General features: G+C 38.3%; 1 protein-coding gene across 1 annotated transcript; it reads left to right on the forward strand.

The window, feature by feature from the left end:
- Positions 1-14,718: 14,718 nt before the first annotated feature.
- Positions 14,719-54,085, forward strand: LOC150082364 (inactive fucosyltransferase B-like). Its single transcript, XM_090380522.1, has 2 exons — positions 14,719-14,932; positions 52,737-54,085. The coding sequence occupies exon 2, from the start codon at positions 52,813-52,815 to the stop codon at positions 54,046-54,048; it is 1,236 nt and encodes a 411-aa protein (XP_090236648.1). The 5' UTR covers positions 14,719-14,932; positions 52,737-52,812; the 3' UTR covers positions 54,049-54,085.
- The last annotated feature ends 18,004 nt before the right edge of the window (positions 54,086-72,089 follow it).

A 72,089-nucleotide genomic window follows, 5' to 3' on the forward strand; every position in this document is an offset into this window, starting at 1 on the left:
CAAGCGCCAACTCCATCACGACATCGTCCCTGCACACTCGGTGCTTTTCTTTCATGAATTTCTTGCGATGCAATTCATCACTGCGGTACCCACCTGAGGAAAGGTCCCCGTGATTTTTTTTCTCAAGCTTAAATCCCCTCCCTCTTTGATAGATCACAGATTTGCAACATTATTCAGCTTGCGACACCGGAAGTATTAACCATTTCGAATGAAGTCTATTAGAAATACACGTATTTTTAAAATACAGTAAACTAGTGTTTAATTTGCAGAATCGATTTAAGTGATATCTTAAATGATACTTACTTGAAATCTTAAATACTGTACTTAAAAATAATGATAGTTGATAACGGTATTCTAAAACAGATTATGAAACAAGTTATTTTTTTCAAAAAAACGGCATTGAAGAATACATTCTAGATCTGTTTATTGACACCTGGCAAGAGGTCCGGTGCACTTCCTGTTGATTGCTAATTTTGACGTCATTAAAGTGGTAACCCATCTGTGTCGCCTATGTATAGATAACTATGTCGTGAGGTGTGTCCTTTGGACAGTGGCGTTGACTAGACAGTCTATATTCATGCAGGGGTATTGCGAGTGTGCTGCCATCAATAGCTCTTGGTGTGTAGTAAACTTCCTACTATATATTTGAATAACTGTGAAGAGGAAGAAACAGTCCCCTCAGCGTAAGTAAATGTTCCAATAATAATGTTTAATACAGTACTCAATATAATTCTTGTTTTCAGCACACAGTTCATTATTTTCAAATGGGTGCAGTGATATTTCGAGAAATATTAAAAATTCCATCAATTTAATGTAGAGTCTGTTCAAGTACACATTAATAATTTGAAATGTTGGCTTTGGAAAGGGTAGGAAGATGGGGAACCGGGTTTTTAGTGAAACCATTTTCCTCTCCAGGAATGAGGAAATGTTTTTTTATTTTTTCTTTATTTCAATAAAGCCTTTATTATTGAAGGGAGTGTTGTTGTAGGGTTTTTAGGAGCATCAGCGACTAAGGCTTGCCCCGTGTATATTGTTTGTAAATTGCATATGTTCTGAGCTCGATTTTTTATTTGTTGGACGAAAAATCCGAGTTTCCGGGAGGAAAAACCATGCAATCCTCTCCTGAAACCGACTAACTTAGCCAATAGAAAAGGCTCATAAAAATTCCTCGAACTCCGGTCTTTTCTGGCCAGTGTGGGGAACACGGCGATTTTACCAACTGTGTTACCCATGAGGGGCTCCCTTAGTGATGAGGGGTTTACTGAATCATTGAATTCGGTGTGTCAATGAGGCGACATAATTTTATACGTTCTAAGAAATTTTTAATCACAATGTAAGAAAATAATCATGCGTTTATTTAAATTAATTTCTTAACTCTATCAGTACAAAATTTCCTACTAGTGTATATTTTTCTTCCTTTCAGAAATCAATTTTGAAGTTGGGCACCTCACTCTGGTAAACAGACATTATCCTGTAGACTATTACATAAATAACCAAATAAATAAATTGTACTCGGTGTGCTAATGAGGAGACATAAGTGCTATTTCATGATAGGACACTATCCGAATTCTGCAGATCTATCGCTTCAGTGGGTTAATCGAGCAAGCACAAAAATTTGGCCATTAATAATCTACATGAATGACTTCCCTGGAAATGCCTTCCTAAATAATATGCTGCCAAATGATTTGTTAAGTGGCCCTTTAATAATGTGAGCACATCCTCCAACCTTCTTTTGCTTCCTATCAAAGGAGTTGATTAACTGTAGACCGACTACAGTCATTTCAATGAACGAAATTTCGTATTCACTGTGATTATTGACAACTATTATGTATACAGTCAAACGAGCAAGACTTCTATAATTATAAATTTAAGAATCTACAGTATTTTTTTCAGCGAAAGAATGAGAACAGCTTACAGTATAGAGCTTGAATCAATTTGCTCGAAATCGAGGGATGAAAAATAAAATACTGTAATAGTTAAACGAACAAGAAATACTATATTTTCAAGTGGTCAATATTTTTTAAAAATCCAAAAAAGTATCCAATGTAATAATCAAACTTTACACTCTTCGATACTGCGTGTCGTAGCCAGACAACGCAATAATGAGAATCAAAATGAAAGCTGGGTTAAATGGGTCGAATTTGGAACATGATAACCCTTTTCCTTCATAGCGAGATGGAAGACAATATCGCATAGTGTTTGGAATTTATGCCACGCTGACATATCGTCATGCTTCGTGATCACACAATACCATAATTCAAGGCTGAACTATGATGCAGATTTTAGTTGCCAGGCAACAGTCATATGATCACATGCTTTCAGCTGTATGTTCCACCTTGGGCAAAGCGGTTATCAGAGAGAAGCTGATCATTAGCCGGCCCGAAAGGCTTGAAGCCAGATAGTTATAACTATATGAGACTTCTTACGTGCACACCTTTTGTTTACCATGACCAGGAAGTAATTTCACTCCACTGACTGCCTTTCCCCACCTGTGTTCTTTATGATGTTGATTATTCAGATAGATGACGATAGATTTAAGAAAAGTTATCAGCCGGCCATGAGGCGATAAAAAAAAAAAAAACATATAGAAGAAAGGTCTACCTTGAATAGATTCCAAAATGCTGTAAGTGACTAACTCCAATTTGTTTTGTAATGTTTTAACTTCAAAATAATTTCAGCACTGCATTTATGTCGCACACAAATCCTAGACTAATGTATGAAAAGTTCAACCACATCACAGCAAATCATGCATGACTATGTGATTGATCTTTGTAACACTTAGTTAGGTTTATTTATTTTCATTTATGTCCAATGGTAAACTTATTGACAATCTATACCATAATACTTTTAGAATTCATGTAAATTTGCCATAGATTCGTGGTAAAGGGCGTATGGGAAGAGTAGGTCTGGTTCCACTGGACAAATATTTTTGAATATTAAATGTCCTGAATAATTATAATTTATAATTAGCTAATATTATAAGTTAATGTTAAGATTACTAATAATACTAGTACTGATTATTTCTTAAATACATTTAGTATTAATCATAGACGGCCATTGACTTTTTAGTAATCATATGCAAAATACGTAGAGTGCCAACGATTAGTAATAGGAAGAATCTTTTATATTAACTGTTTTTCATAAAATTTTATTTTTTTATTTAAGTATTAGTGTAGTATTAATATACAGTAAAAGTTCATTATTAAGTGTATATGAATTCTTCGGAATAACAAGCTTTGTAACTTGCAGTAATTTTTTGCTTCGTGTGTATGTTGTTTAATTTTAACAGTTGTTGATGTTACAGCGAAGAATTTCATATTTATACCGCAGGAAACCTATTTAAGTTATTAAACTGATAATACATTAATATTACTCGTTATAGCGAACTTTTGGTTGTAAGAACTGCTAATAATGGCTTCTGCTGTATACTAGGACAGCTCTAGGCAGGTGTGAATAGTTTACAGCTCTCTGCCCTGCCTTTATAATGAAAGCACAGTGAGTTCAATTTTAACTTAAAAATACATTTTAAAAATTTTAATATCGCACATGAACTCCTTTGGTTGGGACTGTGTCAAATACTTTCCTATAAATTTTCGGTGTCAGAAGATGGAACCTTGCTCCACTCCTCCCATAAGTGTAATTCTCAATTGTTGTTTCAAAACATCTCAAAGGTGTTCAGTTGGATTATGGGTTCTGGACAGGGCTCGATATGGAAAATTTTACGAAATGGAACGCCCATGAATAAAATACCTTACTTTTAGTAATAAAATTTATACTCAACGTTACAGATGCGTATGACCAACCGAAACGAAGTTCCTGAAGGTGCGATCCATTTCCAGTCCAGACTCTTAGTTTGAAGTATAAAACCATTGTTATAATGACTGCTTTGTGACTTGGAGCTTTGTTATGCTGCTACACGTACCGTCTCCTCTACAAAGAATTGCGGAAAGATAGAAGTGTTCAGAATGTTTCAACAGACATCTGTATTCATGGTTTCATCGATGGCAACCATTGGACTGAGTCAAAGCCATGAAAAATAGGTCCATACCACTGAAATTTATAGTTAGAGCAACGCAATATGGGCAAAGCCATTCTTTGGTTATACCAGATGCACTGATGTAATGTCTGTTATTTTATATTTGAATTGTCTTTTCCAACTGGTTGTTGCTATTTTTCCAAATAGTGATCTCATTGAATTTGGAAGTAAACTTAAGCTTGAAATCAGATAATTCCATTCATTGCTTGGATGGAACATACCACAGGAAAGATGTTTTGAAGCAAATTGCAGCAGGATTTATTTTAGGCCTGACGTAGCCGAGTGAGTGAACAGGAGCGCGAGTGCAGTAGCACATGTGCTGTGAGTGGACTGGGATTCAAGCCCGTGACTGCTAAATACGATTAACATTTGTATTGATTGATTTATTGTAAACTCCACTAACCTGGTGGTCGTGCCGCAGTATAAACAAGAACTTTTTTTTTTTTTTATGGAGTGCAGTGGCGGTGTTCGAGCTTTAATGTAAACTGGAGACACACAGGTTGCAGATATCCGAATAAGATCGAGCTAGTACTTTACTTCTTTGACTTCATTGACTGTTCATTGACTTCATTTTAACGAGCAATAATGTCACACAAGACACGTCCTCTGGTTGATGAATACCTAGAACATGTATCGCGAACTAGTTATTTGCAAGCAAAAAAAGCTTCGTGGGTAGCACAGTTGGTAGAACAATCGTCCTCCCCCCATACAGGATGGAAAAGACCTGAGTTCGAGTCCTGTCGATGACATGAATTATATTAATGGGCCTTTTTCACAATGTAGCTGAGTTAGTCGGTCTCAGGCGAGGTAGCGTGGTTTTTTCTCTCCAGAAAACTCGGGTTTTTCGTCCAGAAAAACAGAAAATCGACCAGGAAACACGAAATTTACAGACAATATACACGGAGCAATATGACCTTAGTCACTGATGCACCGAAAACCCAACGATAACAGCAAGCAAAAAGGTTCAGATTTTGAGAGGTGACAAAATAAATAACACAGTCATAAATATACCTAGAAGGTGAGGCCAAGGACAAAGGTCCCTGTTTTCCTCGTCTTTTTGACAGTTCTGTTCACGAGGACTGTTCTTTTCTTTGGGAGCTTCTCTTCCAAAATACTTAAAATCGTGGATGTTTTGGCATTTTTCGTCATTTGAACATAAAGTCCTCGTGATCATCTCGGCCGAAAAGTAGTTCTTTCCTCATGCAGAACATCAATTAAATTCTGTTTTTTGTTTCCAGCCATATTTTACCCGAAATACTTTTTTAAAATGGAATAGTCGATGTTCTGTTTTTTTTTTTTTGTTTTTTTTGTTTAAATTTTGCATACCAGTTTTTGAAGTTTTCTACATTGGCTCTATCCTGTGGGCATTTCTTTTTCCATTATTATGTGAGTTGCGAGCACCTTGACATAAAATCCCAGCACGAAAGCTTTCCTAATAATGTTATTGTGGAAAGCTGTTAGAGATATAAAAGAAATGATGGCCGTTTTCCATGGCAATACACTCATACAGGAAAGCGTTAACCTCAAGAACTAAAACACCATAAACATACTAACCTCAAAAGTATATTTGGGAATGAATTCTTTTTCGAAAGACCTATAAATTATTCAAACCATATCTTATTCAAACCATAAATTAACTTTATGGTTACAACAAGACAGCTAACAGGCTTCTAAAATTATGTGGTTGAAGCTTGTTTTCTGTAGTCGAAGTTATTCTCAGTTTCAAAACGTAGCTCCTTAACATGTTCCTTCTGATTTAATGCGAAGGTACGAATATTATTACTGCAACTACTAAATCTGAAAGAGATATAATAGTTTGGAACCAGCAACAAAAATAAATATTATTTTTAATGTTGGTGCTATTTTATAGGTTCCAGTGCGGCTGAGAGTGTTCCATTCGTGAATATTCTTGATGTATCGTCAAGCACAGTGGCGACTAGCTAAAAAGTGCCACTGAGCCATGAAAATACATAAGTAAATACCTTTCTGTATTTATTATTGATTATTTTAAATTATTAATTTAATTTTTTTTATTAGTGATTTGTAATAATCATACCCGATGCGATGAATGATTTCAATGTTACAGTACGCAGTCCTACTCATAACTCAAAAGCTAAAAGGATGTGGCATTCTAAAACTGGTCCTCACAGTTAGATACAGCAAATGATCTGTGCATGCGCACACGATGCTGGACTGTATGTCGTGTGTTCGCTTCTTACACACGGTATACGGACAGTTTGTTTTCAGAAGTTGAAAATTTGGCTATGGTTATGTTCTTTACAATGCATACACTACTAACATTTGCCACGAGACTTCACAAATTGCCCTCTCAGGTAGTAGTACACTTGGTAGAATCGCTGTCCTCCCCACACCAGCTGGAAAAGACTTGAGTTCGAGTCCCGTCGATGAAGTGAGGAATTTTTATGGACCTTTTCACAACGTGGCTGAGTTAGTCCGTCTCAGGCAAGTGTAGAATGTTTTTTTCTCCAAGAAATTCCAGTTTGTCGTCCAGCAAACAGAAAATTGACCACAGAACATACGCAGTTTACAGAAAATATACGCCGAGCAATATGGCCTTAGTCGCTGATGCTCCTAAAATCCTACTACTACGACAACAACTATTAACTCTAGGGTAAACGTTGCCTCCATGGTTTCTAACCCTGCCATGTGGAGGCCGGGTTGGAAACCGTGGAGGCAAAGTTTTTCCCCCCTCGGGGGAAAAAAGAGGCAACCATGGATTGCGACTCATTCCTACTACTTGCGTCTTCCAGTTCGAACTGTCCATACTTATTGACATTAGAACTGAATTTCTGTATATTGTAATTTTTAGGAAATAATGTTCCAGAAAACGAACGTAGAAGGAATAAATGGGAAAGATAAATGTTGACCCTGTGAGTTAAAAGTTGAGCAATAAATTGATGTTAACTGGTTAAGGTACGAGTTTCGACTAGTTTGGGAGAGAGAGAGAGAGAGAGAGAGAGAGAGAGAGAGAGAGAGAGAGAGAGAGAGAGAGAGAGAGAGAGAGAGGACAATTATAAAAGAACAGAGTTAGTTCAGAAGAACAGTGTCAAAGGAAGTATCTATAGAAAAGGCATGCAGCAGAAAGAGTACATCTGTGAGATAAGGAGTGGAGAGACTTTATGCGCGATGGTTCATTAATTGACATAACTGCCCTATTTTTAATGGAATATGAGAGCCTCAGAGAGGTTATGGAGGCACTGCCTCAGAAATGGGAATAATATTCGTGGTACGGCGGATTTCAGATTTGTAGAGAATGTGTAGGTGTGTAGAAGAAAAGCAATGCCGAGAGTGAAAGATAATACCCGGAATTTAAAAATTACAGGAAGCAGTATTGTGCTTAGCAATAGATGTTCTTCAGCCAAGAGAGATTAAAAGCCTAGGTAATCCTTAATAGAGATATCTGCTCTTGTCTAGAAAGATGAGTGTCACTGAAGATAAGCATAGGAGCATAAAAGTCCTTTTTTGCGAGATATAAGACAGAACGATTTTTAGACAGAGTGAAATTAATCAAGTTATCTATGCTCCACTGGAGAATTACATAGCGATTAGCATTTAAGGAATTGGTAGCGGATATTCGAGAAGTCAAATCTGTTTGAGCAGGGTAAGGTTTTTCAGATTGAAAGGGGGGATGGAGTGTGCCATCATCAGTCAAACTATGGTTAGGATTTGTAGACAATGGAAGAAAGTAATTAATATAAAAAAAGAAAAGAGTGGGAGAAAGAACTTAAGCTTGTGGAACACACTACATTAGTGGAGAAGTCAGAAGACAGAGAGCCATCTGTCATCACTTGCAGTGAGCAGTTAGAGAGAAAACTGTATACCCAGTTACAAAAAGCAGTTGGCACACCATAACTTGGAAGCTTATTTAGAAGCTTTATGACAGCGATCAAAAGCCTTCGACATATCAAGAGCAACTGCTTGAGTTTCACCAAACTTTTCCATTGAGCTTTTTTCATGCACGGGGAATATAAGCCAGTATACCAACGGTGGATAGACACTAATAGAATCCATACTGACGATCATTCATCATATGGAAGGTTTCAAGATAGTTTTGGATTTAGCAGTTAATTGATATCTCCATTAGCTTAAAATGAGTAGAAGTAAGTGCAATGGGATATTAATTGGATGGGAGGGACATTTCAACTCTTGTTTTAGGGATGAAGTGTCCTTTTTCGTGAAATGTCAAGAAAAAGTGTAAAAAGGCATAAAACAGAACAGGACTGAGCACAGGTTTTGAGAAGAAGTGTGAAATACCATCAGGACCTGGCATCAAGATTGTCCATAGTTCTGACATCGTTTTGATAGAAGGTTTACCAAAATAGTCAATAAAAGAGTTAGAAGAAAAGTACAATGCTAGTAAATCACTTTATTTTCAGCTGAGGTGAGAAAAGAACCATTAGACTAATGGTGGTGGGAGTTTGAAAGAAGAACCATTAGGCTTTGGTAAAAGACCAGAACTTTCGACTACCGGTTGTAAAAAAAGCAAGTTTTCTACTCTTAACTTCTTCAAATTCTAGTTTGAACTAATAAATAATTACTTTAAATTGTTGCCAGCTTCGGTGTAGGCAGCAGAAATGAAATTTGAATGCAACCAATTGCGATATTCAACATTCTTATTTTTTACAGTTTAGCACATGTATTGGAAAACCAAGCTTTAGATAAAGCACCAGATTTGAAGGTGGAGTATGGAATAAAGGATGTTCGGATCAAAGTAATGCCAACAACACGAGGCTGAGAATGGCCACGAGAGAAGGAAGGCTTTACTGAGGAAGAGATGACCACCAGGAGTTTGCCTTCAACCAACTAACCGCTGGCTAAAGGCAAACGTCCGCAAATATATTCTGCAACCATCCTTCCTCAGTTTGAATTTATGCTCACTCATGTGTGTAGTCTGAGCAATAGGAAGAATCCCATCAGCATGCAGCTTGCTCAGTTCATTCACTGCCTTAAACACCTCAGTCATATCATCTCCCAGTTGCGTAGTCTCCAGACACAGCAATTTGAAGAATAGAAGCATGTGTTGGTAACAGTACCGCTCTGTTCCCGTCACCAATCTGATTGCCTTTCTGTGTACCCGTTCCAGCCGCTCTACATCCTTCCTAAAATGAGGCCTGCAGGCCGGTATGAAGCACATCAGTTGTGGCCGCACCATTGCTTTATAAAATGAGATAATCACCACCTTATCCTTTGTAGCAAAATATGACATAGAGTAAAAAAATATGTGGCGGTCCTAGTCTCGAAACTTTATTAGACAGTTGGTCAGACTACTTGAGTAGTCGAGATCCGCTAAATTAACGGGTCTCGACTACTCAAGTTGTATGGCCAATTGTAGCAAATAGTAGCAGTAGTAGTAGTAGTGGCATGTGATGCAAGAAAGCAGGCGTATGAGCTTATGCAGCATCAGCCAAAAAAAAAAAAAAAAAAAAAAAACACACCATTCCCTCCAAATGCCTGTCCAGTTCCTCCTTAAATTTATTCAACCTATCAACTTCCACAACGACAGATGGAAGTTTGTTCCAGCAATTAACCACCCGCTGGCTAAAGGCACATTTCCGCACATCTATTCTACATCTGTCTTTTCTTAATTTGAATTTACGCCCCCTTAGGTTCGTAATCTGAACAAGTGGAAGGATCCCATCAGAATTCAGCATGCCCAACCCATTCAAGGGCCATTCAAATATCTGTATAAATTTGAAAAAAAGCACGTGAGCTGTTCTGGCAACTAGTCTGAAATGCTCAGAGAACTTCATATCTGACTGTAAAATTACCCCAGATCTTTTTCATATTCCACTACCCTGAGTGTAGTACCACAGTCTGGGATTACTGTTAACCATATGCAGTTCTTTGTATTTTTCAATGTTAAATTTCAGTTGCTATTTCTCTTCAGTTGCTATTTTCTCAGTCGAACTGTTTAATTTTTTCTAGATCTTGTTGCAGCAGCGTACCGTCATTATTGTAATCAATCACCATGCCAACCTTTGCATTATCTGCAAAGTCGAACTGTTTAATTTTTTCTAGATCTTGTTGCAGCAGCGTACCGTCATTATTGTAATCAATCACCATGCCAACCTTTGCATTATCTGCAGACATAGACATCAATCATTAGATGATTATTGATTGATAGACATCAATCAATCAATCATAGACATCAGTATCATTAATAAATACAGAAAACAACAGTGGTTCCAGCACCGTACCCTGAGGAACTCCACTAATAACATTGGTCCGTGAAGAGCAGTGTCCATTGATATCCACTTTCTGTCCTGTCCCGCTCCACCATCCCTTTATCCATAGCAATAACTTTCCCTTAATGCCACAACTGCTCCAATTTGTACAGCAGTCGTTTATGTGTAACAGCGTGCTTTACTAAATCCAAGTACAGTATATGTTATTAAAATTATTTTTTCATGCAGTTGCTTGTTCACTGCATCATAGTATCCAATAAAATTGGTCAGAGAAGATTTCCCCTGACCAACCCATGTTGTAACTGAAATATGATTGTACCCCTCCATTGGATGCAGTAATGTAGATGGTCCTGCATTATAGTATAAAAGTTAAAATCTTTAAATTAGCTAAAATAATTGAATCCAATTTTTAATAACTTCCCTTTCTAAAGCGGCCCGGGGCTTTTCGAAGGTCTGTTTTGGTCACAGGATAGAAGTAATATAATGGGAATTTCTCAAACTCTTCAAGATTATGTAATATCCTGGCGCATGCGCGCAAACGACCACGAGTTTGATATGAGAAATGGGTGACGTACATTAATGGAATTCTCGTGTAATTTGATTTCCCGTGTTAATATTTCATGTAAGGAATGTGCTTCATCGTATCAAGGGTCGACAAGATGTACGAAAAATACGAGGATGAGACAACATTTTGCTTCAGTGCGTGCGCGGCTAGAGCAGGTGCATCGGAATTAGCATTCCATGCTGCCAACGAGAATCACACTTTTTTTTATTTTACGAGTCAAAAATACTTAATATACAGAGGAATTGCACTAAATTACTAATCGCAGAAACACTCCTCATACCAGGAGACTCCTCTCCAATCATTCAAGGTCCAGTGCCGATGTTCTTTCGCCCAGTTGAGGCGTAGAATCCTGTTGTGGGATTCTACCCCTCAACTTGTGGTGTTAGCAATGGTATTCTAGTGGCTCCCATAACCTATTGCGGCTAATGATTGCCTGATGGTCTTGATAGAGATGTTTCTGGCACCTCCCTCGTTGAAGTCGGCGGTGATTTGCGCCACTGTCGCTCTTCGGTTGGCTGAAACAATGCGAGACAGACGTCGACGGCCATGTTCATCCACCACCACCTTTCTCCGCCCATAGCGCAGTCCATGATGATATGTTTTTCCGGAAATTGTGTATTTCCGTTACACTCTTGATACTGTCGAACTGAAATAATGCAATTTCTGTATCACCTCGGTAATGGAGTGATCCATGCGTCGGAAAACCCACTATCATCCCTCTTCAAAGTCGGTTAACTCACGACGTTTATCCATACTGACATCGAATTACCGTCTACGTGAGTGTAGTGTACCTATATACCTGCCAAGCGGTGGATTCGTCCACAAGTAAGAGGGGGTGACAGCGTCGCGTTGCCCAGGAACCAGATATCCCATGAATTCTGTCCTTTCAGTGTTCTTAATCTACTATGTGATATAATAGTTTACTGTCTATCGATTCATTAACATAACAACTTTAAATTCCTTCAAAAGTGTCATCTTTGAATGGGACCTGATGGACTCACAGAGGAAGAATCGTTCAGGAACTACAGAATCGAAAGCTTCTGCAAGAACAATGGATACTTATTAGAAAAGATGGTATTTTGCATCCCACACATTACCTCATCCAAACTTTCAGTACATCAATCTTGCAAAATAGTGTAAAAACGGACTACTTAATTTGTCGATTCAGTCTATAACTCCCAGTGTCAGAAATATGGGCATTCTTAAATTGCTTGTTGAGGAGAATTCCTCTTTGTCTCCGCTGTGGTTCCAAGGACAAAACGACTTTAACTTCCAAACTTCAAATTGTCTGAACTGTAAAGGCTTTTCGGCCTATTCCTGAGAATGTGAGCAATTAAAACTGAAAAAGAAACACATAAATACAAAAGAGAACACAAAGTAACATATCAGCATATAAAAGCAAGTTTTGTTATACGTGAAACGTACTTATGCTACAGCAACACAGAAAAGACACTCAACGTAGACCTCTGAATATTTTACTTGCTGGTCCGGCCCGAGAACCTCTATTTGAAGATATCCTCTATCACCTGGATGTGGTTTCAGGATTTGTATCAACTGTCATATTCACATAATAACGTTTTAGTTGCTACGGCGAAGAATACCCTGTATACATTTTATAATATAACTTATAAATCTCATAACATTCCATTTAAGAACTAGGCAGCAGGAACTACCAAGATCTTATAAAAGAAAGAATTCGAGCGGAATTCAGTGAAATTAATAATGGTTTAAACTTTCATGCTGTAAAACAAGGAACAGGAACTACTGATGGAAACACGGAAAGACGATTCTTTGAAATTCAAAAGTGCCCCAAACAGAGAAGGAAAAAAAAAAAAAAAAAAAAAAATTATGATATTGGAAGGAAGAAATTATGATTATGGTCTCCCATCTCTATATTTATTTTGTATGTAAATTGCATGTGTTCTCTGGTCGATTTGCCTGTTTGCTGGACGAAAAACCTTGCTATCTACTCCTGAGACCGACTAACTCAGCTACGGAGTAAAAAAACGTCCATTAAAGTTCCTCGCGTCATCGACGGGATTCGAACCCAGGCCTTTTCCACCTGGTGTGGGGAGGACGGTGACGATACCACTGTGCTACCTGAACAGACAACAGAGAAAGAAATCGAAGATGATGAATGGTGATGCACGATGATGATGACGAGCAGGACCGTACTTAAACTTCTCGGGGCCAGAGGCGCTAATCTCTTGTGGGGCCCCTTTTAAAGATACCAGAATAAAAAAACAAAAAAAAACTTGCATATAGAAATATGATCAGAAAAAAAAATATTTTACCGATCTGTTTAAACACAAACGTTGTAATCCTGAAGAAATATAAAGAACAGTGCTGAACTAAACTCTGTGTTGCGCATTGTTCGCAATTCTGGCCTTTAGGCAATAGAGCTGCTGCTGTAGAATGCACGAATTAAGAACTAAAGGGACTTTTCACAATTTAGTGGGTCCGTAACACATTTACAACGGACTCCCACATACTGTACAGAGAAGTCATGCTGGTCAACTGCTTTCTTGTATTCATAGCCAGTGGAAAAAAACTAAGGCATATTCCCGACGCGGATAATACGCCGTGGTCAACCTGTATTCTACTGTTACACCCTATTAGAGAATTAGTAGAGAGTGATTTCCTTTATTCTGGAAATTAATCTGTTCTTTCGCAGAAATGAGTCATCCACACTTTCACTAAATTTCACCTGTCTCTGTTCATATGGTAGGCACTCAGCATGAATTGTTAAGGAGGCTTCCATCCTGCAGTGGGTTGATAATGGCTGCAGTTTTTACAAGTGGGCACTAGTTCAGATCACGGCGTTAAAAAAATCGCTTTAAAAATTTCAGATTACAAAGGCCATGCAAGCTCCCCTCCCCCTCTATGGTGAGGCCCGAGGCTAGCGCCTCAAATGCCTGTTCATAAGTACGGCCCTGATGACGAGGTATACTATTTAAATGCAAATAACTCTAATTAACTCCGGACAGAATCCAGTTGGGACCATATGCGCTGCTAGATTTTGGAGCCCTTACTGCTACAAAGCTTTGTATTTAAAATTTAGAAGTATAACAATTACAAAACCAGGGGCTCACATGTGGTGAGTATGGGCATGGCATAGCCAAGATCCTGAGCTGGATATCACCATTCTTCTCTTTCTTGGTGATTCTTTTCTACTTCTCTCTCTCTCTCTCTCTCTCTCTCTCTCTCTCTCTCTCTCTCTCTCTCTCTCTCTCTCTCTCTCAGGGCAACTTGGAATTTTTTTTTGGCTGGTGCAGCATAAGCTTCAGCCTTTTGCACCATATGGCTAATAATAATAAAAGTGTCACGTTGACATTTTTATTCAGGGCAGTGCTAAGATTGCGTCGAGAGGGCGTGACTGATTGAAATTTTAATGACATTATAATTAATGCAAATAATATAAAATATGTGCGTATACGAAATTCGCCACTAAGAAAAATATTTATTTATTATGCTTGTCAGACAAAAGGAATCCTGACATTTTCATAAAAGTATGTAAAAATTTTCATTTTAATTTAATTTTCAAAAATTTTTATAAAAATTTCACGAATGAGATGTCCGGTTTAGCAGGGAAGTCTTGCGCTGTTTCTCTCGTCTTTCCATTAGTGAGTGAGTACATCCCATTTCAACGTCAGTGACAGCAACCGGCTTTCACTAAATACATTTACATTTCTTGATTTATTCCTATAATTACTATTTTTATAAATGCTGATATTCTGCTACCTTTTTAAAGCTGTTTTCAGATGTATATTTATTTCCAAAAGAAATGAAAAAGTAAATTAATATACTTAAGCTGCACATCCCTTCTATCCTTACCTTCCCTGTGTAGAAATGGACTAACCAAATGTCTTTCATGTTGACTTTGCTAGATACTTGAGCAATTGTGTATTTTTGTGTGTGATGTTGTCCTGTTGCGTAAAGATGTGCTGTAATTTTCTAAATAAATTTATCATGTATGTGATTTTTGAAGTTCTTTCGTGGTGTGGGAACATGGACTGAAAGATGGGGAGGAGGTAAAGGAAGTTATTCCTCATGCTTGGAAAATTCTTACTGATAATGCATGGAGCTAGAACTATGAACATTGTGAATCATCTGACGGATCGGCAGGTGAGACTACTGACATGTTTAGCACTTTACACAAAGTATAAACTAACTTTAAACGGATTTAAATAAAGTATATAGCACCGGTGGTTCCCAAAATTTTATACTTTGAGTCTCTTAAAAATTTTTCATATATTTCACGCGACCCACCAAGTTCCAGAACAAGTGCAAATAAACAGATTTGACGTAAAATTTAGCAATTAATATACATATTTTTATAAATTAATATAGACTTCAATACATTTAAATCTCAAAGAAATAAAATACGAATAATAGAAATAAAAAAACGCTTCCTACTTAGCGGAATTATTTTCCATAATTCGTTTAAAAAAAGTGCTTTAAAAAAAAAAAAAAATGCTTCCCCCACAAAACGAAGTGTGCTTTGGGGGCGCACGCCACACTTTTTTATTATTATCATCTGTTTATTTACCTTAGGTTCACCCCCAGAACGGCTAGGAGGTGTACAAATAATTGGTTATTACAGCATACAATTGTATACAAATTTTCGATATTTAAAATAATGGCATTAATTATGAAATTGTATTTACTTAATAGTCAGTAAGGATTCACTTTAAAATTTAAATTTGTATTAAATTAATATGGTAATTATATATACAGGTTGATCTACTATAATTTCTTCTGTAATTATCATTACAGTTTGCTTAACTTTTACACTATATTATTTGCATTAAATTATTTACTTTCTATACATTTCTGATATTAACAAAACTCAGATTTTATTGTAGTTCTGGTGATTTGGTTCATGATTTGGCTTCTGTATGTTTTATTTTCTTCGAACTTATTTGGATCTGTGGAGAAGGTGTTTAAACGTTGGATCATGTTATGTGGGAGTCCAGATTAGTGAGCGTCATCCTAAGTGGGGGGAGGGGGCTAGCTCTGGTAGTTTCTATTCCTTGCTTTTGGAAGCGAGATAATATCTTCCATTGATCTGGTGGGTTAGCAGCTTAATGTGGACAAATTTTTTTTTTTTTTTTTTTTAGAGAACAGTGAGCTTCTAGGGGGTCATGCCTATATTGACTAGAAGAATAGACTTTGGGAACCTCTGATATATATGTACACACTAAATGCCCTAAATGGGACTTTCTTGGTTTGTCTTTTTTTTTTTTTTTTTTTCTTCCACATTTTTTAAATTCAGTTTTCGAAAATAATAGATCAGTTTTCAATTCAGTAAAAGAGCTAAAAAGAAATTTCTTTTAATAATTAAAACAAAAGGGGGCATTACATAGGTGGCACACAAGCATCTTTGTTTGAGATTAAGTGACATAGGATTAATGGAATGAGTAAATTAAGCACTGATGGCATCCTAACTCTCAGACAGCTCACCTGAAATTAAAATTTGAAAGAGGATGGTTGCAGGAATATGAGTAGATGTGTGAAAATTATTTCAGCCAAAAAATAAATGATCATTGGAATAAACTTTCATCTGATATTTGAGAAGTTGAATAATTTGATTAAATAAGCTTGCCTCCTTACATCATTTGGTGCTTGAGGTTGTCAATGTCATTCTTTCAGATATGCCAGACAAGCTGTACTTGCTACATGGGAGCCTAAAACGCTGATGGAACTGATATTCGGATGAAACTCAAGTCAAGTGGACCCAATTTCGGTGAAGTCCAGACTGTTTGTGGCAACCAAATCCTCTGCTTGCACCTTCACGATGGTGGGATTGTTAGTAATCCTGGGTATAACCTCCGTGCACAAGCACACAGTGGGTGACACACCCAGGTGTGAGCAGGGGTCGAGGTGTGGCGCCCACACCACATGGAGGAATACTGCCCATCTCTGTTACCAGGCAGTACTAGGTGGTAGATGACTGTCATCAACCTGTGCAATACCACCACTTTGCTTATTGGAGGCTTGAAGTGGTGGAACCCATGTTTAGACTCCAGAACTAAGTTGCTGTCAACCCTTCCCCATCTCTTCCATCGTGCAGTATGATTGATGACTTTTGAGGTTATGATGAACATCGTGGCAAGATCCAGTCTTCCTTTCATTTCGAGGGTACAGCTCTAAAACAGTGTTCGCAGGCCGGCCGCTAGTTAGTACACCAGACCGAACCTATTGATAACTCTCTAGGAGGCTTCTGGATCAGCTAATGTATAATCTTCCTAGCTCTACTCTGCCAGATAGTGACTGCAGGGAGTCCAGTAGGGTGTATGTGGGGGGGCCATTGTCGAGGTCACGTTATGTCAAGGATCTGAGTATATTCTTATTGTGTGTACGCCATATCCAAAAATTTCATTACTTCATACAGCATGTTCCACCCACTTTTTCTTACTATTGAATACGCCATGAATTGTCGAACTAATAGAGTAAGCTTATCTGCAAAAAGCTCTAGACCTCCCAAACACTTCCTAATTTATTTCACAAATATACATGGTCTCGATTATAATTTCAACGATGTCCATTTCCACTTGCGGTCTGCCAAACTCCATGTACTTTTTCAGACAGAATCTCAGTTATCGGTTGATTCAACTACTGCTCATCTCCGTTGCCCAAATTATTCACTGTATGATTCCTTTCGCCTCAAAGGTTGGTACTTGTGCATATGTCCATTCTTATATTCCTTGTTAGAGACTTGGTAATTTGGAATCCCCTCTTTTCAATCTTCTCTGGCTTAAAATCTCAATACCTCATTGTGTCAAATTCATCTGTTGTCTCTACCATTCTCCCAACTCCACTAATCACTTTGAGCTCATAGACTTCCTCTCTTTGCAACTTGACTTTTTCCAGTCCAACTTTCCTAACAGTGAGGTAATTTTCCTTGGTAATTTTAATGTTAACAACTCCAGCTGGCTTCCGTTTTCTAGTCACACAGACCCAACTGGTCGAGATGCTGAGGCTTTTGCAGTTACTAATGACCTAGCACAGATTGTTCATTTACCTACAAGAATACCGGACAATCCTAACCATACAGCCAATACTCTTGAACTTTTTCTCACAAACAACCCTTCTAAGTACACGGTCGAAGTGATAGGTCCTATAGGCACTTCAGATCACAACTTGGTGATTGTTTCTTCTCCAATGGAGCCTTTATCTCATGGCTATTCCCAACCTCATATTGTTTGGCATTACAAGAATGCAAAATGGGATGACCTGCGAGATTTCTTTTCCTTGGTCGGATTACTGTTTCAAAACTTCTGATGTCAACGTTTGCTCAGATTGTGTCAGTGAAATTATTCTTTCAGGAATAGAATCTTTATTCCACACTCCACTTTAAAATCTCTTCCTTTATCTAAACCTTGGTTTTCCAATAAATGTGCTAAGGCTGTTCAAGAGAAGAATGTTGCATATCGTAATTGGCTTGTTTCTAATTCTTCAGTTTCATTTTCTGCCTACACCAAAGCTCGCGACAATTGTAAAGCAGTTATTAATCAGTCCAAACTAGAGTTTGAACTGGTTAAGAGTAGAAAACTTGCTTCTTGCCCTAATGGTAGCCGAACATTCTGGTCTCTTGCCAAAGCTATTGGCCACAACTTTTGTCCATCTCTGCTCTCACCTCTCTCCAAACCAGATGGTTCTGTTGTCACTTCGGCCAAGGATTAAGCTGACCAGCTAGCATCCCATTTTTATTCCAGCTTATGTATTAATGATCTTGGTAAAAACATCTCCCACCATTCCCAACACGCTCCATTCAATGCCTCCTGTGGTCTTCCGTCAAAAGGATATCAGAAGGATTTTGATGAATCTTGATGCTAAGAAAGCTCCAGGTCCCGATGGTATTTCTCCACTTGTTCTCAAAACCTGTGCTCTTGAACTTACTCCTGTTCTTTGCCACCTTTTTTCACTTTCTTGTTCTAAAGGTGTTTTTCCTTCTGCTTGGAAATTTGCTCATATCCAGCCAGTTCCTAAAATGGGTGACAGATCCCTCCCATCCAATTTTCGTCCCATTGCACTTACTTCTACTCTTTCTAAAGTAATGGAGAAATCAATTAACCGCCACCTCTTAAACTACCTAGAAACCTTCCGTCAGATCAACGATCGCCAGTATGGATTCCATCAGTGTAGATTCACTTGTGATATTCTGGCTTATGTTACCCATTTATGGACTAATTCAATGGGAAAATTCGGTGAAACACAAGCAGTTGCTCTTGACATCTCAAAGGCTTTCGATCGTGTTTGGCATAAAGGTCTTCTAAACAAGCTTCCATCTTAGAGTATAATATTGGTTTGCCAATTGTTTTTTGTAATTGGTTATCCAGTTTTCTCTCTGATCGCTCACTGAGGATGATGGTAGATGGCTCTCTGTTTTCTAACTTCTCCACTAATGCTGGTGTCCCTCAAGGTTCAGTTCTTAACCCCACACTCTTTTCCTCTTGTATATTAATGACCTTCTTCCATTAACTGGAAATCCCATCCATAGTTTTGCCGATGATAGCACATTGCATTCTACTTTCCATTTTGAGAAACCTTATCCTGCTCAATCAGCTTCAACTTCTTGAAAATCTGCTACCAATTCCTTAAATGCCGATCTCTAGGTAATTCTCCAGTGGGGCAAAGACAACTTAGTTGATTTCAATCCTTCTAAAACGCAGTCTTGTCATATCTTGCCAAAAGGATTCTTCTGCTCCTGTGCCCATCTTTGGTGACACTGATTTCAAGGCAAGATGATATATCTAGTTTGGGGATTACCCTGACTTCTAATCCCTCTTGGCACAAGCACATTACAAATTTTTCTTCCTCTGCATCTAAAAAACTTGGTTTTCTCTTTCGCTCTCAGCGTTACTTTTCTTCCAAACAGCTGTTCGCTCTTTACAAATCGCAAATCCATCCTACCATGGAATATTGTTCCCACATCTGGGGTGGTGTCCCCACAACGGAATCAAGAAGCCTCTCTCAGGCTTCTTTATTCGATTCAGAAGAGGGCAGTTAGGTTAATTAATGATTCATCTCTAACAGTCTCTCCACTCGCTGTCTCATAGACATACTGTTTCTGTTGCATGCCTCTTCTACAGATACTTCCATGGGCACTGTTCTTCTGAATTGGCTTCTATAATTCCTGCTTTCAATACAGTCCGAACATGTGCCGCCACCAGCCAAGATCCATTTACTGTCCAATTTCAAACTCACAGAACCAACTTTTCATCTTCCGCGTTTATTCATTCAACTGCTGTTTTTTGGAACAACCTTCCTTCCTACGTATTTCCTGAAAATTACAGTCTACAGATGTCCCAAGTCCAATGTCAACAAATAGCTTCCTTCGTCTTCTCCAACCCAAGCACGGTACTATAGGTTCTAATACCTCTCGTGTTTGGGGTTTACATAAAAAAAAAATAATAATAAATCATTTTCCATTACTAATACTGAATAAAGTATTACTTTCATTACGAATACTGAAATAAAGATTCAGAATAAAAAGCTTAAGACGTTTGAGCTATTTTTACATAGACTAGTGAAACCTTTCCTTATGCAAGATCACATTGTCAAAACTGTCTTCTAAATTTCATTTCAAGTAATTGTTTATGTTGCATAACTTATTTTTACTTTTGATAATGTGGAAAAGTCATCAAGGCATAGTATGCCTTGATGACTCTTACTAAGTGGTACAGTGGCAAGTATATCTCATTTATGATGAGAGATGCAGTGCATCCTGCCCAGAGATTGCCAGGTATACCTCTTCTGGACAGGGTATTCCAGGTATACCTCTTCTTTCATACATATGAATGAACATATGTATGAAAAGCTTACATATATGTTACTGGTAAGGGAATAGGTTTATTATAAATGATTCATTGTAGTATTTCATACTGCAGTGCTTTGCACTGAATGAGTAAACAAGTTCTATATTGTGCGTGTGCATGCGAGAGTATAATATTGTATCAACATCTGATTTGCACCATTTAATTAGTCATTTGTTACTTGTAAAAGTTGTTTAGCAGTTACCATTTGTCATATAATTTGATTAGCATATAATTACTGTATTAGTATATTATTAAAATAACTGATTAAGAATAGAGAAAAAATGTCCACTTTTAAACAGTATATTTTAACTGCATAAGAAGTATTTTTATCAAAAAGGTTAATTTGTTAAAATCTATGAGACTGAAGAAGCTGTTTGAAGTAAGAAAGTAAAAGATGCAAAATAAAAAAAAATTGAAATGAAATATAAGATTTCAGTATTTCTTTGCAATTTAATATATTATTTATGTAGCAAATAAAGAGCTCTAGTACAGATCAACATTTATTATTTCTGTGGAAACATATATTTAATGATCTCTTTATTGGAATTCTTATCTAATAGCAAGTAACAGTGGGCCCCAAGGGGGTGGAACTGCCACACATCTGCTTGTTCTTGTTGACTCAATAGTTCCCATGGTTGTTGCAAATTGGATGGTTGCAGATCCTGTTCTGAAGAGCTCATTCAGCAAGTACTTAGTTGGATTGAGATCTGTTGACTAGGCCTGTGATGGCCATTGTAGTAGGGTGAATTTACTCATGTTCCTGGAACCAGTTCTCTACAAATCTGGCCTTGTGACATGAAGCATTATTCTGTTGGTAGAACTATTAATAGATGTGTATGCTACAGCTGTTAAGGAATGCACTTGATTGAAAATATTTCCAAATAACTTGTAACAGCCAAATATTGCTTGACTGGTATCAAAGTGCCCAGTGTGCACCATAAAAGCACTCCCCACACCATTATGCTACTGTCACAAGCTACATTGTTCACACCTGGCAGGATAGGTCCATGGACTTGTGCTACTTTTGCTATGTTCTGGTCCTCCATTAGCTGGAACCAGGATTCATAAAAATAAGCAATGTTTTTTTCTATACCCCACTGTCTAGTGTTGGTGGTCTTTTAAAATGCCTCGTTTTTTGTGCACAGGAGTTGAACCTGCTTTAGTTGTTGGCTACGATATTCCACTTATGAGAAGGTATGTTGAAATTGGGTATTCTGAAATGCCTCTTTATTTATCGCAGTTATACTGGATTATTATTAGTAGTAGTAACAGTAGTGACAGATTATACAAGAAAGCAAACTTAAAAGAGTATCAGCCAAAAAAAAAAACCCCAAATCTGGTAGAAGGCAAATTTCTGTGCATCTGACCTGCAGCCATCCTTCTTGAATTTGAATTTAGGCCCCCTTGTGTATGTAATCTGAGCAACAGGAACAATTTCTTGCATCAAATGCCTCTGCTAATGCTAATTCCATCAACATTGAGCTTGCTCAATCCATTCAAGACCTTTTTAAATGCCTCAGTGGTACCTAAGTGCCTTAACCTCAGATGCTGCAATTTGCAAAACTGAAGCACTTTCCTGGTAAGAGCAACCTTTTTCTCCTCTCACCAGTCTCATTGGCCTGCTCTGCACTGGTTGTAACAGATTGACACCTCCCCCAAAATGAGGCTTCCAGACCTGCATGCAATATTCATGATGTGACCTAACTATTTCCTTATATATAGGGATAGTCACCTCCCTATCTTTGCTGGCAAAATTCCTGTATGTCATTGACATCCTGTGAGCTGTCTTGGCATCATATCTTCACTTCTCTGAGAACATTATCTGACTGAGCAAGTTTTTTTCATTCTCCACTGCTGCGATTGTGGTACTACATAGCTGGTACATCAATCTTGAATAATTGTTCTCTTTCATACCTTGCAATTGTCAATATTAAACTTCAGTTTCCACTTCTTGACCCATTTGAATTTATCTAGATCTTGTTGCAGTAGTACTTGATATCGATGGTTCGACTGTTGATGATCCTGCTCAGATAGCAAGCAAACTGAATGAGTATTTTGCATCTACTTTCACACATGAGGAGTTATTAAGGTTTGAAAATACTGTAGCAGAAGGTTATCAAATTGTAGCAGGGTGCTTAATGATTTTGTAATAACTGAGAGCAAAGTGGAGGAGAAATTGTTGAAGTTAAACATAAGAAAGGCACCTGGGGTGGATGGAATCTATCCAGTTATATTAAAGGAGGTGGCAAAGCAACTAAGCAAACCCTTAGCCATAATTATGAGAGCATCCTTGGACTCGGGAGGTCCCCATGGACTGGAGATGTGCAAATGTAACCCCAATTCACAAAGGAGGATCAAAGGCTGACACAAGTAATTATAGACCTGTTAGTTTAACTTCTGTTCCAGGTAAATTAATGGAGGCACTGGTTAAAGAAGCACTGCAGGATCATCTAGACAGGAATTCAGTTATAGCTCAGATGCAGCATGGTTTTGTTAAGGGCAGGTCTTGCCTGACCAATTTGATTGGATACTATGATGTAGTCACAAAAGAACTGGATGCAGAGAATAACTTTGATATTATATATATGGATCTTAGAAAGGCTTTTGATACTGTTGCACATGGAAGACTGCTGCACAAATTGGAGCAGTGTGGCATTGGAGGCAAATTGCTGCTATGGATAAGGGGATGGTTGAGTGGCAGAAGACAGAGAGTGGTAATCAATGGACACTGCTCAACGTGGACTAATGTTATTAGTGGAGTTCCTCAGGGTTCAGTGTTGGGTCCGTTGTTGTTTTCGGTGTTTATGAATGATATTGATGATGGGATATCAAGTTTAATGTCCAAGTTTGCAGATGATACAAAGGTTGGCAGGGTTGTTAAGGACACCACTGACGCTATGCTGCTGCAACAGGATCTGGAAAGGTTGAACAGATGGGCTGAGAGGTGGCAAATGAAGTTTAACATTGACAAGTGTAAAGTACTACATATGGGAAACAGTAACCCCAGAGCAACGTATCAACTCTGCGGTACTACACTGACAGTGGTGGAGAATGAAAAGGACCTGGGGGTAATTGTGCAGGCAGATATGAAGTTCTCTGAGCAGTGCAGACGAGCTGCAAGAGTAGCTCATGGTGTCTTGTCAATGATATACAGGAATTTTTCTAGCAGGGATAAGGAGGTGATTATTCCCTTGATAAGGCAATGGTTAGGCCACATCTTGAGTACTGTATACAGGTCTGGAGGCCTCATTTCAAGAAGGATGTAGAGCTGCTGGAACGAGTACAGAGAAGGGCAACAAGATTAGTGAATGGAACAAAGGGTTGCTCTTACGAAGAAAGGCTTAAGTTTTGCAAATTACAGAGTCTGGAGACTAGGCACCAGCGAGGTGATCTGATAGAGGTGTATAAGGCTTTGAATGGTTTGAGCATGCTCAATGCCAATGGGATTCTTCATCTTGCTCAGAATAATCAGCTCAGAGGGCATAAATTCAAATTGAGGAAGGACGGATGTCGGATAGATGTGCGGAAATTTGCCTTTGGCCAGCGGGTGGTTGGTTGGTGGAACCGACTTCCATCACTTGTTGTTGAAGTTGATAGCCTAAACAAATTTAAGGCTCAACTGGACAGGTATTTTGAGCGAACGGAGGGGTGAAATGGGAGTGGTGTGTTTTTTTTCTTTTTTTTTGGCTGATGCTGAATAAGCTTGCTTTCTTTCATCATATGCCTCTACTAATGCTAAATGCAAAGTTGACTTTTCTCAAACATATCTGTGAATTCTGTACAATGTGCACAAAAGGACTGAATATTCTCTGCTCTCTCCTCTGCTTCTTGGGGTATGGACCGATGCACTTTACTACACATCTACCATATGCTTCTGCGAGCTCAACTAGATTAGGGGTCCCAGTTATTTGCATCAACCAGAAAATGTGTACTATGATGGCTTGATCCTATACATCATTAAGCTATCCATATTGCTGCTGTAGCATTCTGAACATCTATGTGGAACAAGTGAACCACCATTTTCGTTTTGACATAAACAGTTCTCTCAAGTATGCCTTAAAACTGAAATCCCTGCCAGACCATCGTACATGGAAATACGTTTTTGAGCCACTATGGAAAAATTTGTAAAACGCTCATCAGACTACCATCATCCTTTTGGTATTTGAGTTTAAGCACTTCTCCAAAATTTGCATATCATGGTAGACAAGGTTGCCCAAACACCAAGGCAAACCCAACATGCGACTTTTCCTTTAAGAACTAGGTAAAGTCTAATACTCCATCTGTCTACCTGCAACTCTATTCAGCACACACAACTGAACATTCTGAACTTGTCAGTATACACAGATGGCTGCAAAGTTGGAATCGTGTGTAGGATCTGCTACCTTTCCAAACACTACAATATCCCAGTTTTTATTTGGCTGATACTGCAGAATCAGCAGTTCCTAATAATCAACATGTTCCTGTCAAACAGGTCTTACTGAACTCTCCCCTTGAGGCAGTAGCAGTTGGTGTAGCTGCTGACATCCATATTACAGTCTGCTCCTTATACATTCCACCAACCTATTCCATCCAACAAAATAATCTTAACAACCTCATAGCTCAACTCCCCACACCTTTCCTCGTTCTGGGAGACTTAAATGGTCATCGCACACTATGGAGTAACAACAATATAGATCAAAGAGGAAAACTAATTGAAAAATGTTTAGATGATAACAACCTTCTCCTTCTAAATGATGGGTCACCTACTTATGTTCACCTTCCTTCCGGAACAAATACTGCAATATACTTTTCTATCTGTTCAGCAACTTTGTATTCTACTCTAAAGTGGACGATAAACAATGATCCACTGCATAGTTATCATTTTCCCGTAACAATTGAATTACTGAATAAGCCCTCTTATCTTCCTAGAATTCCACAGTGGCTCATTGATAAAACAGACTGGAAGACATATAAAAAATTAGTTAAACTGGACCCTGAAATTATCCAAAAATCCCCAACCAAGAAAGTGGTTGAGTATGTCACAAAAACTATATTACATGCAGCAGGAAAAGCTATAACAAAATCCTCTTCAAAATTACCTCTACACCCAAAAATCTGGTGGAGTGACGAATGCCGTGCAGCAAAAAAAAAAGACCAAAATAAAGCTTGGAATACTTTTCAGTACAATCCAACTACAGCTAACCTCATTCAGTTTAAATGTGCAAGAGCAAAGTATGTTAGACACAGTAATAAAAAGGCCACTTGGATCTGCTTTCAAGCAACTCTCACACACAAAATTTGGGAAATAATCAGGAAAATGAGTGGTAAATATCAAACGACACCTCTGCCTATCATGGAATGGAGAGGGCAGAACATTGCTGACCCTACCCAAATTGCCAATATACTAGGGGAAACGTTTGCCAAAACATCAGCAATAGAAAGTTACATACCAGCCTTCAGAAGATTCAAAGAAAATTCAGAAAAACAAAAGTTAAACTTTTCTTCAAAAGCAGAAGAATAATACAACTTACCATTTACTAACCATGAACTATATAGAGCCTTGTCAACATCTAGGCATAATGCTGTAGGACCAGATAATATCCATGATCAGATATCCATGATAATATCCATGACCAGATAATATCCATGATTTCAACGTATCAACTCTGTGGTATTACACTGACAGTGGTAGAGAATGAAAGGGACCTGGGGGTGGTTGTGCAGGCAGATATGAAGTTCTCTGAGCAGTGCAGACGGGCTGCAAGAGTAGCTCATGGTGTATTGTCAATGATATATAGGAATTTTTCTAGCAGGGATAAGGAGGTGATTATTCCCTTGTATAAGGCAATGGTCAGGCCACACCTAGAGTACTGTATACAGGTCTGGAGGCCTCATTTCAAGAAGGATGTAGAGCTGCTGGAACGAGTACAGAGAAGGGCAACAAGATTAGTGAATGGAACAAAGGGGTGCTCTTACGAAGAAAGGCTTAAGATCTGCAAATTACAGTGTCTGGAGACTAGGCACCAGCGAGGTGATCTGATAGAGGTGTATAAAGCATTGAATGGTTTGAGCATGCTCAATGCTGATGGGATTCTTCCTCTCGCTCAGAATAATCACCTGAGAGGGCATAAATTCAAATTGAGGAAAGACAGATGTAGGATAGACGTGCGGAAATTTGCCTTTAGCCAGCAAGTGGTTGGTTGGTGGAACAGACTTCCATCCCTTGTCGTGGAAGTTGATAGCCTAAATAAGTTTAAGGCTCAGCTGGACAGGTATTTTGAACGAACAGAGGGGTGAAGTGGGAGTAGTTTTTTTTTTTTTTTTTTTGGCTGATGCTGCATAAGCTTGCTTTCTTGCATCAAATGCCTCTACTAATGCTAATGCTAATGATTCAATGGTACAGGAACTAAGTTCTGAATCACTGCAGTCACTTCTTGATCTGTTCAATAGATTCTACCTGGAAGATACATTCCCTAAACAATGGCATCATGCTACAATCCTTGCCTTCCTTAAACCAGGTAAAGACCCAACAAATCCCACTTACTATAGAGCTGTCACCTTGACCAGTTGCCTTTGCAGAATTCTTGAAAGGATGAACTGTCAACTGATATGGTACCTTGAAAATTTCAAATTTTACATTCTGCACAATTCGGCATTCAACAAAACAGATCAACACTAGATATATACTAGTAAGACTAGAGAATTCCATTCAGATCGGAACACCATGTACTTCGGGACTTCGGGGCCATCTCTCAATTTTCATACGGAACTTCCTTGACAGGCGTACATTCCAGGTTCAATTTAAAACTTCGCTGTCCCAACTATTTTTTCAAGGAGTTCCCCAGGGCTCTGTACTCAGTGCTACACTCTATAATTGCAATAAACACTGTTGCTGAACAACTTCCAAACACTATCAATAAGACACTGTTTGTAGATGACCTTAGATTTCTTGTCATGCGAAAAACATGAATACTGTCAAGAGACAGTTACAAGGGGGTCAATAAATAAGATCAGTACATGGCACAATCCAATGGTTTCAAACTTTTCCTAAAAAATGTTGTGCATCCATTTTTGCTGACAATGTAAATGGCACCCACATCCGGAACTACAACTGAATAGACAACCAATAGTAGTTCAACCCAGCATATGGAATCACCTTAGATCATAAATTTTCCTTCCTGGAACATATTAAAAGACTAAGAACATCCTGCCAACAAAAACTAAATATCATCTGGGTTCTCTCAGCAACAAAGTGGGGAGCTGATCATCTTACCTTATTACTGCTATACAGAGCTTTCACAAGATTAAAATTTGACTATGGAGCACCAGTGTTATAGCTCAGCAAGGCCCAATGTCCTTCGCTGACTTGATCCTCTCTGTCATAGTGCAATACACATTTCTCTAAGAGCACAATGCACGTCTCCAATACATAGTCTGTATGTGAAGCTCACGAACCCCCTCTCTCTATCAGAAGGCAACTTATATTACACTATGCATATAAAATTAGATCTATGTCTGAACATCCAAACTGGGAAATACTTCTCAACCCCCCAAAATAGCAGGTTATACAATAACTGCCCTATTGCTAACTGACCATTAGGTATAAGAATAAGACATCTTCTAGAAGAACTCAATCTGACTTTTGATAATATCACAAATACCCCTCCACTATTCCTTGCTCTGTGGCACATAACTCCCTCCACCTTCATGTGATAAATACCTTCATAAATGGGATAAATCTGCACTACATAAAGAAAATTTCTTGCAATTGTACCATGCAATAGTGGAGCAGTTTCCAAACTTTGTTGTAGTTCATACAGATGGATCAAAGAGTGATGCCCACGTTGGAATCACCGCAGTTTTCCAAACATCATATTGGCCTACCGACTGTCACATGAGTTCAGTATATTTTCTGCCAAACTAATAGCAATTCAGGTTGCAATGAAGCATATCGAGTCCTCCAATATTGAAAACAGTATAATTTTCTCTGATTCTCTAAGTGCACTTCAAGCTCTGGAAAACACCGTGAACATTGCCCATAGTCATGACTATGAAAGAAATAACAAACACTTTATATACCTTATCTGAGCTTGGAAGAACCATACTCTTCTGTTGGGTCCCAGGACATATAGCAATTCCAGGAAATGAATTAGCAGACAGTGCTGCAAAAATGGTTGACTTACCACCTGATGACCAGTGGAAAGTTCTACCTCAAGGTTATAGACAAATAATACAGGAAAAATGCATGTACCAGTGGCAATTAACTTGGCAAAAACCAACTTATAAATAAACTTCGAAGTATCAAGCCAAATCTTGAGCAATGGCCTTCAAGCTTCAGTCCAATTCAACAACAGGAGGTAATACTAGCTTGTCTGCGAATAGGTCACACTCATATTACTCATGGTTATCTTTTAAGAGGGGAGATTCACCCCCAGTGTGATCACTGTAAAACAGTGCTTTCAGTGAAGCATATCCTTGTGGAATGCACAAAATTTGAAATAGAACATCAGAATCTTTTCACTCCAGCCACGACAGAAGATCCACTAACTTTTACTTCACTTTGGGCAATAAAACAAATGTCTCAAAGATTTTTTACCTTTCTGAAAGCAATCAATGTATACCATCTCCTTTAGCTAGTCAAAAACCAGTTTTCTGACTCTCGATCTGTGAAGAAATAACATACATACATATATGTATGGCGCACTATGGTCATAGCTGCCAATGCACCTAAAAAAATTCCCAAACAAACCTAATAATCATCATGACATGTCAGTCCCCTATACATACTATAAGCAAATGATACACAATAAGATTCACTTGCAGTGACAGAATTAATGGAATGGACAGACTTCAAATGAATTCTCTCTCTTTCAACAACTTTTATATTTGCTTCTAGTGGATTCCTAGCCACATTGGGATTAGTGGAAATGATTTGGTCAATACTGTAGCGAAATCAGCAATATAATAATCATCATAACCTGTCAGTCTCCTATACAGATTACAGTCAAATAATACACAATAAGATTCACTTGCAGTGGTAGAATTAATGGAATGGACAGACTTCAAATAAATTACATCAGATAAACCCTGTAATTAAACCATGGCAGTCTAGTCAATGATATTGATGAAAGCATATCAGGCTTAATGTCCAAGTTTGCAGATGATGCAAAGGTTGGCAGGGTGGTTAATTACAAGAATGACAGTTTTCTCTTGTTGTGTATGTTGCTGACAGGATCTAGAAAAGTTAAGCAGATGATCTGAGAAATGGCAATTGAAGTTGGCAAATGCCAAGTACTGCATATGGATAGCAGTAACTTGAGAGTAATGTACCAACTGTGTGGTACTACAATCAGGGTAGTGAAAAATGCAAAATTACCCCCAGACCTTTTTCAATCAGATATGAAGTTTTCTGAGCAGTATAGACAGGCTGCCAGCAGAGGTCATGGGGTTTTATCAATGATATACAGGAATTTTGCTAGTAGAGATAAGGAGGTGATTATCTCATTGTATAAGACAATGGTTAGGTCACATCTTGAGTACTGTATAAGTCTGGAGGCCTCATTATAGGAAGGATATAGAGCTGCTAGAACGAGTACAGAGAAGCACATGAGATTGGTTGAGGGGAACAAAGGGAACCTCTTACCAAGAAAGGCTCCAATTATGCAAATTGCAGTGTCTGTAGACTAGGCACCTGCAAGGTGATCCGATTGTGTTTAATGCTTTGAACGAATTGAGCAAGCTAAACGTGGATGGCATTCTTCCTCTTGCTCAGGCTATACACCTGAGGGAGCATAAATTAAAATTGAGGAAGGATGGTTGCAGAATTATTGTGTGAAAGTTTGCTTTTAGGCAGCAGGTGGTTAATTTGTGAAACAAACTTCCATCTGTTGTTGTGGAAGCTGATAGCCTAAATAAATGCAAGGAAGAACTAAACAAACTGTTGGAGGGAATGGATGGTTGAAGTGGGAAGTGTTGATGTATGTTTTTATATCTATATATTTTATTTATTTTTTTATTTTTTTGGCTGATGTATAAGTTTGCTCTCCTGTATCACTTGCTAATACTGTTCTGCTCAAAAATTGAAAAGAGGAAGTTGTCATTATTTGGCTCTGCATAGGACATAGTTATTTGACACATTCCTTTTTTGCTGAGGGCTGGTGACCCTCCTATGCTTGTGTCCTTTGACACTGTTTTATCCTTTAAACATATTTTAACTATACAGTTTTTAACAATATGCTTTGCCCCTTTTAACACTCTGACTGAGCCTTGTATACTTTGGCAGGTTTTAGCTGACAGTGGTGTGCCAGCTGCTTTTAACTTTTTACAGTGTTTTGATTTATATAAAATAGTGTGTGTGTGTGTGTGTGTATATATTATTTTTTTATACATATACTGCCTTCTGCTCTTATATAACCATTTGATGAGGTAACTTCTTCTATAGGTGACCAGAATTTAATTTTAGCATGCTGTGTAACCTTGTCTTGACCCATAATGCCCATTGTTGCTAATGTGCAAAAAAAAATCTAAATCCAAAAAAAATGGGTTTTGTCATATCAAAAAATTTCCTTGTATACAAAATGGTATTTTGCACACATGAGGAATTTTAAAAAAAATTTTTGTGTGTGCAAAATACTCATTCAGTTTGTCAGCAGCCTTAGCAGGATGATCAGCAGTTAACTCCATTTGTATCTCTTGTGGACCAATGTGATTCTTTTCCCTCACCTCCTTCTACTGTTTATATAAGTAAAGAAGCCATGACTGCTTTTCTAGGCATTCTTTGCCAGTTTGTAATCTGCCTTAGCTTGTCTAACATTTTTACTTGATTACAGACTAGTTTATATCTACCATAGGCTTCTGTATCACCTGATAATTTATATGCATCCCATGCATTTTTATTTTCTGCCATGAGTTCCATTAGTGCCATGATGTTATGCCATTAGTGCCACAAATGCCTTGAACAGTATTTCTTAAGTTGTCATAAAAAGCCTAATAGCTTCTATGATAACATCCCTGAATGCCTCCTACTTTTAATTTTCTGCTGGTAACCTCATTAGTTGGTCTGATGAATTAAACTGTCAGACTGCTGTAGTCACCTCTATGAAGGCAAAAGCTGTCCCCCTTGCTTTTGACAGTAGTTACATCTTTAACTAAATCCCACATCACTATATTGTGATGACTGTCACCTGAGGCTTTTATCTGCAGATTCTTAATGCAAGAAGGGTCACTGCCGATAATCAGATCAAGAATTTTTTGTTTTCTCTTGTTGCCTCTAACATGATGGTGTAGGAAACAATCATCCAGTAAATTCACGAGTCTTGTTCCTGTTTGAGTGACCAACCCACAAGGTCCAGTCAATATATATATATATATATATATATATATATATATATATATATATATATATATATATATATATATATATATAATGTCGTCATCACTCCTGGTTGGAAGTGCTCCAACATTAATCACAATTGTGGCACCCATGTATACCCTATTATGGAAGCAGTTATTTTACAGTGTGATATGAAAGATGCCAGGCTTATAAGGTGCCAGATGTATGCTTTCTTCTGCAGAGTCAGATGGCTGATGTTTTGTTCTTCCCACCTTTATTTATTTATTATTATTTTTTTTTTGTTCATGTGTTTGCATTGGTTTGTCGTCGCACATGTGTATATTGCTCCTCTGCAGAATATAATGATGCTATGTCATACTACTTGTCTTCTAAGATGATAAAGGGGGCATTGCTCAGAAAGCTACTTATTATACATTTTGTTTTTGTTCTTATTGCTTTTAGTACTTTTATAACTTTTAGCGTGTGTGTGTGTGTTACTATTCTTATTAAGTTTCCATACACATTTTATTTTTAATGGATTTTTATTTTATACTTTTACATTTTGTCAGCAGTGACAAGATTTGTTTCAGTATGCTTATTCTCAATGCACAGGGCCTTTTTTCTGATTCAGCAAATTAAATATCAAACTTATGTACATCATTAATAAATATTAAAAATCATACGGGATCCAGTATAGACCCCTGTGGAAACCCACTCATCACATATAGTTCATGAAAAGCAGAAGTCATTTATAACCACTTTTTGTTTCCTATCGCTTAATCTAATAGCCTGTGTTGCTAATGTGCCAATAAATCCATAAACTTGAATCTGTCACTTAACCATCCCTTTATCCATAGTTGACCCCAATGCCACATAGTTATGTGGTACACTATCAGCGACTTTACTGAAATCTAAGTGTATTATGTCAAAATTATTCTTATCATCCATTTCCTTTTGTAACGACCTCATAGTAGCTAATCAGATTGAGGCAGGCGTGATTCCTTTTGCCAAATCCAGGCTATGATTGTCATATGGTTTCACTCCTATCAAGATTATCTTTCATTACTTCTTTAACTACTGATACTATTTATTTTGATGCAGTGGTTTAATGTACATTTCAACAGTTACCCCCTTCACTCTTTGAATCATCCTTGTGAATAGAAAATACACTTATTCATCTCCAGTGTGAAAGTATGGATGTTCCTGAATATATGGAAGTCTCATCATTATGATTAAAGGTTTAACTACCAGTTTTGCATCTTCTTTTGATATAATTCAATAATTTTGTCATCCTCAGGTGCTTTGCTCACTTTTAGTTGCAGCAGTTTCTCTTCCACCTTATTATATGCTATTAGAGAGAATTCTACTAACTTCCATCCCCAAAAACATTCATGTATGAATGTAGATGTAAAATTTATCAGCAATCAGTACAGGCACATCAGTAGTTATGCCATTCATATCCAGTGCATTTGCACAATTCATTCGTTTTCTTCTAGTGAAAAGAATTTGTTGCTGCTTTTCTTTGCATTTTTGGCTAAAGACTTCTCAAGTGCTATGGCCTGCTCTAATTGCCCTGAGGCAATTTGATTTCACACTGGTTTTTATGTATTGTAGAATTCTGCATCCTCTAATTTATAACCATCCCATGCATTTTTCTTCTCTGTCACTAATAACATCAGTCCACGAAGAACAGTATCAATTGATTACCACTCTGTCTTCTCCCACTCAACCATCCCTTAATGCCATACTGCTCCAATTTATACAGTAGTCTTCCATGTGCAACAGTATCAAAAGGATTTCATAAAATCCAAGTATATGACATCAAAATTATATTTTACATCCAGTTCCTTTGTGACCACATCATAGTATCCAATCAAATTGGTCAGATAAGACTTCCCCTTAACAACCCCATGCTGTGTCTGAACTATAACTGCAGTGTTTTCTCTAGAAAATTTTTCCAGCTGGGTGGCATTATGAAGTAGCTGATGGGGAAGTGTTACAATATTATAAAATTTTCTGTTATTTATAAATATGACTTAAGTGATCCAGATCAAAAATTAATTGCATAATTTAACATTATATGCTCCTGTCACATTGACTTCGATCGCATAGTGTGTTTGAATTAATATTGATCGAGATCAGTGAGTAGTACCATGCGGTACCGCGAGAATTGCTTAAATTTTAGCCGGGCAGTCAGATAAATTCACCGGGCAGTGTGCCAATTCGATAGGTCCTGGTGAGAACACTGAACTCATCTAGATGATGCTGCAGTGACTCCATTATTTTCCCCAGAACAGAAGTTAAACTAACATGTCTGTAATTGCTTGTCACCCTTTGTTCCCCTTTTGTGAATTTTATAACCAAACATGGATTGGAAAAGTGCCAGTGTATCTCCCATACATAAGGGTGGCTCTAAGAGTGAAGTGGGATATTATCGACCTGTCAGTCTGACTTCAGTGGTAGGGAAAATCATGGAGGCAATGATCAGGGGTGGAATTCAGGATCATTTGGATCGAATTGAAATTCTCAAGGATAATCAGCATGGTTTTGTAAAGGGAAAATCATGTTTAACAAATCTGGTTCGCTATTTTGAAAGGGTCACTCACAAGCTGGATTTAGGGAATAATTTCGACATTGTTTATTTAGATTTCAGCAAAGCTTTTGACTCAGTCCCACATGAGCAGTTGCTTTATAAGCTGAAACAGGTTGGAATCACTGGGAAAATCCTTAGATGGATAGCAGGATGGCTTCAGGGCAGGAGGCAGAGGGTTGTGATAAATGGCTATTCCTCAGATTGGGTTGATGTAAGAAGTGGGGTTCCCCAAGGATCAGTATTAGGACCACTGTTGTTTTAAATTTTCATAAACTACATCGATGAAGGGATAGAGGGCGTTATGTCTAAATTTGCAGAAGATGTTAAAATTGGTAGAGTAGTTAATGATCACTGTCAAGCTGAACTTCTTCAGAGAGACCTAGATAGATTTCAGGAATGGTCAGAAAAATGGCAGCTATGCTTTAATCCAACAAAGTGTAAGGTATTACACCTGGGAAACAGTAATCCCAAAATAACTTATTCACTTAGTGGAGTTCAACTAACATTAGTACTGGAGGAAAGGGACTGATACTGTCAGACATGAAATTCTCTGAGCATTGTCAACAGGTTGCAAGGAAGGCCCATGGTGTCCTATCGATGATCTATCGAACTTTTGCAAGTAGAGATAGGGACATGATAATCCCATTATACAGTATAAGGCTTTTGTTAGACCACACTTGGAATACTGTGTTCAAGGAAGACCGCACCTAAAGAAAGACATCGAGCTTCTTGAAAGGGTGCAAAGACGGGTAACTTGCCTGGTGAGATCGGCAGAAGGGCGTCCTTATGAAGAAAGACTTCGAATATGTGGGTTGCAGAGTTTGGAAACTAGACACCTTAGAGGAGATTTGATTGAGGTGTTTAAGGCTCTGAGAGGCATCAGTAAAATGAATGAGGACGAAATTTTCAAGATTATAAATGATGCTAGAACTAGGGGACATAAATTCAAGTTACGGGGAGAAATGTTTAGATTGGACTGCAGGAAGTTTTATTTTAGCCAGCGAGTTATAAATTACTGGAATAAGTTGCCTACAAGGGTGGTAGAGGCTGACAGTTTGGGGAAATTCAAAGGTCATCTGGATAGTACCTTCGGGTGAGGGAAGCGCATAGGATGATAGGTTTAATTTCCTTTTCTTTTATTAATTATTTTTATTTATTATTTTTTTTATCATTGTTTTATTTGGGTTTTTTTTTTTTTTTTTTTTCGGCTGGTGCAGCATAAGCCATAGGCTTTCTTACACCATGCGGCCATTGCTAATACTAATTGAGGATACATTTGCACATATCCGGTCCATGGGACCTGCCTTGAGGCCAAGGATGCTCATAATTATGGCTAAGGGTTTACTTACTTCCCTTGCTGCCTCCTTCAGTATAACTGGATAGATTCCATTCACCCCAAGTGCCTTTCTTATGTTTAACTTCAACAATTTCTTCCACTTGGCTCTCAGTTATTACAAAATCATTTAGCTCTGTTAATTGGATAAACTTCTGGCATCCCCTTCCTTAAAGAATTCCTCACGTGTGAATGTATATGCAAAACACTTCAGTTTGTCAGCTTCAGTTTGTCATTGACTGCTGAACCATTGATATCAAGTGGACCAATCAGATTCATCCTGTTCCTTCTAGAGTTTTCATAAGTAAAGAAGTCTCTGCTGGTTTTCTTTGCATCCCTTGCCAAAGATTTCTTATAATCTGCCTTTGCTTGCCTAACCTCCTTTGTAACTTGATTACAGACTAACTTATATCTACCATAGGCTTCTGTGTCTCTTGATAATTTATATGCATCCCATGCATTTTTCTTCTCTGCTATGAGTCTCATTAGTTCATCTGATATCCATTTGGGCTTAAACCATGAACAGTATTTTTTAGTTGGTATGAAAAGCTTAGTTGCTTCCATGAGTGATTCCTCTAATGCTTCTCATTTTGAATTTGCTGTTGGTAACATCATCAGTTGGTCCCACTGTATAGAATTTAAAAACTGTCTGAGACCACTGTAGTCACTTTTACAAAAGAAAAAACCCTTCCCTTTACCTCTGATGGTAGTTACATCTTTAAGTAAATTCCACATCAGCATGCTGTGATCACTGCCACCTAGTGGTTCTTTTATGTGCAAATTCTTAATGCATGAATAATCGCTGCTGATGATCAAATCAAGAGTATTACTACTTCCTCTGGTTGCCTCTCAAACATGGTGCTGTAGAAAACAATCATCCAATGAATCCACAAGTTTTGTTAGTGTGCAAGTGACCAACCCACAAGTTCCAGTCAATATCTGGAAGGTGAAAATCCACCATTGCCAGACATTCTGATTTACTGGCCCACTCTATTTCTCTACATAATTGTTCATTGTACTCATCAGAATCATAACATAATTGTTCATTGTACTCATCAGAATCATAACATAATTGTTCATTGTACTCATCAGAATCATAACATATTCCTACTCTTGTTTTCCCTTTCCCAGTGTTTCTGTCACACCAACAGAGTCCATGTCAGCTGAATGCACTTCCTTAGATTTTCTGTGTTTCTTAACTAACAGCATAACCCATTCTCTCTTCCTATCCTGCCTGTCCTTTCTGTACACATTGTACTCCCCAAATTCCAATTCTACATTCCTTGCTGGTGCCGCCCAAATTCCTGACAGGCTGAAATCCCGACATACCTATTGAATTCAAAAAAAACAAAGTGAGAGTCAATATCTCAAACTGTTTTTGCATAAATGTTTTTCATGTAATCAAAGTGACCACTAAAAACATTAATTTGCACAAGGAATTCCAAGAGTGTTTGAGTTTGCATTTATGAATTGCTGTCATAACTTTTAATTGTCAAGTTATCATGAGACAAGTTACATAATATGCTGATTACACATTCTGCAAATAATTTTTCTAGTTAAGATCTTTTACACACACACACACACACACACACACACACACACACACACAATTCCATGATCTACTGAAAGTGTCATCTCATGGTATTTAAATGTATGTTTGATCTCACCAAGTACTTCCTACACTCATTTCATATGAATGGGAAGTTTGGCATTCTTCCAGTGTTTTGGATTAGTATTCTGTTTCCTGCATAAGCTATTTAATGATCCCCCTCCCCCCCTTTTTTTTTTTCTTGCTTCACTGCTTTTGATTCATTAAGACAGTTATTTGACTTTTTTGATTCAATAACCACTTCAATAGAGATGTCTTTCTAGAACTTTGATACTGTTAACTTATTTGGCAACAACCATTACTTCTAAGATGAATTCATTAGTTACTAAATAGCTTAATGTTATCTCTAATTTATTATAGAAAAATTTGCATAAATAAAGAACTAATAGCCAGTGTTATGTATAAACTTGGGTGGTAGCATTAGCAGTGGCATATAATGCAAGAAAGCAAGCTTATACAGCATCAGCCAAAAGGGAAAAAAAAAAAAACAACCCATCTCATTTTAACTATCTATTCCCTCCAATATTTTGGCTAGTTGTTCGTTGAATTTATTTAAGCTATCAACTTCCACAACAACAGATGGAAGTGTGTACCAGCAGTTGACTACCTACTGGCTAAAGGCAAACTTTCGCACATATATTATGCAACTGTCCTTCCTCAATTTTAATTCATGTCCCCTTCCTCTTTCTGAGACATTCTGAAAATAAAGTTTTATTTGCAGAATGTCTGAGAAAGAGGAAGAATCCCATCAGCATTGAGCTTGCTCAATTCAGTCAAAGCCTTAAACACCTCAATCAGATCACCTCACAGGCACATAGTCTCCAGACTGTAATTTGCAGAACTAGAGCCTTTCTTGGTAAGAGCATCCTCTTTGTTCCTCTCACCAATCTCGTTGCCCTTCTCTGTACTCGTTCCAGCAGCTCCACATCCTTCCTAAAATGAGGCCTCCAGACCTGTATGCAGTACTCAAGGTGTGGCCTGACCATTGCCTTATACAAGGGAATAATCACCTCCTTATCCCTGCTAGAAAAATTCCTGTGTATTGTTGACAAAACTCCAATCATTGACGAAACCCCTTGGTAGTCACCATTGGCCAAGCTGACTGTCATATAAAATAACATTTGACATGGATCTCATTGGTTGGATAAGGATGTTGACATGTGGTGACATATACAATATGTATATCTGTTTATTTTCATTTCGTTCTCATTAGTAGCATTTAGAGATTGCTACCAGCGAGAATGAAAGTGAAATAACAGATATGTTGTATATCTGTTTCTTCTTGGTAGAATAATGATATATAAAATATACAGCAAACAAAGTGTGTTGATAACACTTCATCAATGAGTAGACCATTTCTGCAGTTGAAATGACTTGGGTTGAATTAAAAATAAGCATAAATCCATTGAACTGTCAACAGGTTACAAGTCATTAATAAAGCTGAACTTGATCTTTAAGTCAAGAATACATACTTCCACCTGTGTTATATCTAGTAGTTTTTATCTAGTATATCTATTACATCTGTGTAGTATCTGGTAGATTTGTATATCCATTTGAAGAGAAAGTTGATTTGCTGAAAACTGATATGTCTTTTCTTCTAAAATTTAACCCCAGGGGCTCACATCTGGTGAGTATGGGCTTGGCACACCCAGGATCCTCAGCTGGATATCATCATTCTTCTCTTTCTTGGTGATTCCCTTCTACTTCTCTCTCTCTCTTGGGGTAATTCAGAAATTTTTTTTTTTTTTTTGGCTGGTGCAGTATAAGCCTAAGGCTTCCTTGCATCATATGGCTAATAATAATAATAATAATAATAAACTGTTGCATTGATGACCTTGATTACCATCTACCATGCTGAACACATCCCATTGATGCCAAGAGGTCTCCAGTATCTGATAACATTCTTCCATATCCACAGTTACCCTTTGTTTTATGTTGCCTTTTTGCTTTCTTATTCCACTGCTGTTTTCCATTCTGCATAGAAATTTGTTCACATCAAACCATTTGTAAAAAAGGATAAAATTCTTTCCCTTCTATTTATTCTCTTATTGCTGAGTCTGATAAGAAATCCACCACCTCTTAACCTTGAAACCTTTCTTCTTATCAGCAGTTGCCAATATGGATTCTAGTAGTGCCAGTTGATTGCTGGCTTATTTGGCTTATTTACTTGAGTGAACATATTATGAAAAGAAGATAGGTGGAACAGGACCAGGGTATGTCTGCCAGGGACAAAAGTTGATGACGTTTTAGAGCAGATATCTTTTAAGGGCACATAAGGTGATATTATTGTACATGTTGCACTAATGACACTTAAGAGTAAGAGATCTGCAGATTTACTTAACAAGTACAGGTCAATGTTGAAAAAAAGTCACGAAGTAGGGTTAAATTTGAAAGTGTCAGCAATTCTGCTTCAGACACGATGGGAGGGAGTATATGATGAGAGCCTTGTCAATCAATTCGGCCCTGGAGAGATTGTGCAAGGCTCATGGGGTAGAATTTTTTTCAGCGTGGTCTGTGCTTGTTAACATGAGACTGCTTCTACAGGGATGGGGTACACTTAAATAGAAAGAGTGCAAGAACATTTGCTGATGCTATCGAGGCAGTGTTAGGTGGGTCGGAAAACTGCTAGATGGGGGGGGATACACTGACTAAAGATTTAAGTCAGTGTATCCCCCAGGCAAGAGACAGAAGTGATTCTTGCACTGCTTCTATTACAATGAGCAGCAGCAGCCTGGAAACCAAGGTGCTGGGGTTTTCTAGGACTGCTGGGCATCATCATGGAACAAGTAAATACATGGGCTATGTTAGGATAACTAACAGTAGGAACAAGTGCATGTACACCAATGCTAGAAGTATAGTTAATAAATTTGATGAGTTTGAAGTGCTGTTCAAAGACATCAAAGGCTGATTTAGTTGCAATATCAGAGACCATGATGTCACTTAAGCAGTGCAGAATTGGAATTTGGGGAGTACAGTGTGTACAGAAAGGATAGACAGGACAGAAAGGGAGGAGGGGTTATGCTGTTAGTTAAAAAAAAAACATATCTAAGGAAGTGCACGCAATTGATGTTGGTGGACAATGCAGTGTTGTTTGTTTGGTATGACATAAGCACTGGGGAAGAGAAAATGAGAGTACATGTGTGTTATAGGCCTAATGAATCTGATGAGTATAATGAGAAGTTGTGCAAAGAAATAGTGCGCCAGTAAATCAGTTTGTCTTATAATGGGGGATTTTAACTTTCCAGATATTGACTGGAACTTGTGAGTTGGTCACTCGCACACATGTTCGAGAGGCAACCAGACAGAGTAATACTCTTGCTCTGATTATCAGTAGTGATTATTCATGTGTTAAGAATTTGCAGATAAAGGAATCATTAGGTGACAGTGCTCAGTTTTCTGACGTGAGGTTTACTTAAAGATATAACTACCACCAAGGGTAAAGGGAAGGGTTTTTGCTTTCGTAAAGGTGACTACAGTGGTATCAGACTGTTTAAATTCTATACAGTGCGATCAACTGACGATATAATGGTGAATTCTAAATGGGAGGCTTTCAGAGACTTAATCGTGGAGGCTACTAGGCTTTTAATACCAACTAAGAAATACTGTTCACGGTATGTGGATGACAGATGAATTAATGAGGCTTGTAGCAGAGAAGCAAAATGCATGGCATGCATATAAATTATCAGGCAATACAGAAGCCTATGGCAGATATAAGCTAGTCTGTAATCAAGTCACAATGGAGATTAGGCAGGCAAAGGCAGATTATGAGAAATCTTTGGCAAAGGATGCAAAGAAAAACAGCAAAGAGTTCTTTGCTTGTGTACTCTAGAAGGAAAGGGATGAATCAGATTGGTAGCCTTAACATAGATGGTTCAACTATTGATGACCCTGCTCAGTTAGCTGATGAGACAATTGAGGATTTTGCATCTGCATTCACACGTGAGTAGTTATTCAAGGAGGGGAATGCCAGAAGTTTATCAAACTCTAACAGGGAGCTAAGTGATTTTCTAATAACTGAGAGCAAAGTGGAGGGGAAATTGTTAAAGTTAAACATAAGGCACCTGGTGTGGATGGGATATATCCAGTTAAATTAAAGGAAGAAGCAAAGGAAGTAAGCAAACCCTTAGCCGTAATTATGAGAGCTTCCTTGAACTCAGGGGAGGTCCCCATTGACTGGAGGTGTGCAAATGTATCCCCAATTCACAAAGAGGGTTGAAAGGGTACAAATAACTATAGACCTGTTAGTTTAACTTGTTCTGGGGAAAATAATGGAGTCACTGGTTAAGCATTGCAGGATCATCTAGACAAGACTGCAGTAATAGTTAAGACACAGCATGGGTTTGGTAAATGGAGGTTTTGTTTGACCAATTTCATTGGATACTATGATGTGGTCACATAGGAACTGGATACAAAAAATAATTTTGATATCATATACTTGGATTTCAGGAAAGCTTTTATATTGTTGCACATGGAAGACTGCTGTACAAATTGGAGAGGTATGGAGAAGACAGAGGGTGGTAATCAGTTGACACTGCTCTTCGTGGACTAATGTTATTAGTAGAGTTCGCCAGGATTCGGTGCTGGGCCCATTGTTGTTTTTTGTATTCATCAATGATATTGATGAAGGTATAACAGGCTTAATGTCCAAGTTTGCAGATGATACAAAGATTGGCAGGGTTTTTAATGACAATAAAGGCAGTATGCTACTGCAACAGGATCTAGATATGTTGGGCAGATGGGCTGAGAATTGGTAACTGAAGTTTAACATTGACAAATGCAAAGTACTCCGTATGGGTAGTAGTAACCCAAGAGAAACGTACCAACTGTGTGATACTACACTCAGGGAAGTGGAGAATGAAAAAGACCTAGGAATTGTGCAGTCAGATATGAAGTTTGCTGAGTAGTGCAGATGGGCTGCCAGAGCATGGCACGGAGTCTAGTCAGTGGTATATAGGAATTTTGCTAGCAGGGACAAGGAGGTGATTATCCTGTTGTACAAGGCAATGGTCAGGCAACACCTTGAGTACTGTGTACAGGTCTGGAGGCCTCAATTTATAAAGGATGTAGAGTTTCTAGAATGAGTATAAAGAAGGGCAACAAGATTAGGTGAGGGGAACAAAGGGGTGCTCTTACCAAGAAAGGCTGAAGTTCTGCAAGTTGCAGTGCAGGGACTAGCCTGGAGACTAGGCAACTGCGAGGTGATCCAATTGAGGTATATAAGGCTTGAATGGGTTGAGGAGCTCAATGCTGTTGGGCTTCTTCCTCTTGCTTAGATTACAAACCTGAGGGGGCATAGTTTCAAATTGATAAAAGACAGTTGTAGAATATGTGTGGAAATTTGCTTTTAGCCAGCGGGTAGGTGATTGGGTCAACAGACTTCTATCTCTTGTTGTTGAAATGGATAGCTTAAATAAATTTAAGGCTGAGCTAAACAGGCATTTGGAGTGAACGGATGGGTGAAATGGGAAGGGAATTTTTTGGCTGATGCTGCATAAGCTTGCTTTCTTGCATCGTATGCCTCAGCTAATGCAAATGCTAGTTGCATGTGACATTTCTAAGGCTTTTGATAGTGCTTTGTAAGGCCCTTCTGAATACACTTATTTTGTAGTCAATCTTCCAATTTTCACAATCGTAACCAGTTTCCTCTCTGGCATTCTAACTGCATGTGATGTTATCATCTGGCTCTGCCTTCTAAAACCTGGTGTTGTCTTTTCTCATTGAAAAAAAAAAAAAAAAAGTGGTGCTCCCATCTCAGATGTTATGAAGGTTGGTTTGCTTGTTTGTTTTTGTTTTTAGGAGCATTAGCAACTAAGGCCATATTTCTCTGGGGATATGTGGTGGTCATTCCCTGACCTTTCCGCATCCTCCGTATTTGGTGGTCACGGGCTCGAACCCCGGTCTAATCAAGAAGTGTGTGCTACACACTGCTGCTCCTGGCCACCTGGCTATGGAGGCACCAATATGAAGGTTGGCAGGGTGGTTAAGCACAGTAATCAGGTATGCTTCTTCATAATCTAGACAAATTAGGTAGATGGGTTGAGAAGTGGTAAGTTTAATATTGACAAACAAGGTACTTCGTAATGGAGAGCTGTAATCCCAGATTAAGTGTGGTACCACACTCAGGGTAGTGGAGAATGAAAAAGATCTGGGGCAATTGTGCAGTCAGATATGAAGTTCTCTGAGCTGTGCAGACAAGTTGCCAAGAGAGCTCATGGGTTTTGTCAATGATATTATTATTATTAGCCATATAGTGCAAGGAAGCCTGAGGCTTATGCTGCACCAGCCAAAAAAATCCTGAGAGAGAGAAGAATGGAATCATCAAGAAAGAGAAGAATGGTCCAGCTCAGGACCCTGGGTGTGCCAAGCCCATATAGGAATTTTGCCAGCAGTGAAAAGGTAAGTATTCCATTGTATAAGGCAATAGTCAGGCCATCTTGAGTATTGTATACATGTCTGAAGATCTCATTTTAGGAAAGTTTATGGATCTGTTGGAATTGGTGCAAAGAAAATCAATGAGATTAGTGAGAGGAATGAAAAGGTATTCTTACCAGGAAAGGCTGCTATTCTGCAAATTGTAGCACCTGGAGACTAGACACCTGTGAGGAAATTTGATTGAGATGTTTAAGGCTTTGAAAGAATTTAGTAAGCCCGGTGCTGATGGAATCTTGCTCAATCCTCTTGCTTAATCTACATATGAGTGGAATTTAACTGCAGGGGCTCACATCTGGTGAGTATGGGCTTGGCACACCCAGGGTCCTGAGCTGGATATCATCATTCTTCTTCTTCCTTGGTGATTTCCCCCTACTTCTGACTCTCTCTCTCAGGATGACTCAATTTTTTTGTTTTTGGATGGTGCAGCATAAGCCTTAGGCTTCCTTGCACCATATGGCCATTACTAATACCAATAAATTCAAACTGAGGGAGGATGGTTGCAGGATAGATATTCAGAAATTTTCCTTCAGCCATTAGGTGGTTGATTGTTAGAACAAGCTCTGATCTGGTTTTGTAGGGGTGGATAGTTTGAATAAATTCAGGAATTAGACAAACTGTTAGAAGGGATGGACATTTGATATGGGAAGTGTTGGAGTTTTTTTTTTTTTTTTTTTGGCCAATGTGCTGTATATGATGATGGTTTTGTAGTATTAGTAGTGGCAAGTTAATGCTTTCTTGTATTTTATGTCACTACTAATACTAAAATACTGGTCTTCTCAGCCTTCAACCCATGCACATTCTTAAGTACTACAGATTCTAATATCATTCCATGTTTGGGAAAAATATTTTCTCAAAACAAAAAAAAAAAAAATTAAATAAATAAAATAAAAATGGTAGAGGTGTGCAAAAAAACTTCATCTTCAATGTCCATATAACCAAAATGCAACCTCAAGACAGTACTTGTCATGAATTTAGGGTTAGCAAGAATTAATTGAATAATGGACAGTTTGCTTTTAAGTGTTTTTGATTAAATATTTTGTTAATTATCACACAGTGTGAACTTTCATGTTTTCTTTTCAGTACCTTCACTATTTCAAATTTCTGCTTCCTGATGTTGCTGGTGCTTTTAATGGAATCTACAAGTGTTGTGCAGAAAATCAACATGCAAGTTTTCTCATGTATGTAATCAGTAAAAACTGTTACACTAAAAGTCAGCTATAATGAGAAGTTTGTTATTGTGAAAATTTTTTTTTGTACCATCACTTAGAATATGTTAAATAGAGCAATGTTATTCATTTTTAGTTTATAATGAAATTGTCATTTGAAAATTTACACTACTTGAGTGCTTTCAATTAAAAAAAATTAGAAAATCTGAATTTCACAAAAGATAAATTTATGCTGATAAATTTTCTGCTTTTTGTGAGTAAAATATTGCTGACAGTAATATCACAGTAATTTCTCACATCATGACCAGATGTGTGCAACTTCATTCAGAGAATGACATGCTTCTCATTTCTCATAATAATGCATAATGTTACTACTTATTAGTGGCAGTTGTGGTGAATGATGCAAGAAAGCAAGCTTATACAGCATCAACCATTTAAAAAAAAAAAAAAAAAAAAAAAAAGCCAGTACTTCCCACTTCGCCTGTCTATCCCCTCTAACAGTTTATCTAGTTCTTCCTTTAGTTGATTCAAACTACCTACCTTTACAACACCAGATAGGAGTTTGTTCTAATAATCAACCACCTTCTGGCTGAAAACAAATTTATGCAAATTCGACCTACAACCATCATTCCTCAATTTGAATTTATGCCCTCTCGTGTGTAGTCTGGGTAAAAAGGATTCCATGGCATTGGGCTTACTCAGTCTATTTAAGCCCTTAAACACCTGAATCAAATCTTGCAGATTTAGCATTAGCATTAGTAGAGGCATTTGATGCAAGAAAGCAAGCTTATGCAGCATCAGCCAAAAAAAAAAAAAACTCACTTCCACTTCACCCCTCTGTTCGTTCAAAATACCTGTCCAGCTGAGCCTTAAACTTATTTAGGCTATCAACCTCCACCACAAGGGATGGAAGTCTGTTCCACCAACCAACCACCCGCTGGCTAAAGGCAAATTTCCGCACGTCTATCCTACATCTGTCTTTCCTCAATTTGAATTTATGCCCTCTCAGGTGATTTTTCTGAGCTAGAGGAAGAATCCCATCAGCATTGAGCATGCTTAAACCATTCAAGGCTTTATACACCTCTATCAGATCACCTCGCTGGTGCCTAGTCTCCAGACACTGTAATTTGCAAAACTTAAGCCTTTCTTCGTAAGAGCACCCCTTTGTTCCATTCACTAATCTTGTTGCCCTTCTCTGTACTCGTTCCAGCAGCTCTACATCCTTCTTGAAATGAGGCCTCCAGACCTGTATACAGTACTCTAGGTGTGGCCTGACCATCGCCTTATACAATGGAATGATCACCTCCTTATCCCTGCTGGAAAAATTCCTGTATATCATTGACAATACTCCATGAGCTACTCTTGCAGCCCGTCTGCACTGCTCAGAGAACTTCATATCTGCCTGCACAACCACCCCCAAGTCCCTTTCATTCTCTACCACTGTCAGTGTAGTACCACAGAGTTGATACGTTGCTCTGGTGTTGCTGTTTCCCATGTGTAGTACTTTACATTTGTCAATGTTAAACTTCATTTGCCACCTCTCAGCCCATCTGCTCAACCTTTCCAGATCCTGTTGCAGCAGCATAGTGTCCGTAGTGTCCTTGACAACCCTGCCAACCTTTGTATCGTCTGCAAACTTGGACATTAAGCCGGATATACCATCATCAATATCATTTATAAATACAGAAAACAATAATGGACCCAACACTGAGCCCTGAGGGACTCCACTAATAACATCAGTCCACGATGAGCAGTGTCCATTGATTACCACTCTCTGTCTTCTCCCCCTCAACCACCCCTTTATCCATAGCAGCAATTTGCCTCCAATGTCACACTGCTCCAATTTGTGTAGCAGTCTTCCATGTGCAACAGTATCAAAAGCCTTTCTAAGATCCAAGTATATAATATCAAAGTTATTCCCTGCATCCAGTTCTTTTGTGACTGCATCATAGTATCCAATCAAGTTGGTCAGGCAAGACTTCCCCTTAACAAAACCATGCTGTGTCTGAGCTATAAGTGAAGTCTTGTCTAAATGATCCTGCAGTGCTTCTTTAACCAGTGCCTCCATTAATTTTCCTGGAGCAGAAGTTAAGCTCACAGGTCTATAATTACTTGTGTCAGCCTTTGATCCTCCTTTGTGAATTGGGGTCACATTTGCACATTTCCAGTCTATGGGTACCTCCCCTGAGTCCAAGGAAGCTCTCATAATTATGGCTAAGGGTTTGCTTACTTCCTTTGCTGCCTCCTTTAATATAACTGGATAGATCCCATCCACCCTGGGTGCCTTTCTTGTGTTTATCTTCAACAGTTTCTCCTCCACTTTACTCCCAGTTATTTCAAGATTCTGTAGCTTACTGCTAGAGTTGAATACACCTCTGGCATTCCCCTCGCTGAATAACTCCTCATGTGTGAATGTTGATGCAAAATATTCATTTAGGTTGTTGGCTACCTGAGCAGGATCATCAACACTTGACCCATCAATATCAAGTGGACCAATCTGATTCATCCCCTTCCTTCTAGAGTTTACATAAGTAAAGAACTCTTTGCTGTTTTTCTTTGCATCCCCTGCCAAGGATTTCTCGTAATCTGCCTTCGCCTGCCTAACCTCCTTTGTAACTTGGTTGCATATCAACTTGTATCTATCATAGGCTTCTGTGTCATGTGTTAATTTGTATGTATCCCATGCATTTTTCTTCTCTGCCATATGCCTCATTAGTTCATCTGACATCCATTTTGGCCTAAACCTTGAACAATATTTCTTAGTTGGTATGTAAAGCCTAGTAGCTTCCAAGATAAGTTCTTTGAATGCTTCCCATTTTGAATTTGCTGTTGGTAACATCATCAGTTGGTCCCACTGTATAGAATTTAAATACTGTCTCAGTCCATCGTAGTCGCCTTTACGGAAGCAATAACCCTTCCCTTTACCCCTAATGGTAGTTACCTCTTTGAGTAAATCCCACTTCAGCACACTGTGATCACTGCTACCTAGTGGTTCATTTATCTGCAGATTCTTAATGCATGAAGAATCACTGCTGATAATCAAATCAAGAGTATTACTCCCTCTAGTTGCCTCCCGAACATGCTGATGTAGAAAACAATCATCCAATAAATCCACAAAAGCCCTGCTAGTGTGTGAGTAACCAGCCCCCAAATTCCAGTCAATATCTGGGAAATTAAAATCTCCCATTATAAGACACTCTGATTTACTGGCCCACTCTATTTCCCTGTACAGTTCCTTATTATACTCATCATAGTCATTAGGCCTATAGCACACTCCTACTCTCAATTTTGATCTCCCAATGTTTATGTCACACCAAACTGACTCCACACTGCACTGTCCAGCGATGTCAACTGGCTTCACTTCCTTGGTTTTTATGTGTTTCTTAACTAATAGCATAACCCCTTCCTATCCTGTCTATCCTTTCTGTAGACGTTGTACTCCCCAAATTGCAGTTCTGCATCCCTTATATCTGTGTGACACGACGTCTCTGATATCCCAACAATATCTGCCTTCGATGTTTTGAGCAATACCTCAAATTCATCAAATTTATTTACTAAACTCCTAGCATTGGTGTACATGCAAGTATACCTGCACCTGTTTCTATTCTTAGCTACCCTAACACAATCCATGTGTTTACTTGTACCGCAATGGCTCCCAGCAGTCTCTGAAATACCATGCATCTTGTTTTTCAGGCTTCTGCTCATAATAGAAGCAGTGCAAGAATCTCTTTCACCTCTGCCAGTGGCTACTGTCAATCTATTGGTCTTTGTCTCCCCCCAAGCTAGCAGTTTTCCGACCCACCTAACACTGCCTCGATAGCATCAGCAAATATTCTTGCACCCTTTCTATTTAAGTGTATCCCATCCCTGTAGAAGCAATCTCTCCTGTTAACAAGTACAGTCTAGGCTGAAAGAAAGACGTCTGCATAGGATGCAGTCATCTTACTCATTCATTCCAGCTGAGAGCTGATGACTCCCCTATGTGAGCACTGTGACACCTTTTTTAAAACCATGTGACATTTTATCCAAGTGTCCATGCTATAGACAGAGTTTTATATTTTACCAGTTTTAGTGCTCTGACTGACATTTGTACACTCAGTCGTTTTATTCAACAGTGACTACGTGTTAGCCATTTTTAGTTTTCTAAAATCATTAAACCTTTTTAGTCTTATTTAATATTTACCCATCTTTTTATTCCTTTTTTTTTATTGTTATATGTTCTGACATAGAGACCTAATTGGTTTTCCTCTCTGAAATATTAACTTTTTTCCTCTAAAATGGCTTGGTTTTTGGCACATTAATGATTTTATTTGTTCATTAGCTTTTGTTGCTAATGTGCCAATAAAACCAAAACTAAACCAATCTTTTGAGTTCTGAGAAGCCTGTACAGAAATCTGTCAGCTGCTACTCCCATTTCAGTACCTCTTACTGTGCTGCCTCTACAAAAACAAAAGCCTAGTGGTAAAGAAAGTCCATCACGGCCACCTCCACTGCCTGTAAGTCAGGAACAAGTGGAAGTTGAGTTGAAAGAAGTGCTTGATGAATCAGTTCTATAAATTTTTGTTGAACAATATGGACAAGCCAACATCTATACTTTCCCAAGGAAGAAGGCAAAGCCAGAGGAAATGAAGACACCAGCCCCTCAAAAGTCAAATTACGGATCCGCCAAACTCAAATAAGGGCAAAGTTCATTTGGTGGAATTGTTGCAGACTTCACCAGAATTTTGATGATATAGAGGCTCTCCTATATAAGCTTGAACAACTTTGCCTGTCTTCAGGAGACTTATTTAATGACAACAGAAAACCCAACCCTCAAGAATTGTTTGATCATTCACAAGGATAGGATAGTCCTGCATGGAGGAATTGTCATTGTGGAAAATAATATTCCCATTTAGCAATTTTGCTCTCTACTATCGTTGGAAGTGATTGCAGTTTGTATTGCTGTAGGGTTACTCCTGTTTGATCCATTTATGTGACGCCCAAACCTACATTGCTCAGGAATATATTAATGAACTTATTTCCCAGCCGTTCCCCCTCGTGTTCTTATCTTGGATGATTTTAATGGTTATAGTACATATTACGTATTAACATATGCAGTCAATTAATAGAGCCTGTGCTGGACCATAATGACCTTTCCATTTTAAACTTGGGGACCTATATGTATGTTCATCAACCCACAAATGGTTTTACTGCCATTGATTTGTCCTTGCTCATATTTTCTCTTCCCATTGATATCCACCTTGGTCAATATAGAAATACAAATGTTATCCTATTTGGGCAATAAGGTGGATGCTTGAACAAGCTGACTGGAATGCTTACAAATGGTTGGCACACTTTGATGTACTCACAATCAGTCAGAACTCAATCGGTTATATGTGCAATTCCACAAATGTCCACATGGTTTCCATCTTTCTCAAAACTGTGGTGGGCCTTTGCCTGGTCACTAGGAGGTAACAAATTAAATTATGAAGATGTTTCCGTCATTACTCCACTACTGAAAATCTAATAGCTTTTAAACCTGCTCTTGCTTAAGCTCACCATATTAGATGTTGGAGTCAGAAGAACTCTTGGATTTGTTTTGCATCATATGTAACTCAGTTGACCAGTTCTAAAGTTGTCTAGGATAAAATCAGAAAAATTAGGGGAAAATATCCTTTGTACTCATCACCAATCTTCCATTATAATGGAGGTCTGATTGCAGATCCATCTGAAATTGCTGATGCACTGGAGGAAACATTTGAACATATTTCAGGAAGAACATCTTATACTCCAGTTTCTGACTATCACAGAAAAGATGGAAAAGAAAGGGGTCAATTTTGATCCTGAGGCATATAATCAGCCTTTTAGTAAAGAAGACGTACAGATAGCTTTTCTTTTTGCAAGGCAAGTGACCAGACAGTGTTCACTATGAAATGATAAAACTCCTTTCCCCAACAGCTGTGGATCATTTACTTATGTTCACTTGTATTTTTGAAGGAGAATTTCCAGATCCCTGGCACAAAGCAATTATTGACCCATAGCCTTGGCTAGCTGTTTATGTAAAGTGCTAGAATATATGGCTAGTGCTCAGCTATGGTATTTGGAAGCTATTTTCCAAAACCCAATGTGGGTTTCAATGGGGCAGTTCTACTTTGCACCACCTAATTAGACTTGAAACGTATATCCATGGTGCCCTTCTGAGGTCAGAACATCTGGTATTGATTTTCTTCAACATTAAGAAAATCAGTCAGTCAGTGGTTTCAGATTTTCATTGGAAAAGACTATATTGAAAGAATAAAGAGTATAACTCAAGTTAGATGGAAAAGTGATTCCAATTAGAACAGAAGCCAAATTCTTGGAGAATCATTTTTGATAGGAAGCTGACCTTCCTTGACCACATTCATCAATTAGACAAAATTCATGAGGGATATTAATATACTCTGTTCTCTGTCCACTTTTAACTGGGCAGAAGACCACTGCACCCTACCCTACTTCATTTGTACTGTGCAGTTGTTTGCAGTAAGCTGGACTATGGTGCTCAGGTATATGTTTAATCCAGAGAAAGTACTCTTTACTGGCTTGATCTGAATCATCATCATGAAATCCGTATTGCTACCAGTGCCTTTCTAACATCTCCAGTTCAAAGTTTTTACATTGATCTAAATTAACCATCCCTATCACTTCACTGAATACAACTGGCAATTCAATATGCAATTAAACTGAAATCTTCACCAAACCATCCTACATGGTCAGCAGTCTTTTAAAACCATGCTTTAAAAATCTTTATGGTGCTTTTCCTATCTGTAGAAATACATGGCTTTGAAGACTTGCTGGTATTAAGAGGATTCAGAAATCTTTTAATTTCTATTATGATAAAATAAACATGCTCCTGTATATAAATTGACCTTTGAAGCAATAAAAAAGCATATCAAATTTTAGGGCCAACTTTTATGCTAATTGTAAAACCATCTCGACAGTTTATTGTGGCTTGAATTAAAGGCATGTGCATAGGGTTAGAAATATATGGATCAATACCAATATATTTATTATTTTTTTTTTTTGTGTGTGTGCATGTATTATTTCTCGCTTTTGAAAACCCAAGAATTTGTCATGGTTATGTGTTCGGGTTTTCTTTTCAAGTTATCTAAGTAAACTTTTGAAATTGAGCTTCTAGCAAATATTCTTCCATATTGAGGCATTGTTTACAAGAAAACCAATTTATAGTTCTGTACAGTACCAAACAGGCAAAAAGGAATGTCTGTTACATAATCAATCTCCCTTTCTACAACTGTAGCATTAATAAGAGTGATGTCACTTCATATGTCTGTAGGTTTTTTTTTTTTACCTATTGTAAAGGGAGTATTGTGTATGATTACCACTTTCTTGACAGTTTACTGTGGCAGTACAATAAGATGCCACAGTGTCAACTTTAAGTGGGGGGGGAGAGTTGAGCAAGAGAGCAGAAATAATTGAAATCAAGGTGTGCTTTTAATGATAGTTATGTCACTTACAAGCACAATATTGACACTAAATTATCTGGTGATGTTTATATCAAACTATTTGGGTAATTTAATTATTAACTCAGTGTAATATTCTTTACATAACTTCAGTGTGTGTGTGTGTGTGCGTTATAAACGTATATAAATTTATTTATAATGAATATTGTCTTTTTCTCTTTTTTTCAGTTTCATATCGAAAATAGAATTCTGCAGAGGCTCTTCTCAATGATGTTATGTCTGTAGAAAATTCCAGAATAAAGAGATGTGGTTGTTACGGGTTCTTCCACTACCACGGTCCCTCCGTGGAAATATTCTCACTTTTATTGTTGCTTTTTTTGTAGGTTTCTTGCTCTTCATATTTGTTTACCATAGACAGTTTCCTCAAATCACTTTTCAGCATCATCTTTTTGAGGATATGCATATACCCCATCAGTATGTACCAAGCAGTATTGCCAAGCCTTATGCTGAGAAGTCGGAGCACATTAAGAATTTCACTATTCTTTTGTGGGAACATGGTGTGCACATGCTTCGTAGGTTTCAACGTTCCTATGGTAATATTAACAGAGATCCATTTGAGTTCTGTTCAGTGAATAATTGTATTGTATCCACTGATGACAGAACTGTTAACAGCAGTGATGCTGTATTTGTGCATCTCCACCGAACTATTGGCCCTCAAGCACTCCCTCATTTTCGACTGCCACATCAGCGTTGGATCTTTTTCACCGATGAATCTCCACTTCATACATTTTTGATGACACGCACTTATAAAATGAAAAATTATAATAACTTATTCAACTGGAGTATGACTTATCGTGCTGACTCAGATATTCCAGTTCCATATGGGCGAACAGTTCGCCTCTCTCCACATGAAAGTGCAGCTGTTGATAAGCATTCAAACTATGCAGACACTAAAAGTGGTCTGGTTGCAATTCTTGGTAGCAATTGTGGTGGAACAAACCACCGTTGGGATTATGTGAAGGAAATGCAAAAATATCTCTCTGTTGATGTATATGGGAGGTGTGGAAAACTTAAGTGTCCAGGGCATTTTACCAGAGACTGTCTTCCTATAAGGGACTATAAATTTTACCTCGCTTTTGAGAATTCAAACTGTCGTGAATACATTACAGAAAAGTTATGGTGGAATGCATATGAAAAGGATGTTGTACCTGTAGTGATGGGGTCATTCCGTGAAGACTATGAAAAGTTATGCCCACCTAAATCATTCATTCATGTTGATGATTTTGCCTCACCCAAACACCTTGCAAATTACTTAATTTATTTGGACAAAAACGATACTGCATACAATGAATACTTCCTGTGGAAGAAGCACTTCAGAGTGTTGAATGAACATGGGTACTTTGGTTCTCCATCTTTACATCTGTGTCGAATATGTGAGGCTTTAAATTTTAATGATCCCTCTCCTAAAATCTATGATAAGTTGCAGTCATTTTGGAATCCAAAAACTGATTGTCATCCACCATCATGGATACCTAAATAAGTTTATATAACTTGGTGTTATATTGTATTTAACTTTACATGTGTTATTTATATCTTTACAAAGTTATATAAAATGATTCCTGTTGTTTCATTTTATTATCATGTGATAATTTTTGATAGAATTCCATTAAAAGTTATTTCCCATTAATCCATATTTTTCAAGTTTATTTTCTATTGTAACTGATTATTTTAGATCTTGTTTTTGTTAATAACTTATGAGGGGAGAAAAAAAAATTTCATAAAGCTGATGTGCAAAATTTAGGAATACAAAACAGAACATTGGAATAGTGAAAATTCTAAATTAATACAGCACAGCCAGTGCTTTGGATTTATAGTTTACTTTTTAACATAATGAAGGATTTTTTGACTGATTATGAATAAGCAGGCTGTGCTAACCTTGATGGAAATTAGGACAGTAGAATTATATACAACAGAGGTCTGCTAATCTGGCATTTGCAAGACCTGATTAGTTTTGGTTAAAAGAAAGAGAGAGTATTGATTTAAAGAAATAATGCAGAAGAGAAAATTATGAATGGGGTAGTTTTAATTAAAGTACTCCACTTTGGCTGCTTGTAGGTAGCAAACAATGAATCATCTGGAGATAAAATGTGGAATACTGTCTCTAGACCATATGGAAATGAGGGACACAAAAAAGTTTCAAAAAGTGATACTACGGTCTGCTTGCCTGCTGCATACCTCACTATGCAACCTGAGAGGGGACATAGATTCAAATTGAGGAAAGAGAGTTGTAGAATGTGTGGAAATTTGCCTTTAGTCAGTGGTGGTCGAGGTTGATTGCTGGAACAACCTTCCATCTGTTGTAGTGGAAGTTCATAGCTTAAATAAATTTAAGGGTTAACTATACAAACATTTGGAGTGACCGGATGGGCAAAATTGGAAGGTTTTTTTTTTTCTTTTTGATGATGCTGTTTAAGTTTGCTTTCTTAGATCGCATGCCCCAACTAATGCCAATGCAACTCTTGAGGATAGGAAAAAAGATCCAAAAATACAAGGCTGAACAAAAGTCACCTACCCCAAAGCTAGGAACCAAGTTATGCTCAACATGTCAAAAGTTACATATGCTTCAGCAACCAGAATTACCAGTCAATAGCAACACAAATGGAAGTCACAGTACCCCCCATACATCTCAATTGCTGATTGTGCTCAATCAGTGCTATTGTCCTCAACAATCACCACAGAACAATGTAAAGTAACTTATGCTAGCAGTACTCCGTTGACAGTCTCACCAACTGCTTCTGATACTCTGCCAGAAACTGTAAAATTGAAAGCATCAGCCCCAAATATTGCAGACCAACCATGCTTAGCAAATATGTATATTGATGCTGCTATCCTGCAGGATGAGCCAATCTTAGACTTCCATGCAGATGACATGGACATTGGATGCCCAAATTTTCCAAAAAAAAAAAAAAAAGAGAGATGGCTCCCTTCTCCATCTTCAAAATCTTGGTGGTAATACAAACAGGATGGATCCAAAACCAGTCAGACCCATACACAATCTCTAAAGCTAAATAATGCAGATCATTATACATTGGAACTGTAGAGGTCTACGAAGCAAAATTTTTGATATTTATAATTTAATCAAACAGCACAGTCCAATAAGCCTATGCCTGCAAGAAACCAATCTAACCCCACAGGTGACTCCAGTGATTAAAAACTATAGTATCATCAGCAAGACAGAAACATCAACATTGCAAGAGGAGGCATAGCCATACTTGTTGACAACAAGGTTCCTACAAAACATCCCTCTGCAGACCACATTAATTTTGTTAGTTAAAGTCTTTGTGTGAGGATTCCAGATTGGTGAACTGAATTCAAGGATTGGCAGAACAATAGTTTTATAAACACACCACATAGCACATGATTCATACACTTTTTAAAAAAAAAATCTTAGGCTTTCCCGATACATAGAACATACGCGGAGATGGGTGAAACCCCAGGAGCCGTTAGACCCTCAACACACTTTACACCTAAACATCAGTGCTGGCCAGGTACACCCTTTCATGGCAACGGTCTTCCCTTCTGGCAATGCCGTCTTTCAGCAGGATAATGCGCCATGCCACAGTGCCCGGATTGTTCGAGAAACATGATGAAGACTTCCAGGTATTGCCCTTGCCTCCAAATTCCCCAAACATGAATCCCATCGAGCATCTGTGGTTTGTTTTGGAAGAGCAACTCCGATCTGCAGTATCTCAAGCACGGACCTTACAGGAGTTAAAGGATCTGCTGGTTATGTGTTGGTACCAGATACCACAAGACACATTTAGAAATCTTGTAGCGTCCCTGCCTCGCCGGGTACGAGCTGTTTTGGCCGCATGTGGAGGACCAACATCATATTAGGTAGGTGGTCATAATGTTTTGGCTCATCGGTGTTTGTATAAACATAGTAGTAGTAGTAGTGGCATGTGATGCAAGAAAGCAAGTGTATGAGCTTATGCAGCATCAGCCAAAAAAAAAAAAAAAACCACACCAGTTCCTCCTTAAATTTATTCAACCTATCAACTTCCACGACAGATGGAAGTTTGTTCCAGCAATTAACCACCTGCTGGCTAAAGGCAAATTTCCACACATCTATTCTACATCTGTCTTTTCTTAATTTGAATCTGAACAAGTGGAAGAATCCCATCAGAATTCAGCGTGCTCAACCCATTCAAGGCCTTATACGTATATTGTAAATGTATGCACATATACACTGTAGTACCAAAAGTTTTAGGAAAAACGAAAGCATCTGCCATCTACGTATCAGATGCCGTATTACCAATCGACCTGTTTGTTCCATTTCTGAAAATCTGGGATGAACACCAACGGTGGTTGATGTAATCAGCAAATGGTGTGGGGAACTTTCGGGTAGACTACAAAAACTAACAGAAAGAAACTGATGGACTTTCAGAAGATTGGTACGCAGATTCCCTCATCGAATACTGTTGACTTCATACTGAATAGCCTCCAGTGACTATTTGAAGACCTGGGCGTGCAGAAACTTCAGTGGCTTGTGTAAAGCTCGGAACTTAACCCATTTGTACCATTTGTGTACACCTTTGAGACGAACTAGAACGTCTGGTTCGAGCCAAGCCAATACGCTGGCAATCGGAGGACAAGGAGTCCTTAAAATATGCAAAGATTGCATCATGATTCTAAAAGTACTTGAAATTACTTACATAAGTGCGGATTCTATGAATTTGTACTTATTTAAATTTAATTTATCTTATGCCCTGGAGGCCAGACTTCTATCAGATGTTGACATCTTCAAAAAGTTGAGCTCCCTTCTGGTGAGTATGGGCTTGGCACACCCAGGGTCCTGAGCTGGATATCATCATTCTTCTCTTTCTTGGTGACTCCCTTCTACTTCTTTCTCTCTCTCTCTCTCTCTCACATAGGGTGACTCAAATTTTTTTTGGCTGGTGCAGCATAAGTCTCAGGCTTCCTTGCACCATATGACTAATAATAATAATAAAAATTAGAAGCTGTAGTAGTACATATTGTCTTGAGTTTTATGTTAACTAGTCTCTGTATACTTTCCCCAAACAAAGAATTCACTGTGAAAGAACTGGAGGATCTTATAAAGCAGCTTCCATCTCCTTTATTCATCCTAGGGTATTTCAATGGGCCCCATCCTATGTGGGGATCTCCCCCAGGATAGATAAACGAGGGAAACTCATTGAAACAATTCTTGACAAGCAGAATCTCACATTATTAAACACTAGTGCTGACACTTGTATTCAATTTCCCAATGCAGCATCTACTGCTATAGACTTATCAATATGTTTCCCCAAACTGTTCCCAACATTCAGTGGTTAATTTTAGACAACCCACTGAACAGTGACCATTACTCAATTATTTGCAAACAAATAGAACCTCACATATAGCCAGATGCATAAAATGGAAATTTTCAAGGCAGATTCGAATATGTTGACCGATGCAATTTCCTTTGATGATCCAGTCATCAAAAGCCAGTCTATAGAAGACGTTACTGACCATGTTACTACACACATAATAACAGCTGCAGCCTGTGCTATACCCAAAACCACAGTTGGTTCTGCACAGACACACCAATATGTGGTATAATGATGCATGCCATGATGCCAAAAAAAAAACAGACCAAAGCAGCATGGAATCTGTTTTGTACATACCCAACAACTTTTTTTTTTTTTAGGAGCATTAGCAACTAAGGCCATATTGCTCCTGGGATATGCGGTGGTCATTTCCTGACCTTTCCCCATCCTCCATATTTTGTGGTCAGGGGCTCGAACCCCAGTCTAATCAAGAAGCATGTGCTGCGCACTGCTGCTCCTGCCCACCTGGCTACGGAGGTACCCACCCAACAACTGACGACCATATTAAATTTAAGAAACTTAAAGCTAAGGCACATTACGTCCAGAAAAAGGCTCTTGGATCCGGTTTGCCTTCACTATTACCAAAAATATGGACAGTAGAAAAATATGGAACAAAATCAAAAAGGTGAATGGTAAATCCCTCCTGGAATCAATGCTGACACTAAGTTGGAAAGGTAAAGACTTCTCCTCTCCAAGGGAAATTGCAAATGCCATGGCAGAATGCTTTCTCTAATCTCAGTCACATCAGCATAAGAGTCGGCCTTTAAACAGGAAAAGTCAATACAAAAAAGTATAAGCTGAAACTTTAATACAACAGCATCTCTTTCATGTAACTGACCTTATATTACTCTAATTAGAGAGCTCCCTAAATAGGTCAGCTAATAGTGCACCAGGGCCTGATGGGATATACTATATGATTGCTTAAACACCTAAACAAGAAAGCTCTAAATTCATTACTGATATATTTCAACCAGATATTCTCAGAAGGTTACTATCCTCTTTCTTGGCACCATTCAATAGGCCTAGCCTTTCCTAAACCTGGAAAGGATCAGTCAGATCCACAAAACTATTGGCCAATATCTCTTAGCAGTTGCCATGGTAAGACAAAAAATGATTCGTGCTCGATTAGTATGGTATCTAGAATCTCAATCATTGATGAATAAGAATCAATACAGCTTTCGAAAAAATTGGTCAACTTAGATCTTATGATCATAGCAGAATCCAGCATATGGAACACTTTTATCCGTAAAGAACATCTTGTTGTGGTCTGTCTGGACATTGAAAAAGCCTTTGATACCACCTGGCACTATGGCATTCTTCGAAATCTATATGCCACAGGACTGATCTATATGCCTCTGTACGATCAGTGGTCAGCTATCACTGATCGTACAGAGCTTTCTCCAAAACAGAACCTTTCAAGTGCGTTACTGCAATTCACTATCCCAAAAATTTGTCCAAGAAGGGGTTCCACGAGGATCAGTTCTTAGTACAGCGCTCTTTGCAGTTGGCCTAAACAGCGTAACAGGTAATGTTCTGCAGGCGCCTCCGTAGCCAGGTGGGAAGGAGCAGCAGTGCGTAGCACACGCTTCTTGATTAGACCGGGGTTCGAGCCCGTCACCACCAAATACAGAGGATGCGGAAAGGTCAGGGAATGACCACCGCATATCCCGGAGCAATATGGCCTTAGTTGCTAATGCTCCAAATAACAAACAAACAAACAACAGGTAATGTTCTGGCTAATGTTGACAGCTCTCTATATGCAGATGACCTTACAGTATCCTGCAGATATGCTCCATTGAATGACATCTACAATTCTCAATAAACAAAATATAGATACGGACATCCCATAAAGGCTGTCTCCTCTCTGCAACAAAAGCAACCACTATCAACTTTTATAAAAGTTGTCAGCTCTATACAGATCCTGAGCTAACATTAGGAACTCAACCAATACTGCTTAGCAACAATTTCCGGTTCTTGGCCTAGTATTTGACAGGAAACTTGCCTTTCAGAAGCATATAAGTCAAATACGAACTTGGTGTTTGTAAAAGATGAATATACTTAAAGTTATCTCTTCTATGGCATGAGGAATCAATCGCTTCATGCTGCTATGCCTATATCGAACCTTAATAAGATCTCATCTAGACTATAGAGTTCCAGTTTATGACTCTGCATGTAAAACAGCATTGGCTTGGCTGAATCAAGTGCAGCATAGTGCTCTTGAGATTGCCTTAGGAGCTTTTAAGACTTCCCCAGTGCAAATTTTGTATATAGATGCCAATGAACCTCCACTACATCTTAAGAGAAAAGTATTGCTACTTAACTATGCAGCCAAATTACATAGCCTCCCCTCTCACTCCATCTGAACTTTTCTTTGAACCTCAGTAGGTAAACTTATATAGAAATAAACTCATTGAAAACAAACCTGTGGGTATCAGACTACAACAAGAGCTAACACAATATTGGAACATCTATCTTGAATATATCTCTCAAGCTGCAGATGCAGTACAAGCACCAATGCATATACTTCTTTGTGATAACTACTTTCTTCACTGGGGAAAACACTCCCTATAAAATCACAATCTTAGACTGTTGCATGTAGCATATACACCTTGGCCAATGCTCAGTCTTCAGATATATAGATGGCTCCAAAAGTGGCATATCCATGGGAGCAGCAATAATCCTTCTTACATCCACTGCTTAAAAATTACATTTCATAACACAAATTATATATATACAGTATATAATTTTATTCTTTATATAGAGGTACTAAATAAACCAATTATTGATAACAAAATTAAAAAGATACTGTACACCTTTTTATAATGAAATAAACATAATTTAAAAATAAGTTTAAGTAACTTATACCCAAATTATGGGACACCCATGGAATGTTGTTACGGCACCCCGGTTGAAAACCACTGAGTTAACCCCATGTGATCCCTAACTGATAGCTAAGAATATAATGATTTATGCACCAACATTGAGCCATGATGAATGATGAAGAGGTTGAAGAAATGTACACCGAAATTAAGTCTTCTAGATGAGCAGAAAACCCACTACACTATTATTATGGGGGACTTCAATGCTTAGGTTGGAAAAAGACAAAACAGCACAGAAAGGGGAACTATAGGAAATTTTGGAATTGGTGAAAGAAATGAAAGGTGAAAGACTTGTGGAATTTGCAGAATCTCAAGGACTGTCAGTAATGAACACTTTTTTTCAAGAAAAGGGTGAACAGAAAGTGGACATGGAAGAGTCAATGGATTAACTACTAATGAAATCGACTTCATCCTCACTAACAGAAGATATATTGTCAATGATGTTACTGTCCCCAATAAGGTAAATGTTGGAAGTGATCACAGAATGGTAAGATGTACACTTGATGTAGGAAAGGAAAAAACTGACTCGAGTAAATAATACAAAAGTCTTTGAGATAATAGAAGAAGAGAAAAAGCAGTATGTACTGGAACTTAAGAACAAGTTTGAGCTTCTGCAGACTGCTCAGGACCAAGATATTGACGAGGAATATTATAACTTTCTGAAAGTGATAAAGCCCAAGAAACCTATAGGGAAAAAGAAATCCAAAGAAGAAAAAATTAGTCAAGAAATACATGTCATGATGAACCGAAGACGACAAATGAAAAGCAAGAAAAACACTGATGGAGAAAATAGTATGCTGAGTTATGCAAAGCCATTAGAAAGAGACTCAGAGAGGACATAAGAAAAGTAGAACAAGCATTAAGGGAAAACAAAGGATTTAAATCAGCAGCCATGAGCAGTAATACAGAAAGACAAATGATAATGAAACTGAAGAATAGCGATGGTGTACTTATAAACAGCAGAGAAGGCATAATTCAATTAGCAGAAGACTACTATAGAGAATTATACAAGGAGCAGGGGAATGATGCCAGCAGTGAGGAAGATGGATTGCAAAGTAGCAACACATACGACATACATGATATTATTCCTGATGAGGTAGAACATGCATTGAAGAAAATGAAGAATCAGAAAGCTCCGGGGGAAGATGAAGTTACTGTAGAGTTGTTAAAATTGGGAGGAAGAGACATAACACAAACTGGCAAGGCTCTTCACAAAGTGCATTAGAAAAGGTGTAACGCCTAAGCAGTGGAATAATGCAATCATAGTTTTGTTGCATAAGAAAGATAAATCAGAAATTGAAATTATAGACCAATTAGCTTGTTATCCCATATCTACAAGTTGTTCACAAGGGTCATTACTAACAGATTAGAAAGAATACTTGATGAGAATCAACCGAAAGAGCAAGCTTGCTTTAGGACAGGATTCTCAACTATGGATCACCTTCACGTAATATCACAGCTAATGGAGAAATCAAATGAATATAAAACACCATTATGCCTGGCATTTGTGAATTATGAAAAGGCATTTGACTCCATACAACATAAGGCAATGTTTCGGGCACTGCAAAGACAAGGCATTGATACCCCATATGTTATGATTTTGAAGAAAATATATGAGAGTGCTACCTCCTTTATTAGACTAGACAAAGAGAGTAGGAAATTTAAAATTGAGAAAGGAGTTCGACAAGGAGACAATATCTCCGAAGCTGTTTACTGCTGCCCTTGAGGAAGCTTTCAGAAGATTAGACTGGTCGCATAAAGGAGTCAATGTGAACGGAGAGTATCTAAACCATTTAAGATTTGCAGATGACATTGTGGTCATAAGCCACGATCCCAAAGAATTAGAGGAAAATCTTAATCAGCTATGCACAGTTAGTAAGGATTTTGGACTAAAACAAGTAATGATGAACAAGTATGCCACAGAAAGGGAAATAATGATTGAATGAGCAGTAATTGAAAAGGTGGAGTCATATACTTATCTGGGACAAGTTATTAGATGTAATAATGATAAATGGCTGGAAGTCAAGAGAAGAATAAATTGTGGATTGATGGCATTCAGGAAATATAGTCACATACTGAAGAGTAATATCCCAGTTTGTCTGACACGTAAAGTAATGAATCAATGTATACTCCCCACCATGACTTATGGAAGTGAAACTTGGGCACTCACCAAAAGAATGTAAGAGAAGCTGAGAACTACACAGCGAAGAATGGAACGAATTATATTGGGAATCAGACTGTTAGATAAGAAGAGAAACACATGGATTAGGCAGCAAACTCAAGTAAAGGACATTCTTATCAAAACTAAAGAATTAAAATGGTCTTGGGCAGGATACATAGCTCGAAGACATGATGACAGATGGACTAAGAAAATAACAGAATGGTATCCAAGAGTAGCTAGAAGAAAACCTGGAAAACAAAGGCGGAGATGGATAGATGAAATTCATGAGTTTTTTTCTGCAGTGGATTGAAAATGGCTGATGATGATGATGACGAAGAACATCATCAGTCTACAATGGTGATGTTAACCAACATCTGTATAGAATATCAAAACTGTCTGAGACCACTATAGTCACCTTTACAAAAGCAAAAACCATTCCTTTTACCTCTGATGGTACTGACATATTTAAGTAAATCCCACATCAGTACATTGTGATCACTGTCAACCAGTGGTTGCTTTATCTGCAAATTCTTAATGCATGAATAATGATCGCTGATAATCAGATCAAGAGTATTATTCCCTCTGGTTGCCTCTCGAACGTGCTGCTATAGAAAACAATCATCCAATAAATCCACAAATGTCTTACTAGTGTGTGAGTGACCAACCACAAGTTCCAGGCTATATCGGGGAAGTTAAAATCCCCCATTGTAAGACAATCTGATTTACTGGCCCACTTTATTTTTCTGTACAGTGTTTCGCTGTACTCATCAGGTCTATAACACATTCCTACCCTCATTTTTGATTTCCCAGTGCTTATGTCACACCAAACTGACTCAATGCTGCACTGTTCAATCACATCCACTGTATACATGTCCTTAGATTTTGTGTTTCTTAACTAACAGCATAACCCCTTCCTCATTTTCTATCCTGTCTGTACACATTATACTTCTCAAATTCCAAATCTGCATTCGTTACATCTGTGTGACACCACGTCTCTAATATCCCGACCTTATCTGCCTTGTGAAGCCTTGATCAGCACTTCAAATTCATCAAATTTATTTACTATACTTCTAGCATCGGTGTACTCATAAGGATGCATGTGTTTACACTTGTGTTCTTGTTTACACTCCGGCAAGACCACCAGGTCAGTGGAGTTTACAATGAATCAATCAATACAAATGTTAATCGTATATAGCAGTCACAGGCTTGAACCTCGGTCCAATCAAAGAGCATGTGGTACTGCACTCGCGCTCCTGACCACTCGGCTACATCAGGCTCTTAGTTGCTCTAACACAGGCCATATATTTACTTGTTCCATGATGACTCCCTGCAGTTCTAGAAATTCTGAGGCCTTTGCTTTCCAGGCTGCTGCTCATTGCAATATAAATTCAAGAATAACTTTTTCCTCTGTGTGTGGATACTGCCAAAGTACTGTTTTCCAACCCACCTAACACTGCATCGATAGCAACAGCAAATATTCTTGCACCCTTTCTGTTTAAGTGTATCCCATCCCTGTAGAAGTAGTCTCTCCTGTTAATCAGCACCCACGATGCTGAAAAAAATTCTACCCCATGAGCACACACTCCAAGGCCTAATTGATTGACAAAACTCTCATCATATACTCCCTCCTGTCGTATCTGGCTGAATTGCAGATTTGACCCTAACTGGCGACTTTTTTTTAACATTGACCTTTACTTGTTAAGTAAGTCCACAGATCTGCTACCCTTAATGTCAATAGTGCCAACGTATACAACAATATCACCTTTTGTGCCCATAAAAGATGTTATCTGCTCTACAATGTCACCAGCCTTTGCCTTGGCAGACATACCTTGGTCCTATTCCACCTATCCTTTTTGCACAATATATTTTCAGTTTCTCTGACAATTGAGTCATCGACAGTAAGTAGCTCCCGTGGGATCAGCGCATTCTGCCTTTAAGATTTCTGCTGTGTTGTCTGATGCATAAGAGCGAGCTCTAGCATTGAGTTGGGCAGCTGAAAGCTTGATGTGTCCCTCATTTTAATTCCTTCGAGAGCATTTACCCTACTCTTCAAACTCTCATAGACGCCCATCAGAACGCTGATTTGGCGCCAAATTTCGTCGCATTCTCTTCACTTAGCACATACACACACAAAGACATCCTCCTTGGCTAGATGATGTCCTGTTCCCGAAAGTCCCGCAAACATTTCACAAGTTGCACTTTTTTTTTTTTTTTTAGTCTGTTATGCTTTGGAGAATTGCCCCTTCGGTTCTTTCCCAGAGCCAAAGCACTCCCACTACTTTGTACGCTTTGCTTTTCTGCTCTACTCTGGGACATGATTTTCGTTTAACTTCAATTTAACTGATTAAAGGGCATATTTCTTCGTGGCGTACTTCGAGCAACAGCTGACTTTGGATGCGTTGGAGAGTGTCATTTCCAAATTTCATCTGACTCCATCAACTGTTTTCCACTACAACTAACTTCAGTTTACGCACTTTTGTTATAATCACACTCAGCGGCACGTTATCCTATGGGCAAAAAGGGCAATTGCCTGGGCCCCCATCAACGCCCCCCCCCCCAAAGTTCCCAAATCAATATTCTATAAACTGATTTTTCTAGTAAAAAAAATCGGAAATTAAATTTCGGTCCCATATCTGGGGACCCAAGATTGCAGGTGCGACGGCGGCATATGGCAACATATGAAATATAAACAACTTATTTAATAAATTAAAGAGAAAATTCGAGGTAGGTATTAATACTAGTATTTTGTTTGTTTTGTTGTTAAAATATTTATTTTATATTTTATACTAATTCTAACACATGATTTGGCGCGGGCTCTTTTCCGCGATAATGTACAATTAATTTAAACAAATTTTCTTTCATTTTATTTTCTGTAATTGGGGTAGATACTGGATTTCTATTTTACATTGTACATTCAAATATTATTTTACTAAATTATGAAAAACGATTTAGATGAATGAAGTAAAAAATAATAAATTATACAATATACGAATATAAATTTTTTTTTTTTTTTTTTTTTTAGAATTATTTTTATTAAAAATAATATTTTAGAGCGATGAAAAGAACGTACGAATCTGGGTTTCAAAAAAGAAATAAGCAGAAAATTAGAGAGGTGGAATTAAAAAAGAAACAAACCTCATTACAGGATTTTGTAGCAATAAAAAATCGAGAAGATGACAGCAGCAAAACAGAAGAAAATAGGATAGAAAATTAACCTTCCAACTCTAAAGTATCAGTCGGTGTTATTATTGATCAAATTGAAAACAATACCAACAACGCAGCTGTTTACAATATCAATGATAATAAGGATAAAAATACGAAAGTAATACATACAAATAATATCAAACATAAAACATACACTAAAGATATTGCTTTATGGCCAAACCCCATCACAAATGATTTTATTGAGTTTTGCCTTCGCGAAAAACCGCAAAATTTTGGAAACATTAAAAATTCAAATCGAAATTTTAATTGTGATGGAAAAATCATTACGAGAAAATTAAACGAATCCCATTTATATTTAAGTAGAGCTAATGGTACCACAGAAAAAAGAGAGTGGTTAATATTTTCAGAAACCACAAAGTCTGTGTACTGTACTGTTTTATTTGCAATTTGTTTTCAGTTAAATCAAAAAATGTATTAGTTACTGGATGTAATGATTGGAAATATTGTTGATATTTTAAAAAGACACTGAGTCTAAAGAACATAAGGAAAGTGTGTGTGTGTGTGTGTGTGTGTGTGTGTGTGTGTGTGTGTGTGTGTGTGTGTGTGTAAAGCGCTTGAAAAGTGTAGGAAGAATTGATTTAGAGTTGATAAAAGCTTATGAAAAACGAACAAATTGTTGGCGTGAGGTTCTAAAAAGAGTTGTTGTGACTGTGAAACTGTTAGCTTTATTAGGGAATATCAGGAAATTTTATCCGTTCATTAGAATACTTAGCTAATTTTGATATGTTTTTGAAAACTCACTTAGAAACTTGTGGTAAAGGAGAGCGAAGATTAAGAGCCATAGTAACGAATGGGCCTGGTGTACTGGGGTCCGTGGTTGAAATAACATACACGTATAAGTTATAAATCCAGTTTAATGTAAAAATACAAATATATACAAACAGGCAGTAGCTTTCGAGACTAGCGTGTCTCTTCATCAACTGAAATTCAAATACAAAATACAACGGATAAGTGCAATGAGCTGAGTGAGGCACGTTAATCATGTGCCATTGTTGTTGCACGGGCATTAGCATTAGTAGAGGTATTTGATGCAAGAAAGCAAGCTTATGCAGCATAAGCCAAAAAAAAAAAAAAAAACCCACTTCCACTTCACCCCTCTGTTCGTTCAAAATACCTGTCCAGCTGAGCCTTAAACTTATTTAGGGTATCAATTCACGACAAGGGATGGAAGTCTGTTCCACCAACCAACCAACCACCCGCTTGCTAAAGGCAAATTTCCGCACGTCTATCCTACATCTGTCTTTCCTCAATTTGAATTTATGCCCTCTCAGGTGATTATTCTGAGCGAGAGGAAGAATCCCATCAGCATTGAGCATGCTCAAACCATTCAAGGCTTTATACACCTCTATCAGATCACCTCGCTAGTGCCTAGTCTCCAGACACTGTAATTTGCAAAACTTAAGCCTTTCTTCGTAAGAGCACCCCTTTGTTCCATTCACTAATCTTGTTGCCCTTCTCTGTACTCGTTCCAGCAGCTCTACATCCTTCTTGAAATGAGGCCTCCAGACCTGTATACAGTACTCTAGGTGTGGCCTGACCATTGCCTTATATAATGGAATAATCACCTCCTTATCCCTGCTGGAAAAATTCCTGTATATCATTGACAATACTCCATGAGCTACTCTTGCAGCCCGTCTGCACTGCTCAGAGAACTTCATATCTGCCTGCACAACCACCCCCAAGTCCCTTTCATTCTCTACCACTGTCAGTGTAGTACCACAGAGTTGATACGTTGCTCTGGGGTTGCTGTTTCCCATATGTAGTACTTTACATTTGTCAATGTTAAACTTCATTTGCCACCTCTCAGCCCATCTGCTCAACCTTTCCAGATCCTGTTGCAGCAGCATAGTGTCAACTTGTAGTGTCCTTGACAACCCTGCCTACCTTTGTATCGTCTGCAAACTTCGACATTAAGCTTGATATACCATCATCAATATCATTTATGAATACAGAAAACATTAATGGACCCAACACTGAACCCTGAGGGACTTCACTAATAACATTAGTCCACGACGAGCAGTGTCCATTGATTACCACTCTCTGTCTTCTCCCCCTCAGCCACCCCTTTATCCACAGCAGCAATTTGCCTCCAATGTCACACTGCTCCAATTTGTGCAGCAATCTTCCATGTGCAACAGTATCAAAAGCCTTTCTAAGATCCAAGTATATAATATCAAAGTTATTCCCTGCATCCAGTTCCTTTGTGACTGCATCATAGTATCCAATCAAGTTGGTCAGGCAAGACTTTCCCTTAACAAAACCATGCTGTGTCCGAGCTATAACTGAAGTCTTGTCTAAATGATCCTGCAGTGCCTCCATTAATTTTCCTGGAACAGAAGTTAAACTCACAGGTCTATAATTACTTGTGTCAGCCTTTGATCCTCCTTTGTGAATTGGGGTCACATTTGCACAGCTGCAGTCTGTGGGTACCTCCCCTGAGTCCAAGGAAGCTCTCATAATTATGGCTAAGGGTTTGCTTACTTCCTCTGCTGCCTCCTTTAATATAACTGGATAGATCCCATCCACCCCGGGTGCCTTTCTTGTGTTTATCTTCAACAATTTCTCCTCCACTTTACTCTCAGTTATTACAAGATTCTCTAGCTTACTGATAGAGTTGAATACACCTCTGGCTTTCCCCTCGCTGAATAACTCCTCACGTGTGAATGTCGATGCAAAATATTCATTTAGTTTGTTAGCTACCTGAGCAGGGTCATCAACAGTTGACCCATCGATATCAAGTGGACCAATCTGATTCATCCCCTTCCTTCTAGAGTTTACGTAAGTAAAGAACTCTTTGCTGTTTTTCTTTGCATCCCTTGCCAAAGATTTCTCGTAATCTGCCTTCGCCTGCCTAACCTCCTTTGTAACTTGGTTACAGATCAACGTATATCTGTCATAGGCTTCTGTGTCACATGTTAATTTATATGTACCCCATGCATTTTTCTTCTCTGCCATATGCCTCATTAGTTCATCTGACATCCAGTTTGGCCTAAACCTTGAACAATGTTTCTTAGTTGGTATGTAAAGCCTAGTAGCTTCCAAGATAAGTTCTTTGAATGCTTCCTATTTTGAATTTGCTGTTGGTAACATCATCGGTTGGTCCCACTGTATAGAATTTAAATACTGTCTCAGTCCATCGTAGTCGCCTTTACGAAAGCAATAACCCTTCCCTTTACCCCTAATGATAGTTACCTCGTTGAGTAAATCCCACTTCAGCACACTGATCACTGCCACCTAGTGGTTTATTTACCTGCAGAGTCTTAATGCATGAAGAATCACTACTGATAATCAAATCAAGAGTATTACTCCCTCTAGTTGCCTCCCGAACATGCTGATGTAGAAAACAATCATGCAATAAATTCAAAAAAGCCCTGCTAGTGTGTAAGTGACCAGCCCCCAAATTCCAGTCAATATCTGGGAAATTAAAATCTCCCATTATAAGACTCTCTGATTTACTGGCCCACTCTATTTCCCTGTACAGTTTCTTATTATACTCATCAGAGTCATTAGGCCTATAGCACACTCCTACTCTCAATTTTGATCTCCCAATGCTTATGTCACACCAAATTGACTCGACACTGCAGTGTCCAGCGATGTCCACTGGCTTCACTTCCTTGGATTTTATGTATTTCTTAACTAATAGCATAACCCCTCCCCCCTTCCTATCCTGTCTATCCTTTCTGTAGTCGTTGTACTCCCCAAATTCCAGTTCTGCATTCCTTATATCTGTGTGACACCACGTCTCTGATATCCCAACAATATCTGCCTTTGATGTTTTGAGCAATACCTCAAATTCATCAAATATATTTACTAAACTGCTAGCATTCGTGTACACGCAAGTATACATGCACCTATTTCTATTCTTAGCTACCCTAACACAACCCATGTGTTTACTTGTACCGCAATGACTCCCAGCAATATCTGAAATCCCCTGCATCTTGTTTTCCAGGCTTCTGCCCATTCCAATAGAAGCAGTGCAAGAATCTCTTTCACCTCTTCCAGTGGCTACTGTTAATCTATTATTCTTTGTCTCCCCCCCCCAAGATAGCAGTTTTCTGACCCACCTAACACTGCCTCGATAGCATCAGCAAATATTCTTGCACCCTTTCTATTTAAGTGTATCCCATCCCTGTAGAAGCAATCCCTCCTGTTAACAAGTACAGTCCAGGCTGAAAAAATTCTACCCCATGAGTGCGCTGCTTTTACTCCAATGATCATCTAGCATTAAAACGGTTGTCTCTAGTATGGGGTGTAGACGTATGCCTTTGTGGCGGTTTATTGCATCGCGTAGGCCCACATCTAGAGACTTCAGTATACCGCAAACCTATGTGGTGCGGTTAATTCACTAACTACAGATCCGGCCACGCACCAAGTCATCTCATTAGCACTGCCCGCACCCAATTCTCCAGGGCTTGGAGCCATTCCAGCACTGATACAATTTGGCGTAACGAGATCTCCTGTGTGAAGGCGGACCTAACCAAATGTGGCTACCCATCCCATGTGCTAGGCAGGTCCCTATTACAGGCACAAGAACTCGCATCCCACCCAAGACCATCGAACCAAGACGGTATATCGTCCGCCTACATTCCCTATTATCCAGGCGTGCCAGGACGGATCTCGAAGGTCCTTAGAAATTACAACATCAAATGCGTGCAGTTACCCGGCAGGAACCTACGTTCACTTGTCTCCAGTGTGAAGACCCCTGTCACACCTGTCTTAGGCAGCAATGTAGTATATCGCATCACCTGTAGAGACTGTGACAGCTGCTACATAGGAGAAACATCAAGGCGTCTCCAAGATCGCCTTACGGAACACGACAGAGCAATCCGGCTTGCCGAAACTGACCAGTCCGCGGTCGCGGAACATTTTTGGGCCACCAACCACGATCTTGACCCCAAACACGACTTTGAAATAGTAGACCACTTTCGCCACCGCCTATAGCTAGAGTCGCTTAACATATTAAACAATCCAAAGACAATAAACCGCCACAAAGGCATACGTCTACACCCCAATCCTAGAGACAACCGTTTTAATGCTGGATGATCAGTGGGGTAAAAGCAGCGCACGTCCGTGCAACAACAATGGCACATGATTAACGTGCCTCACTCAGCTCATTGCACTTATCCGTTGTATTTTGTATTTGAATTTTAGTTGATGAAGAGACACGCCAGTCTCGAAAGCTACTGCCTGTTAGTATATATTTGTATTTTACATTAAACTGGATTTATAACTTATACGTGTATGTTATTGAGAGCCATAGTAAAACTGCATTTTATGTCCCTTGTGCGGCTCGTTGCCTAAATTCAGTGGGAAATTCTGCTGCAGAAGGTTGTCCAAAAGCACTCCATTTCTTCGATTTTATTCAAATTTTATTTGTATTTTTCTCTTCTTCCACAAAGAGATTGGATATTTTAATGAAAGTGACTACAAAAGGAAATGTAACATTAAAAGAAATTTGTTCTACAAGATGGTCTTCAAGAGCAGATGCAATTTTAGCTGTTAAGATGAATTTTTTGGCCATAAAAGAATCTTTATTTAAAATTTTTGAAGATTTGTAATGAAAAACCTGAAAAATTAGAAGCAAAAAAACTATGTGAAAACTTTGAAGATTTTGAAACAACGCTTGTACTTTTCATATGGAATGCAATTCTACAAAGATTGAATGCAACTAGTAAAAGTCTTCAAAATAAAAATTCTGATTTACACAATGCCATAAATCTCTTAAAATCGTTATCTTTGTACATATCAGAAGACAGCGAAACCACAATGAATTTTTTGATACTATAGAGTCAGAATGTTTTGCATTAACAAACAATACAAATTATGAGTCAGACAAAGGGAGAAAACGCAAAAGAAAATTACATTTTGATGAGAAAAGGATGGAGATGAGGATGTGCAATTGGCAGTCAAACAACAATTCATATTA

Source organism: Mastigoproctus giganteus, chromosome 8 (assembly GCF_048544385.1).
Source record: "Mastigoproctus giganteus isolate SK-2022 chromosome 8, ASM4854438v1, whole genome shotgun sequence".
NCBI classification, from domain to species: domain Eukaryota; kingdom Metazoa; phylum Arthropoda; class Arachnida; order Uropygi; family Thelyphonidae; genus Mastigoproctus; species Mastigoproctus giganteus.

What these genes read in the sequence shown, in the direction of transcription:
- LOC150082364 (XM_090380522.1), top strand. Translation starts at nt 52,813, where the DNA reads ATGTGGTTGTTACGGGTTCTTCCACTACCACGGTCCCTCCGTGGAAAT.